At 50.9% G+C, this 70514-nt stretch overlaps 1 protein-coding gene across 4 annotated transcripts; it reads right to left on the bottom strand.

Annotated features, from left to right (window-relative positions):
• Window positions 1-10078: 10078 nt before the first annotated feature.
• On the bottom strand, window positions 10079-51549 carry FLT4 (fms related receptor tyrosine kinase 4). Of its 4 annotated transcripts, none has more exons than XM_061149609.1 (30): window positions 51415-51549; window positions 37794-37890; window positions 36851-37095; window positions 36546-36658; window positions 36270-36432; window positions 35915-36054; window positions 35456-35624; window positions 35043-35160; window positions 32237-32391; window positions 31990-32152; window positions 30402-30531; window positions 29193-29301; window positions 27836-28198; window positions 27411-27557; window positions 27181-27312; window positions 26921-27027; window positions 26508-26643; window positions 25929-26033; window positions 25244-25357; window positions 24990-25078; window positions 24719-24869; window positions 24061-24155; window positions 23571-23693; window positions 22223-22334; window positions 21000-21099; window positions 20543-20648; window positions 19795-19946; window positions 18635-18755; window positions 17526-17611; window positions 10079-12006 (listed from the first exon to the last, which is right to left on the bottom strand). In XM_061149609.1, the coding sequence occupies exons 1-30, from the start codon at window positions 51479-51481 to the stop codon at window positions 11811-11813; spliced, it is 4104 nt and encodes a 1367-aa protein (XP_061005592.1). In that variant the 5' UTR covers window positions 51482-51549; the 3' UTR covers window positions 10079-11810. The 4 variants fall into 4 exon arrangements, with proteins under 4 accessions (XP_061005592.1, XP_061005594.1, XP_061005593.1 ...); XM_061149611.1 differs by having other exon boundaries at window positions 10079-12003; XM_061149610.1 differs by having other exon boundaries at window positions 30402-30528.
• Between the last annotated feature and the right edge of the window lie 18965 nt (window positions 51550-70514).

Below are 70514 nucleotides of genomic sequence, written 5' to 3'. Positions count from 1 at the left end.
GGTGTTTGGATGGCATCACTGACTCAATGGACATGGATTTGGGTGGACTCCGGGAGTTGGTGATGGACAGGGAGGCCTGGCATGCTGCAGTCCATGGGGTCACAAAGAGTCGGACACGACTGAGAGACTGAACTGAACTGAACTGATGCTTCAATAAAAAAATATAATCCATGTTGGATGCATTATTTTATGTATATAACTATATATATTCATGACTATGATGTTTTTCTGATTTCAAGAGAAATTGCAATGAAAGCTCTACATGGCCTGAGTGCATCACTGGTCCTCAGCTCCTCTCTGGACGTGACGTGTCTTATGGAGAATGTAAGCCCTAAAAAAAAAAAAAAAAAAAAAAAAAAAGAATGTAAGCCCTGAACATAAACAACTGGAGGACACCTAGCACGTTGTCAGAGAAGCTCCATGGGCCTGTCCCAGCTTCTGGTGTGTATCTCTGTTCATTCTGCTCGTGATGCCAATCGTCTTGCTGTATCTCACTGTGTGCACTGGTCACTGAACCCAGGGTAGGCAAGGCTAAAGCTCAGAGGCTGGAAAAAACTTGAGGAGCCACAGGAACTGCAGACACCTTTATTCTCTCCTGGCTGACTCGGCAGCCGTAGCACAACCTAACACAACATAGCCTGTCTCCTGGCTGATGCACCACCCGCACCACAGTTCTCTCCTCCCGTGGCTGACCCGACAGACACAGCCATGACGAAGCATTGAAGCCGCCACTTCCTAGGTGGAGCTCGCATAGCCCGTGACCAAGCAAGTACCTCGTGAGGTGCCTGCGCAGTGCTACAAATGCTCCCAGCTGTTACATGGTCATTATTTACAAAACGTGGGGTGAGAGACGGCCTGAGCAGGCCATCTCGGCCAGTTCGCTCTCTCCACCGCCTCAGCGTCTCTCGCCTCGTATTCTATGCACAGTCCATCTTCTGTAATACTCCCTTGAAGAGTGATGCTGACCCTCGGACTTACATCCTGCAACAGCAGTAGCTACAACAACAAACGGTTACGTCCCCAATACATTGCAAAACCCAATGTCATGCAAAACCCAATGTCAGGTGTCACCTGGAACTCATATTACAGTCCTTGCCCTCCCAGGGCTAGAAGAGCCACCCACTGCCGGTGGAGTGCCTTTATCTTCCACGGCCAAATCCAGTCTACTGTCTGTCCATGTGAAATTGCACGAACATCTCCACAGGGGCAACTCCACTCCCGTGGGATTTTTTATTAAGGACTGCAAAACCCCTGACAGGCACTGAGCCCACCCCTTTAAGGAGGGAATTTTTTTTTTTTTTGGCAGTGTTCACAGTCCATTCACATGATCACACCTTTCTAAGTCTTGAGGACATGGTCTTTCTAATACACTGTCTACATCCTAGGACAGAACCTCTACAGTACACTGTTCTATATCTGCGTCACAGGACACAGCCTTTATAGTACACCTTCACAGAAATCAGCCCGCATTGCCTCTGCATAACCCAGACGGGACCCCTGCCAGCTCAGGCCCCCTTCTGGGTCTTTACGCTTTCAAAGTGGTGTCTTGCATGCACCCCTCTACTTCTGTCAGTGAAGACCCACAAACCCCCCACAGGTGCTCGGCCCACCCCTGTATTCCAGAGTCGCAAAATGCAAGCTGCCAAAGTTTCCCCTTGCTTTTTGCCAAAATGGCTTACCAAGTCGACCAATACCTCCTGAGAACATGGTCAATATGTCATGAACTCAGTCACATTGGGGACCCTTGAGAATGCCCCCCCAGGCCATAAGGTGCCCATGCTTCACTTTCTGCTGCACAATGGGCCTCTCTGCCAAGTGGGGACCCTCAGTCTCATAATGTTCATCGTCACCGTCACTTACTGCCTCACTGTCAGAGATGCTGGGTTCTTCAGGGCCATGGGATTCTTGCTCTAACGCCAATATACATTGCTCTAGTTCTTCCAAGCGTCTCTGCACATCACGCACTAGCACGGCAACACACAGGGCATGATCCAGATTTGCCTTCAGGTCAATCAGGAACACCCACCCCACAGTGCCAGGCAGTCCATGCAGCCTTGTTTGGCAAACGGGAACTCACCACCTGTAACGCCTTTTTGGTGTTATACAGTGAACCGTCCCCTGCGTCCCAGTCTTCCACCAGAGCCCACACTGAGAGAATCCGAGCCACATGGCACCACATGCTATACGGCGGCCACTGGCTTCCTCCATCCAGCGGAGCCTCAGGCTCCCCTACCTGCTGGGTACTCTGCTGACTGCCTGTTGTATGGCTGATCCTGTTCGTGATGCCAATTATCTCACTGTATCTCACTGTGTGCACTGTTTGCTGAGCCCAGGGTAGGCAAGGCATGAGCTAAGAGGCTGGAAAAAGACTTGAGGAGCCATGGGAACTGCAGACACGTTTATTCTCTCCTGGCTGACGCAGTACCATAGCAGTAGAACACTATATTCTCTCCTCTAGTGGCTGACCCAAGGGACACAGCCATGAAACAGCAGTCAACGCCACTGCTTTCTAGGTGGAGCTCATATATCCCTACAACACAAAGTAGCCTGTTAGCAAGTGAGCACCTCATGAAGCTCATTGGCAGTGCTACAAATGATCTCAGCTCTTACATAGTCATTATTTACAAAACGTGGGGTGAGAGAGACTAAACAGGCCATGTTGGTCAATTTGCTCTCTCCCCACATGGTGGCTGCCAGCATTCTTCAGCTTGTGGCCACACCACTCTAGTATCTGAGGGATCACACCTGATCACACTGCCTCTTCCTTCTATATGTGTGTGTGAGAGAGAAAGAGAGATAAATCTCTGCCTTCCTCTTAGAAGACTTACATGTGATTTCATTCAGGGCTCACTGTATAATCCGAGATAATCTCATTTCAAGATAATTAACTTCATCACATATACTGAGAGTCTTTTTCCATATAAGGTAACATTCAAAGGTTCAGAAATTAGAAGCTGGATATTTTGTGGATACGTCTAAGGCCACCTCATCCTGCGGGCTTTGCATGACACCCCCATCAAGTCAGTAGAGGGTGCTCAGAGGGATATTGGAAGCCCACCTGGCTCAGGGCAAGGGTGCAGAGATGAGCAGAAGACATCAGTATCAGCTTGGGCCTCCCGGATCTGGATCCTGCACGCCTTCCTCCTGTTGGCAGAAGGCTGGGGTGACACAGAGATGCCCCTCCTGCAGATGACATGATCGGCCTGTCCTGGGCAGCTCTGGCAGTCCCAGATGCAGTTCAAATACCAGATTTGGGGGCTGAGGCAGACTATGGGGCTAACCAGACCTGGGAGCCAGGGGCTCAGATGGAGTGCTTCCACAGGGAGCCCAGGGGCACGTGCAGCCACCTCTGCCTGGGCTTCCTCTGTGGCTCTGACTTCAGCAAACCCCTGGAGAGGGCATTTGGCAGTGGTCCCCGTGTTGTGACAGGGACCAGGGGCTCCTTCACACTGGGCTGGGGCTACATTGCAAGCCACTCTCTGCCCCTGAGGTCCCAAGAGATCCCTCATTCTCTTCTCTTTCTCTTTCTGTTAGACCAGCATCTGTGTTTCTGAGCCCTGTCTGAGAATCTGGTCAGGTCAATTTTTAAGCAAAGTGGAACAGATTATGGACACCAATTCCACTTCTCACTGAGGGTTACGGTTAGGGTTAGCCCTAACGCGACTTCGCCTTTCACACCATTGGGCAGCTGGAGCCTTGGTTACTGTACATCATTGGAGGGTTCTTGATGCCCACAGGTTATTTTTTTCTTTCTTTTTTTTTTTTTTTTTTTACAATAACTCACTATGGTGTAGTCTCCTCATATCTGTGATGTTCCTCAAGTATAAACTCCTGCATCAATCTCTGAAGCCAATGCACATACAAGCCTGGAAACAGCCCCCACGGTGCCTTGCCTCATTCCTTGGTGCTCCTTTCCCAAGGAAGGTGGGGATGGAAGGACAGTCTTGAGTTGGTTCCCAGGATCCTGAGGCCCCTTTGCCATAGCCTGGTCTCAGAGACACGCCCTGCCCTTATGGATACCCTGTCCCCTCCCAGGGATATCCTCGTGGGCCAGGACTTGCCACACCAACCAACCAGGAGAAGATCCCTCCCTCTCCTGTCCTGAGTAGTCACCATGACTCGGGCAGTCATGCCCAGGGCCCTCCTGGGGGCCCAGATGAGGCCATCCCGGCAAGGCTTCAGGGTTCTCTCTTGTACAGGTCAGAGCAGCTGATGATAAGCAGGATGGGGGAGGGCCAGAGCAGAAAGTTTGCTGGGCTCGGAGCTGTGGCTGTGTGGTCCTCCCCATGGTCACACCATGAATCTCTGCCAACACCACGTTTGGCTCCTCCTTCTTCCTCATAGCTCATTCATCAGGGCCCTGGGCTCTGGACCATGTCACCAGCACGTCTGTTCCTGCCTCCATGGGAACCTTCCCTTGGGTCAATATTTATCAGGCCCCCTCGACTACTTCCTTCTTCCCCTTCCCTGTGCAGGGCCCTCCCTCTCTCAGAGCCCTGCTGTGCGGAGGGTGGACAGGGTCAGCTGCCATCCACATGGTTTTGCTGTGTGAAAGGGGTGGACTGCACTGGTAAAAGTGATGGGCTATGGCTTAAGCAAAGAATGAAATTCTGCCTTTTCAGCTAGGCATCTGGCAAGCCTCAGACACTATTTCAGGCCAGGGGGACAAGCTGCTATCCTCAGGCCCCATGTGGCTCTGCTCCAAGTGGCCAAGCTGCGTCCTGTTTACCTGTTTCAGCCTGAGCTGGAGAGGGGTCCTACAATTCATGGCCTGAAGGCATGGTCAGCAGTGGTTCCTTACGTGGAGGGGCACCACCTGTATGGACTAGAAGAAAGGCAGCTCAGAGAATGTTGGGGACCTGCCGGGTTTTCCAGCCAGCTCCAGGTGTGTCTGCAGGGTCTCCTCAGGGCTGGAAGGTCCCCCGCTGACTAGCACCTTGCCCTGCTTCTACACACAGGGGCTGGGAGCAGCCACTTGCCAGCTGAGGAATGGGAGCTGGTGGATCAAGCCCCGAGGGACATCCCAGCCCAGAGCCCACCCATACAGAGATGTACTCCCTGCCATTTCAAGTGAGGACTCTGAGGCTTATTCAACAGCTTCAAACCCAAGGGTTTAACAGCAATCCCTCTGTTACTCCCGTCTCTCACAGGCCATGCAGGGAGCCGCGACACCCATCAGCGCCCAAGGTGTCCATGCCTGCCTGTACTGATCCACACAAACCAGGTCTGATGGACATCGCCCGGGGAGACATTCTGACCTGTCTAACTGGACCTCATGTCCCATGGAGGCTGACTGAGGCTTTCAAAGATGCTGTCCTACCACCGTCCAAAGCCCTCAGTTCTGTCCCTCCAACCTGTCTGAATTCTTCCCTTAGCCCTTTTGTATTTCCCTGTCAGTATCCCTCCCCGCCTCGCCCCCACCCCCACACTGGGCTGATGACAAACTTTGCCTCCTCTGGCTACAGCCGGAAGTAAAGGGGTTTCCATCAGGATCTAGAGACAGAGGTGCTTTCATCCCGCTGGGCACCAGGCCAGGAACGACTCACTCGCAGTGGTGGCTGTAGCCAGCTGCTCTAGCAGATCCTCAGACGAGGCTCACTGACTTCCAGAAGATGCCAGTTTGGTCTCATACAACAGATACATTTTCTTCTATTAATGTCATCTTGACCCTAATCCTCCTAAAAACAGGCTTCCCACCTCCCCTGTCTATTCTCCTACTGAAGCACTAACCAGCTAGCTGAGGTTAGCTGTGTCCCCATCCTGGGGCCACAGCCCCCAAGGTCTCTGTGATCCCTGAGAGGGGTATTTGTGGGTGGCTGAGTTCCCATTTATTCTGCCATGGGGGGATGGGTGGGGAAATGGATGTATGTTTGTATGTGGACATGATGCTTCCCTGGTGGCTCAGACGGTAAAGAATTTGCATCCTATGCGGGAGACCTGGGTTTACTCTCTGGTTTAATCCCTGGGTTTAGTCCCTGGGTTGGGCAGATCCCCTGGAGAAGGAAAGGGCAACCCACTTCAGTATTCTTGGCTGCAAAATCCTTGGACAGAGGAGCCTGGTGGGCTACAGTCCATGGGGTTGCAAAGAGTTGGACACAGCTGAGCAACTAACACACACACACACACACACGTATGGATAGATAGATATATGGATAGAGGGATGGATGCGTACATGGGTGTGGATAGATGGACGGGTGGACAGATGTGTGGGTGGATGGCACAGTGGGTATCTGGATGATGAGCAGGAGAGTGAGTCAATGTAGGGGAGGTGTTGGTGTTGGGTACCATTGCAGACAGTCTTTTCAAGCTGAATTAATGTTGCATTGAAGGACATGACTTGGTGAGGGCAGGGTTTCCTCCTAAGTGTGGTCACTCCTATGGGTATTTAAATCGTTATCTCATCATCAAGGTGGCAGCGTAGCAAGTCACAAGTAAGAAACTAAGGCCCAAAGGGGCAGTGCCTGGCCCAGGGCCACCCAGCCGCAGGGTGCCATCGTCGCCACTCTTGGCTGTGAGAAGCCTGCAGAGCAGCCTGGCCCAGGCTCTCTGCCTGGTGGCTCAAGGCACCCGGGCTGCACTCAGGGGCACTAGGGGGCAGGCCTCCATCCTGGCGATGCTGCAGTTCCCGCTATGAACCTGCTTGTGGACATCTGGTGGGCCGGACCCCAGGACATGGGCACCGGCTAGTGCCTCAGAGACTGTCTCCAGCGGATTGTCTGGGCTGAGTGCCCTGCCTCGAGAGCTGGCCTGGCACTGCTAGAGACAAGCGGCCTGAGGGATCCACGTGGGGGTGAGGGAGGCTAGTGTCTGTGCTGGAAGCTGCTTTCTGGGGTGCCCCTGCAGACAGTGAACACTGAGTTCATGGATCCTGTATGTCTGAGGGCGCTGACAGGGCCGGGCGTCCTAGCCGACCCACTCAGGCTGTCCCTCCGTCTCCCCAGGAGCCCAGCATTGCCACTCCATCCAGCAAGTCCTGGGTGCTTCCAGTCCTGCTCTCCCCTGTCTTCCCAACTATTTCTTCTCCCATTTGGACGTTGGCCCCTGCACAGACCCGAGGAAGTCAGCAAGTGCCCTCCCTGAGTGTGGGTCAGGCCCCATGTCCCCATTGTTCTCTTGTCCTCAGGGCTCTTCCCCTGGCACTTGGGCTCCTGGACTGAGAATGCTCTGGGCCTCAGGCAATGTGGGTAGAGCAGGTTTTAGGACGGGCTCTTATAGAAGTCCACTTAGGAAAAGGGACTTCTCTGCATATCTAGCCTGGATAAGGACCCTCCTAAGAGTGGGACTCCTCTGCCCTTCTGGCATCTTCCAAAGCTCTCCTCTCCTGCCCCTCACAGATCACTCTGGTGCAGCCCAGCCTCTTCCCACCAAGGCGTCACCCAGCTTCCGGCGGGTCCTGTTTTGCTCCTTTAAGAGGTGTGCTTCTCAGAGCATACCTTTAAGTCAAAGATTGTTGCCGCTTTCTCTAAACTTTGCTTTAAAACAAGAGACCAACTCCTCATTTTGGGCTCCTAGGCCCATAGGGTGGGCTCCTGCCAGCCTCTGCACCTCACCTCCCCCACCCCTCCAGATCCCTCTTTTCTTCTGACTCAAGGCCTTCAACATCAATCGCCCTCCCTTGCAAAGCTTGGCCCACATGTCGCTCCTTATGATGGGGGCTGTGGGGACAGAGACTCTGCTGTGTTCCAGGGCCTAGGACGGTGTGTGCTCAGAGCAGGGACCGATGCTAAGGAGCAGTAGTGACATTAGTACAGAATCAAGTGTGCCCTCGGCCTGATTCCCCCAAAGGAAGCTACTCATGAAGTGAGCAGGAGTGTGAGGCTGTGGATGAGGGAGTGAGTGGGCACCCTGTAAGGGGCTGGGGCCTGAGAGAAGGAGAGAAGTTTCCAGGAAGTGGGAGGGGCTGAGGGGGTCAAGAGGCGGGAACACACTGTTGCCTGGTGAGATGCCCCCTGACAGGGCCCTGCCGGCTGAGCTCCCATTCACACCGAGTCTCCGGTGCTCTGGGGACAGACGGCGGGCGGGGGCACTCAGTGCAGCCCTGAGCTTCCAGCCCCGGTGGCACCAAGGAGGCCCACAAGGGCAGGCCAGCTTGGAATTGGGCACAGTTGGGACACTGGCTTCCACCACATGTGGGCACGCTTTGGGCTGGGTGGGTAGCCAGGCAGGCATCTGGAGGGCTAACCTGTAGGTTGAGACATTCACCAAGGAAAAGTGGCTAAATTCAACCAATGATATTATAAAGTTAAAATGTCCAAACTCAGTGGGAGTCTTTTCTGTATCCACATTAAGGATGATTATAGAGGTAAGAATAACAGCAAGCCCAGTACCACCAAAAGCTGCCTTTGTGGGGAGGCACTCTGTCCATGAGCGTGGCAAACAAGACTGGCACAGTGGGCATCACCCCTGGGGGTGTAGGCACATCCCCGAGGAATGAGAGAAGTCTGAACAGGTAAACGAGCAGAGCCCGGCCACAGCGGGGCTTCTGGCTCCTGATCTTTGCTGGGCCTCTGTCAGCTCCTGAGGTGTCCACTGGGCTGACCGCTGCGTCCATGGGACATGGCCCCCTTTCCTTCGTGAGCCTCTAGCATTGCTACTGGTCTAGCCCTCCCTGGTATGCCTTCTGAGGCTGTGTCCAGAAGGCAAGTGTTACACATTGATCTAAAGTCACTACTACGCCACTTGTGAAGTCATACAAGCATCCTAGGGCAGGGCTGTGGTGGGCCCTGCCACATACTCCTGACCCGAGTTCATCTCTCTGGGTGGAGAAGGAAGTTGGGGTCTTAGCTTAGAACCCCCTGACCTTGGAGTTCAGGCATGCCCGAGGTCTCCTGCATGCACTCTTCACCCTTCGTGTCCTGTCCTCATCTGTGATGTGATGGAGGTGTTCACAGGCTCTTTCTGGAGGGGGCAGGTGAGACTAGGGGAGGTGACTGCAAGGATTGAGCTTGGGCTGTCTTCTCAAGTCCATGGGCCACCTGAGCTTGGGGCCTAAAGTAGCACTGGGTTTTAGTGGGTGAGGACTGCTGTCAGTTAACTCATAAACATTTGGCGAGTGCCCATTCTGAGCTCTCAACTGAGTGGAGCTCTGAGTCCCAGTGCTTCCAGTGCCTTCTGCTGGTGGCTTTTGGGGACCCCACAGCAGAGTGAAAAAACTGACGATTCATGTCACCATGTATGACAAAACCACTACAATACTGTAAAGTAATTAGCTTCCAACTAATAAAATAAATGAAAAAAAACCTCAACATTCAAAAAACGAAGATTATGGTTTCTGGTTCCATCACTTCATGGCAAACAGATGGGGAAAAAGTGGAAACACTGTCAGATTTCATCTTCTTGGGCTCCAAAATCACTGCGGACAGTGACTTCAGCCACAAAATTAAAAGACGCTTGATCCTTGGAAGAATAGTTATGACAAACCTAGACAGTATATTAAAAAGCAGAGACAACATTTTGCCGACAAAGATCCATATAGTCAAAGCTATGGTTTCCCCCATAGTCATGTATAGATGTGAGAGTTGGACCATAAAGAGTGCTGAGTGCTGAGGAATTGATGCTTTTGAAATGTGGTGTTGGAGAAGACTCTTGAGAGTCCCTTGGACTGCAAGGAGATCAAACCAGTCCATCCTAAAGAAAACCATCCCTGAATATTCATTGGAAGGACTGATGCTGAAGCTGAAGTTTCAATACTTTGGCCACCTGATGTGAAGAAATGACTCATTGGAAAAGACCCTGATGCTGGGAAAGATCCAGGGCAAGAGGTGAACTGGGTAACAGGATGAGATGGTTGGATGGCATCACTGACTCAATGGACATGATTTTGAGCAAACTCTGGAGATGCTGAAGGACAGGGAAGCCTGGCATGCTGTAGTTCATAGGGTGGCCAAGAGTCAGACACAAACTGAGTGACTGAACAATAACAGCCTTTTGGGCAGAGAAAGGGGGCCTCAGCTGCCTCTGCTGCTGTTTCCTTTGCAAGGCCTGTCCAATGGCCTTGTAGGGCTGACGATCAGGTAGGAGGAAGGCTAGAACCAAATCTTAACAGAGATCTGGAATTTAGCTGAGAATCTATTCACTGTTAACTCAAGACTGGCATCAAATTTATTATTATCTTTTGTTAAATATTTTATCTTTTCGGAGCATATGTTCTGCAAGGGGTAGGGGGAGGTTTTCTTCTCAATACATCTTTGTGTGTGCAGTTATGTGACAGGAGCATAGGTGGGACACATGTCGGGAGGGGTCTTGGGCCTGGGCCACTGCACGGAAATCCTTGAGATGCTTCTCTGATTGAAACACCCCCTGGACTTCAACCAGGTAAAGCTGAGACCCAGGTCTCACAAGCAGGTGATACCAGGGGAGGGCACCTGGGGACAGTTAGGGCTACAGCCACACTTACATTCAATGTATCTTAAAGGAACAATATACAACAAGGTGGGGGTGGGGGTGGGGGGCGGTGGTCCCTCCCAGGCACGCCCCTGCTCGCTGCATGGCCGCCTGTCCTGCAGGCGTCTCATGCCGGGGAGCGGGGTGTCAACCTCCATGGTGCTAACTGGGATGAGGGTCTTTCTCCTGGGGTGTGGGTGGCCAGCCAGTGCGAACTAGGTGGGGTGCCTGGGGGGGAATGGCTCCAGCCTCCAGAGGGTCCCCCACTGTTCTGTGACAAAGCCTTGACCTGCCAGACGGCCGATGTCAGGCACAGAGCAGGGGGCAGGAGACAGGGGCCTCCATGGGGGTGTAGGGACATCTGTGGATTGCCTCCTGGTATACTGCAATACTGGGGGTCCTTTGGGCCAGCCCCAAAGCCTTTCTTGAAGGAACCCACAGTATTTGCCTCTCATAAGGATGTTCACAGCTTGGGTGGTGCCTTGGGTAGCAGATCCAGGCCCCAGAGGGAAGAACCAGGTGGTTCTAAAATGGGCAGCTCTAGACCGTCAGATGACTCTTCCAATTCTGGGCCAGGCAGGTACGGCTGGGGGCTTCTCCAGAAAGAGGTGGCAGCCACAGTGGGGTCTTTTATGACAGCAGTTGACTGAGTGTCAGAGCCAAGAACTTTCCAGATTCAGAAACACCTTTCCTGGGTTCCCTTCAGACTGAACTGTTTAAAAGTAAATTCTTCATAGCAGCTCAAATAGCCTCTGAAATTCTAATTAAAAAAAAAAAACAACAATGTTGAATAGTTCTCAGCACTCAGGAGAAGAAGGCTGCTGTAACTGGTTTGGAACTGCAGAGATGGCTACTCTGAGCTGTTTGGTCAGGCTCAAGAAAGGACACTTCATTCCTCTCCACTCAAATTTCTCATTTGTTGCTTTGAGTTGGAAATATGGCACCTTCTCTGAGCCTTGGAGGGGCAAATGAAGAAAGCCATTCCCACGGGAAGGGGCAGTATTTGGGGCAGGGCTGGGAGCCCACAGTTCAACCTCGACTATTATGTCATTCTCATACTTCTCATCAGAAGTCGGGGATCACACCATCTACCACGCTGAGATGAGGCACCCAAAGAGATATTTCCTATGAGAGTGCCCAGCCCAGAGCTGGCCCCTGTGGATGTTGAACTGAGTGGAATCTGCATCTGAAGGGGAGGAGGGCCCCAGGGATCTGCAGGGTGTCCTGGGCAGGCATGGTGACGGAATTGAAGGGAACGCTGGAGCCTGGGTTTTACTCTTCCTAGCTAAGGAGAAAGAAATGTCTCCTGGCCCAAACTGGATGAGATGAGCTTCCAGCCTGGGTCTGTAGCCCTCTGCTCACTGGCCAGGCGTGACCCCCACCCACTGTCAGAGCCCAGGGTCCAGGGTGGCTTGTCCAAAGCTGCTTTAGTAGCTGCTGTCTGTGAAGAAGGGCGCTCGGGCGGCTGGGGTGCTGGCGCTCTCCTCCGGGGGCCCCGCCAGCTCCCCGTACTCGCTGTTGTAGAACACCTGGCCCCGGGGCCCCAGCTCGGGCCGCCGCCTCCCTTGGGGGTCGAGGTGGGCCGTGGTCACGTTCACATTCCTGCCTGGTCCTTTACAGCTGCTGAGACAGGAAGGTGACATCAGTCAGAAAAGAAGAACGATTGGAACCGTGTTGAGGTCTGACCGGAATCACCAGAAACAACTAGAGCAACAAGCAAGGCCAATGGAAACACACAGATTTGACTTAAATAGAAAAACAAAGCAGTGTGCCTGCTGGCAAACACCAGAACGGTTCTTTGTCCCATGCCTGGGTGCGGGACAATGGAGAAAGCCCAACTCCATCCCCCCAAACCTGCTTCTCTCCCGGTCTTGCTCATCTCTGTAAATGGCACCAACATTGCTCTAAAGCCTCAAGCACCCAGGTGTCATCCTCTCTTCCTCCCTTCCCCTCATCCCCCACATCCGGCCCACACAGTGGTCCTGGCCTTTCTACGCCAAAAGGCATGCACGCCTCCCCGTGCATGCCCCTCCGCTCCTTCAGAGTGAGCTGCATCAGTGAGTGCTCGGGACTGCCCCAGCACATCGTTTCCCTCCTCTCATGCCTCCTTATAGGCCAGTCTTCAGAGATCCTTCAAGTTACACCCTTCAATACAACTCACTCCCTACAACTCACTCTGAATAAAGTCCAAGCTTCTGCCCCTGGCCCAGAGGGCCCTGCAGCTTTGGGCCCCCTCCTGCCTCGCCGATGGCCCAGTGATGCTCCCTCCTCAGCACTCATTTTCTTTGAGCTTTCTGAAAATTTGTTTCATTGTTTTTGCTTTGCATGGTGCTACTGAAAAGCCTGATACTTCAATCTATGTCTCTCTCTCTTTTTTTTGGTGACTTGGTGTTTTACCTGAATGTTTATCTCTAAAATCTGATAGTTCAACTAGGTTATGTCTCAGAGTTTACTCTTTTTGGACCAATTTTCCCAGGTACCCTTCTAATATGTAGATTTGGTTCCTTTCATTTAAGAGCACTATCTTGAATTACATATTTAAAAATATTAGTTCTGTTTCACTGTTGGCATTTTTCTTCTTCAGAGACACCAGTTGTACATATGTGGGAGTTTTCTATTTAACTTCTAAAATTTTCACATTACTTCTGACCCTTTAGACCTCTTGATTTATTCTTGACTGCTTTTCCTATCTATCAAATGTGCCCTCCACTGCAAGTCTGATCATATTTAATTGTCCCTTGGGTACTCTGCTCTTCATTTTTGAGAGGATTTGTCTTTTATTTCAATTCCTTCCATAAATTTAGTTGGCTCCCATTTGATATTGTCACACTTTGTCTATATTTATTCTGAATTTTTGAATTTATGATTCATAGTGCAGCTACTTATTTCATTATGAATTTAATTTATGTCATTGTGTTGTACCACAGTTTTTCCATGCTGTTTTTGGAGTGTTTATGGCTACTGAAAAGTTTTAAATCTAATTTTCTTTTTTATTCTTATAATAACTCTGTATGGATAGTGCTCATTTTTCTCTGTTCACGCTTATTCAGGCTGAGATTACCCTATGGGTTTGATCTGGACTGCAAGGAGATCAAGCCAGTCGATCCTAAAGGAAATCAGTCGTGAATATTCATTGGAAGGACTGATGCTGAAGCTGAAACACCAATGTTTTGGCCACCTGATGTGAAGAACTGACTCACTGGAAAAGACCCTGATGCTGGGAAAGATTGAAGGCAGGAAGAGAAGGGGACGACAGAAGATAAGGTGGTTGGATGACTTCACTGACTTGATGGACATGAGTTTGAGCAGTCTCTGGGAGTTGGTGATGGACAGGGAAGCCTGGTGTGCTACAGTCCATGGGGTTGCAAAGAGTCAGACACGACTGAGTGACTGAACTGAACTGAACTACCCTATGGGAGGAGGGCCAGGAATGTGGGCGTCTCTGTAGCTTTCTTCATTCAGGAGTACTGTAACACCATAACACATTGAATGCCTCTCTCCAAAGGCTCCATTCATGTCCCATGCTGTCTCACCAGTGGGGACTCGCCAGCCACTTAAGAGGGAGTGCTGGACACCTCCCCAGCTGCTATTGTGCTGAAAGCCTCGGGCTTTCCGATCTCCCTTCTACCTGCAGAGCTGGATGAGCTGCACGACACAGGGAATGGGGAATGGCATCCTAAGTGCCACTGAAAGGACGGGGTGAGCCACCTTGGAGTGAGGATGAGTTAACTTCCCACAGGGTGAGTACTGACCAGTGGTGAGCAGAAGATAGGAAAGAACTGAGGACCTGAACTCCTTCCTTCTCCCTGACAGATGCTTTCAAGGCACATTCCATCCCACCTCTACATCTGTTTGGGGAATGTTCCATTTGCCAAGTGACCTGCTACACCTCTTTGCGGCTCATCACACTGTGTTTCCAAGGGGACCTGGGAAGAGAATAATGTCCTCTGTTGCTCCCATCATGACGTGCAGTTTCTGTAATGAAGAGGCCCTTGGGACTGTGACTGTCTTTTGAACTCTTCATATAATCTTGTTTCTATAAGACTCTTCTCCAACTCTCTTCTTCCTTCACCGCCAGGCACCTGAGGTGCACATTCCCCTCCCGCTCACTGTCCTTTCAGAAACAGTGCCTTCCTAAGGCCATTGTCCTAGTGCTCACACTCGGACATCTCCTCAGTCTGTGAGGCCATGGTCCCAAGGACCTTGACGGTCTCCTCTCCGGGGGCAGTCCCCAGACTGCTCTCCCCTGCCAGGGTGCGGGCATGGCTCTGCTGGTTCTGCTGCTGAGTTCTCGACTCACACACAACTGGAGTCTCTCCCTTGCTTATATCATAGTCACGGGCTCTGAGAGGTCTTGTTTCATGAGCTGATTTTAGACAGATGTGTGGAGACTGGAATGTAAGTAGTTATCATCCTCTGGCTTATCCTCTTACTGAAATACTTTTGGGGGAGATAAAAAAAAAAAAACAAAACCTGTTTGATAAAGAAAAATTAGCCAGAAACTATTTTTGTTGAATAAATAAAAAGCATTAATTTTTCAAAACTAGGTTACTCATAGAGAGAACCTGACAGAATCAATAAAAACAAAGAAGGAGGCCAAGATGCATGATAGAGATGCAGCAATTATCTGTAGGCATACGACCCCACAACCTCCAGTGTTCCCAGTGCTGCAAACATGCCTTTGTAGGCTGCTGGGAAGGTAACAGACATTTGGCTAAGTTGCTGAGATCTTAATGACACCTACCGGAAAGGCGAAGAATGACCTCAACTATCCTACTGTGATACAAATTAACACCCGTGGTCTAGGGTAAACTATTCAATGACAACACCTATTGATTCAAAAACAGCCTAGGCAGAAGACAAGTAAAACTACATCAGATGACCCCAAAAAGGGTCCCTGATAGACACAGGGGTCACACAAGGATCTGAAAAAAGCGGAAAAGAGCACTGTTTTATATTAATATTTTAGGTTCTATCATTTAAACAGCTATGAGCAAGTCAATTACTAAAGTAAATAAGTAGAAGTACAGATGGATAAGGGGCACATGAAAAGATGTTCTATATCACTATGAGAGAAATGAAAATAAAAACTACAGTGAGATATCACTTCATACTGGTCCAAATGGCCATCACCAAAAACCCACAAACAATGAATGTTGGAGAGGGTGTGGAGAGAAGGGAGCCCTTCTACACTGTTGGTGGGAATGTAAATTGATATAGCCACTACAGAGAACAGTATGGAGGTTCCTTAAAAAACAAAAAATAGAGCTACCATATGGCCCTGCAATCCCAACTCCTGGGCATATATCCAGAGAAAAACATGATCTGAAAGGATGCATGCATCTCAATATCCATTGCAGCACTGTTTATAATAGCCAAGACATGGAAGCAACCTAAATGTCCATTGACAGAGGAATGGATAAAGATGTGGTACATATATACATTGGAATATTACTCAGCCATGAAAAATAATGAAACAATGCCATTTGGAGCAACATGGATGGGCCTAGACATTGTCATACCTACTGAATGAAGTGAGTCAGACGGAGAAGGACAAAGATCATATGACATCCCTTACATGTGGGTGGAATCCCAAGAAGATATGATACAAAACAGAAAGAGACTCACAGACTTAAAGAACGAACTTACGGGTTGCTGAGGGAAAGGATGGGTGGAAGGGATAGCTAGGGAGTTTGGGATGGACAGGTACACACTGCTATATTTAAAACGGCAACCAACAAGGATGTCCTGTGTAGCACATGCGACTTTGCTCAGTGTTACGTGGCAGCCTGGATGGGAGGGGAGCTTGGGGGGGAATGGACGCACGTGAATGTACGGCTGGGCCCCTTCAGTGTCCACCTGAAACCATCACAACATTGTTAACCGGCTACAGCCCAATACAAAGCAAAAAGTTAAAAAAGACTGCATGCAAAAAGACACTACTCTTCATTTATGGTTCTATATGCAACAGAGTATCTTAGGCCATTGACCAGACTCATCTTTAATGTGCAGTTTCCACTGGACTTTAAGAGATGCTGTGTGAAAAAAGAACTGTGTGTTCCAATAAAGTTGAAAAAATGGATCAAAAGTTTAAAAAAATATGTACACTCTGTATAATGGGCTCCAGCTTCATCCATCTCATTAGGACTGGTTCAAATGAATTCTTTTTCATGGCTGAGTAATATTCCATGGTGTATATGTACCACAGCTTCCTTATCCATTCATCTGCTGATACAGAGTGAAGTAAGCCAGAAAGATAAAGAACATTACAGCATACTGACACATGTATATGGAATTTAGAAAGGTGATAACGATAACCCTATATGCAGAACAGAAAAAGAGACACAGAAATACAGAACAGACTTTTGAACTTTGTGGGAGAATGTGAGGGTGGGATATTTCAAAAGAACAGCATGTATACTATCTATGATGAAACAGATCACCAGCCCAGGTGGGATGCACGAGACAAGTGCTCGGGCCTGGTGCACTGGGAAGACCCAGAGGAATCGGGTGGAGAGGGAGGTGGGAGGGGGGTTCGGGATTGGGAATACATGTAAATCCATGGCTGATTCATATCAATGTATGACAAAACCCATTGGAAAAAAAAAAATAAAAAAAAAAATAAAAAAATACGTACACGTTTAACTGTTTTATGTATACCCTTAAAAGTTTAAATATTCAGATCTACTTTTAAAGAGTGGAGGTATCTTCTTGGAAAATGGAGGTCACTGTTTATGGAGCTCACCCCCTATGCAAGCACACTGGAAGATTTCTCTGTAACTGTATTCTCATCAAAGAAGTACAACAGCCAGCTCTAGGTCACATGATCTGTGGCCTCTCCTGGCCGGGGGAAGGGTGCTACATACATTGGGCATAGCAGATGTTTCTTGGTTTCACAAAGAGGTTATTGTCTAGTATCTGACAAAGGGGACCAGCACCAGGGTGCTGGGTCAGGACAGTGATGAGGGGTGGGGCTTATGGGAAGGCTGGTGGACAAAACCCTCAAGTCCCAGAGTGGTCTGCCCTGAACGCACAAAAGGTAATCTGGAGACATGAAAAGTTTCAGGAGGGAGTGCGTGGCACACTCAGGCCCGGCCTCCCTGCGCTGTGCCCCGGCCAGGAGGCAGCTCCTGAAGGCCTACCTGAGCCTGCTCTCTTCTCTGTGCCTGCTCTCCAGCTGCTCAAACTCCTCGGAGGCCAGCACCATCCCACTGTCCGTCTGGCTGTCCTGCGCAGAGAGACCATGCCGAGGTTGCGGGTGGGCTGTAGGCAGCCCCCCTCAGACCTGCCCCACCGCTGCCCGGACACTCATCCTGTGTGTGGGAGACCGGAGGCTGTCGGTCAGGGTCACATGCCCCTGCCGCAGAGGGAGACACCGCGTCTGGCGGGCCCACGCCCTGTGATTCAAGAGGGTGGCAAGACTGAGACACCCCTGTTGGGAGATGCAGAAGGTGGCCACACGCCTGCTCAGGACACAGCAGAGCAGGAGCACTGGGAGAAACAGGGGAAGTCTAGAGAGAGTCCGACAGGTCACAGTGGAGGAAAAGGGTCCTCAGATGCGTCCAAGGTTTGGTGGGGCTATGTCAAAATCAGCGTGACTTGGAGTGGTCTTGATTTCTGTGGAGGGGGACTGAACCACAGTCTCACCATGGATGGGGGGCCCTCCCCCTGCGTCTTTGTCTGACCCTGGGGATGGGAGTGCGGGTCTGCATGGCGCTGGTTCAGGGCACCCACCGCCACCCGTGTACCCGGCTTCCCCCAGGCCTGTCCTCACTCACCAGCCCCATCTGGATGGATGCTGGAAGGCTGGGCTTTTACAAAATGGTCAGATTGCCTCCAGCCTCACTGAGCTGTAAGAGGTCTACTCTGCTTGACTGCCATCTGAGAACACGAGTGGTCTTCCCATGCCTCTTACCCTAGACTTCTTGCCTGGTGACACCATCTCCTCTCTGGTCACGGGGCCCGGGGGCCACCCAAGGGGGGCCCTGACTCGGGTTGATCCCAGGAGAACCGTCTAGAACGAGGAGCTGTCTTTCCACTGGGTTTCTACCTTGCAGGGAGAGAGAGGCTGGGGTGCTGGGGAGGGGCGACCCTGGGTGAGTTAAAGAGGCAGAGACATGGGGCACTGGGCTCCTCGTGCTGAGCTGGTTTCTGCCACAAGCCTCAGGGCTTCCTTACATCTAGCTCCCTGTGGGAAGAGTCCAGGGGCCGTGACCTGGGGTGAGGGCACAAGCCCACTCACTCCACTTACCACTATGGCCTTGTAGGTAGTTGGGGTCATGGGAAATTCCTCAAACGTTTTCATCCTGGAGAAACCCTGGGTTTGAGTCCCTCTGGCAAGGCATCCCGGAAAGGACACACAGTTATAATATCTGTGGGGAGGAAACAGCAAGTGCTGAGAAGTGCAGTCCAGCACCCTTCCTGAAAGCTCTCTGCACCTTTCCTTCTGTACCCTTCTCCTCTTGGGAAGGACGCCAGGCCTGGGGCTGAGCACAGGGGCTGGTCTAGACGGCTCCCCAGGTCCCTGAGTCTTGCCTCTGCTCCCAGGCGAGAGGAGTGAACCTCCCTGAGGCCACTGCTGGGGAGGATGTGGGAAGCGAGCAGCAGAGGGCACATGGGCCGGGTGTGACGTGGAGCTGGAGAGAGACTGGGGAGGACTTCCGTCCAGGACGGGCCGCCCTGTGCAGGGCAGGCAGCACTGATGTCCGCGCCCCTGTCTGACCTGTGTGTACGGGTGTGTGCACATCCGAGTGCCTGTGGAGGGGCTGGTGGAAGGAGCCCGGCAAAAACCAGCTAGGTGTTCCTGTTGCCCACGCTCAACCTTGTTCTCTGCTGGGGAGGATGGCGTGGAGAGTCCTGAGCTCTTTTCTCAGCAACACCAGTGTGGATGTGGGTGCATGACCTTCTTGGAAGGTAAATATTCACTGGCCTCTGACCCCAAACTCTGGATAGTTAGGCTCCATTCTAAATCCTGAACAAGGTTAGTGAGTGGCCAGCCCCACTCTCAGGGTCCCGGGAACTCGCCCCTCTTTCCCTTGCTCCATGTTCTTTCCCGACAGGGTGGAGCTGGCCAGGGCATTGTGCCTGAGAGGGGCGCTCCCTTGAAATTGATGGTGGAGGGCCTCTCAGGGGCTAGGAGTGTGGGCAAGCGGAGGAGGCCAGAGGGAAGAACTGAGGGGGCATGGAGAAAAGCAAAGTTGAAAGGCCACATGGGCTTGGAAGGACCTCAAGACTGACCACACCCGCCAGGGCATCAGCAATGCTGTCACTTAGCTCTTTGAATTGATATACAATGGCCTCTTAAGTCCTTGTCCTTCACTTTTCCTTGATGACTGATGAGGATAAAACTTATATGTCCAAACTGCTTTCCCCCTGCCCGGGGGATACTTGGATCTGAAGAATGGGGCTGACCTGGCGGCCAGGCTGTGCTGGTGCAGGCTCAGCGGGCTGTCCTCTGTGTCAGCATCCGTCTCTGTGATGTGCATGGCCGTGGTGGATGCCTGCGAGAAGCTGCCTTCCTCCGAGCTCTGAGAACCACGAGGAGCCATGCAGTCCTCATCTTCCTGGCAGGAATGGCACAAAAAGCCAGGGTCAGAGGCTCTTAGGTGCCACTTCGCCCCTACTCCTGCACTCAGGACTTCTAGAGTTCCTGATCCTTCAAGTGCTGTTCTCAAGGGCTCCAAGGACTAAGGGAGCTGGGCACGTTCTCCCCACAGCCCTTCCAGGTGCCCCTTCTAAGGAGGAGGCAGGCATGATAACAGCATCCTCGTTCCAGAGCCTGGCTGTCCCACAGCCTCGAACATCAGTACTTCCCACCCTCACCTTGGGGCGGCACTGGCCCCCAAGCGCCCATCTTCAAGTCCCTGAGGCTGGGGCAGCAGGCAGCTCCCTGCTTCCTCCTCCAGGTCTCAGGGCTGCCCTGAGCCAGTCCTGAGCTGGGGGAGGGAGATACAAGTCAGAGGTGGGTGCAGGGGGCAGAGGGGCAAAGCGTGAGGTAGAACATATCACTGTTCTGCCAGGAAGTGGGGCTCCTTGCTGGCTCCCTGAGGACCCACCTGGGCCTCTTCGTGGGAAAGTTGGGCTCTGACCATCCATGTGATGGCCCCTGGCTTGGAGGCCAGAGGTTGCTGCAGCAGGACAGGGAGAGTCAGGGCCTCACCTGCTGGGCCCTGCCCTGAAGCAGGTTCCCCAGGATCTCCACCAGATCTGAAAATGCAGGCCTCTCTTTGGGGTCTCCCGCCCAGCAGCTCAGCATGATGCGGCGTCTGTGGGTACACTGGATGTTGGACGGCTGTCTGAGCACACCCCGCACCCGACCCCAGCAGACCCAAGTCTCCTGCCTCCTGCCGATCCCTCAGGCCTGCTCTGCCTGCCTCCCTCCCCCGGGCTTAGGCCAGGCCGTCCCTCCTACCTGCAGAAAGGAGAGCTGTCGGTGGCGGTCCCGTGGCGGAGTGAGAGACAGTGTCTGCAGGCCTACAGCCCGGCTCCTGTGCCTGAACCCTGCCCCTGCCGGCATGCCCCCTTTCCCAAGCCTGCGCACAACCCCCCTTACCTTTTCCTGGTGCCCACCCACCGCTACGGCCCCTCAGTGCCTCACGGCTTCCCGAGAGACTCACATGGCAGGAGTGGCTAGCTCTGGGGCCCTCATCCGGGTGCCCTCTTTCAGCCGCTGGCAGAACTCCTCATTGATCTGCACCCCAGGGTATGGGGAGGCCCCTGATGGTAGAACAGGATGGGGGTGGGTGTGGAGCAGGCTCCCGCTGTTCCACTCAGGTCTGAACCGCCTCTGCCCCGGCCCCTTATGGCAGGGAGTTCACCCTGCTGCCCCCTCCCCTCGGATGAGTTCTTCATTAGGTTAAGAGGACCGTGGCACCCGCTTGTGAGAGCTGCCATGAGCATCAGAGCTCTCCCAGGCGCACTGGCGGAAACACTCCCCATCCTGGGACCATCAGGGCCAGTGGAGCTTTGCTGAGCCAGTTGAGCTGCCCTGTCACAATGACCCCTCCTCAGAGAAGCCTTCTCCAGCTCTTCCTTACGTCCTGTGGCTCTACCAGCAAAAGGGACCTAGCTCCTGCAAGCCACACCATTGTGGGAAGGCCCTGTTAAGACAAGAGTCCCTCCCTCAAACCCTGCATGGCTCCCAGTAGACTTAAATTCCAGGCCCTCACCCCAGAGGGCTTTTGCAGCATCTCCCAGTGCTGACTGCTTACACCCTGCTCAGCTCCCCAGCACAAGGATCACAGCCCTGACCAACCCCATGCCCTGGACTGCTGTTCCGCAGGCCCTCTTGCCTGCAGCCCGCCCGCCGTCGTGAGCCTGCCCCTCCCGGCCTGTCCAGCTCACACCCAGCGCTGTCCTCCCTGTGCTCCCCGTGCGCTTCTATCTTCACTAACAGCGTTGGTCATGGCTGCTTCAGCGTTTTCACTCTACTTGTTTCCTGCCTCACCCCCACCCTGGTTGGGGCCCCTCATCTTGGATCCAGCAGGGCCCGGTTTACTATGTGAGGCTTGAGCAGCTGTGGTCATTGAGGGAGCCGCTGGTCTCCTTCCAGATGTTCCCCAGCCCCGCAAAGGCAGGAGCAGTATCCCCAGCGGCTTGTGAGCAAGGGGCTCAGCCAGGGAGGGAGGGGTCTGGGGGACTCCTGCAGCCTTCCCCTCTGTGACAGTGATGAGCCCAGGAGCTGCTGGGTGAACACAGGGTTCTGCCCTGGGCACAGGCTGGACGTGAAGAGGGGGCCCAGGGGGCCCCCCAAGCACCTGTCTCAGAATGAGCGGGATTGCTCGGCCCAGGTGTGCACCTCTGCTGAGCCTGCCCTGCCCTGCCCCCTGCCTGTACTCACCCAGGGAGAAAATCTCCCACAGCAGGACCCCAAAGGACCACACGTCACTCTGCGTGGTGTACACCTTGTCGAAGATGCTCTCGGGGGCCATCCACTTCAGGGGCAGCCGGGCCTGCGGGATGCACGTGTGTCCCAGTGGGGAAGGGAAGAACAGAGAGAGGCCAAACCCAGGGGCATCCCTCCCCTGCCCCTCCTCTCCCCAGGACTCTGGAGTCACAACACAAGAAAGGCTCTTTGGTCAGGTCCACCCTGCGTGTATTCAGATGGCTCCTGCAGCTGGCTCTGTCCCTGCTGACTGCCCCCACTCCATTCCACAGGTGCCTGGTGACTTCTCTGAAGGCTTCTTCCCTGCTACTATTCTGGGTAGACATCCGGGTCCCTCTCTTCCCCTGTGCTCTCCCAGAGAAAACCTGTAGCCTGTCTCCAGCTGCAGACCCCCTGGCCCAGTATATTGAGGGATGCTGTGTCCCTGCACACCCTCACCAGCTCCACCTCTATCCACTCATTTGGTCCCCACACCAGAAGCCTGGCATCACTCCTGACCCCTCCTCTGGCGGCTCCTATTGTGACTTCCCTCCTATGGCTTTGACCTGGGAGCCTTGAGGACCACGGGCCTTCCTGACTTGCCTCTGCCTCCACCCTAGCACCCCCACCCCTCTCTTGTGATAGCTTGTGGAGGGAGTTTCTGGACAGCTGGCTGTTACCTCCACAGTCCCCACATACCTGAGAGTTAGAATAAAGGACAAAGCCCTGCACGGTGGGCCTCTCATTGCTGTCTGTGGTTTAGTTGCTCAGTCGTGTCCGACTCTTGCAACCCCATGGACTGTAGCCCACCAGGCTCCTCCGTCCATGGAATTTCCCGCTTAAGCAAGAATATAGGAGTGGGTTGCCATTTCCTTCTCAGAGCCTGGACCCAATTTGCCTGTCAACCTCCCTCTAAGCCTCTTCCTTCCTCCCCTGGGGCAAAACCCTAAACAAATTTAGATGCTCAGATGCCTGCCTGGCTACCTCTGGGCACCACCAATGAGACACAAGTTGCACCTAGCACCCACGCATTTTCCTGTAACCATGCTACACTAGGTGTGTCTCCCTTGAGGATGGACGTCATGTAGGATCTAGCTCTGCATGGCCAGCCCCTACTGAGCAGGTGTGTGGAGTCAGCGCCCACCTAATGGACCAAAAAGGCCAGACACAAGGTCCATTTGGAGCACCGGGGCCCTTGTTTGTCAGCTCCTGTCTCCACACACCTGCTCCAGGTGCCTCAGCAGAGTCTCCAGGATCCCTGTAGGTCCTCAGACCTTCCAGGCGGGTGGCGGTGAGTCCCCCACCCCCCATGGCCTGTACTCACACTGCCCTTGCGCACGTAGTCAGGGTCTTTGTAGATGTCCCGGGCCAGGCCAAAGTCACAGATCTTCACCACGTCACTTTCTGACAGCAAGATGTTTCGAGCAGCCAGGTCTCTGTGGATACACTAGGGGAGCGAAGAGGAGCAGTGAGGCGATCAGGCCCCTGTGGCCACACCCACACCTAGAGCTCCAGGATACCCTGCGTGAGTCCTGCTCTCTCGAGGACAGATTTCTGTGTGCCCCAGAACTTGCTATGGAGAGAGCTGGTGGCACTGTGCGGGCAGCGGAGAAGGCTGTGCAGTAGGACAGACTGGTTTTATAGCCAGCTCTGCCTCTGACTGGCGGAAAATCTTGGGAGTTTGGTTCTACCCTTTGGACTCAATCTACAGCTCTGCAAAGTGGGAGAGATGTGCCTTGACTACAGCTTCACTGTGGGGTAAGTGGGTGAGTTTTGGCCTTTCTCCCCTCTGCAGAGACTGCTGGGGCCGTCACCTTTCGAGAGGCCAGGAACTCCATGCCTCGGGCCACCTGGAAACTGTAGCAGACAAGGTCTTCCATGGTCAGCGGGCTCAGCCACAGGTCCTTGGCTGCATAAAGAAGTGAAGCTGGCTAGGAAGGGCCTCAGCCGTGGCTCCCACTTCCCACCCAGCCCCAAAGGGAGCACTTACTTGCTCACTGAACCTGGCTGCATCCCTCCTGGCCAGGCCTAACAAGCCTGCTGGTCCCCTCTCCTCCCGCTCAGCTTCCCTTCTCTCTGTGGTACCCACTAACTACTCCCAGAGCAGTGAGTACTGTTGCCACACTAGACCTCTGCCTCTGCTACTTCTGCCTGGACCGCTCCCCACCATGTTTGCAGGGCAAACTCTTATTCATCTAGAGACGACCAAATCAAACATCAGAAGTCTCACGCTCCCAGGAGTGCAGGTAGTTAAGCGTGTGGATTAGGATTTTGAGCTCCTACCATCAGGGCGCAATGGCACCCTCTGGCGGGAACATGGGGGCTTTGCTTCCTGAGGTGGCCTCTCTTTTCAAGGCAGAGTGCATTTCATACGCTCCCATGTTAAGTCCCTCCAGCAGGGCCCCAGGTTGGCTTATCCCAGGGTCCTGGAGCATGCCAGCCATTTTGGCCAAGGGGACGCCAGACTCTTACCTTCTTGGACTGGAGCGGCCCGCCCCGCCCCGCCCTTGCCCGTTAGGATCCTTGTGAGGAGGGCCATGTCGCTGTTCCCTGGCCTCCTCTGGTCAGCCTTGGCGCCCTCCACCATGGAGCAGAAGTGCCTTCGCTGCTCAGCAGACTTCTCCTGCGATGCACAAAGCAGGCCGGGGCTGGAGGAGGCTCGCCGTCTACTGCAAAGGCACTTTCCGCCCTCCCTGCCCGGCTCACCAGCAGAGGCCTGGCCCTCGGTGGGGCGCACACCTACCCCGCGGGGATTGAAGGCCTCCCGCTTGGTACGCAAGAAGTTGGAGAGATTGCCGTACTTGCAAAACTCCACGATCACCATGAGAGGGCCTGGGGCAGGGCAGGAGGGTGCACTGGAGGGCAAGCAGCACAGCCACGCCCGCCCCAAAGCCCTCCTGTGTCCCGCCCACTCCCGGCCCAGCTGGCCCTCCACACCCGCAAAGATAAGGGCACCTTGGGGCTTCACCCTCCCCGAAGGGCGACTGAGTTCTTTACCATTGGGCTTGGTGCAAGCCCCTAGGAGGTTGACCACGTTCAGGTGGTTACCAATGTGGATTAGGATTTTGAGCTCCGACATCAGAGCGCGATGCTCGCTGGCTGTGGCGCCCTCTGAAAGCAACATGGGGGCTTTGCTTGGTAACCGGGCCCACCTGGCCCCTGACCCAGGCCCTGAATATCCCTTTTCCCGGGCCACTAGCTTGGGCTTCTCTGGTGGCTCAGACAGTAAAGAATTCCCCTGCAATGCAGCAGACACATGAATCCCAGGTTTGATCCCCGCGTCTGGAAGATCCCCTGGAGGAGGTAATGGCAACCCACTCCAGTATTCTTGCCTGGAGAATTCCATGGACAGAGGAGCCTGGTGGGCTACAGTCCATGGAGTGGCAAAGAGTCAGACACAACTAAGCGACTAGCACTTTCACTTTCAGCTGAGCTTAGGCCTGACCAGCGCTCTTGCTGGTGGGGGCGCAGCAAATACCACCTCCCTCTCTGAGGCAAAAGGTTTAGGTGGGACTGGTGAGTATTACTCAGAGGTGAGCCCCAGGCCATGGATTCCTTGTATAACCTCTGGTAAGAATCTGTTCTGAACCTGTTTCCCCTCTGGCACCACAGACCCACCAGCCCACCCAGAGCTGCTGGCCTTCACCAGCTCAGCCACCCCTTCTACCCACTGACCCCACACCTTTCAGCATTTTCACGGCCACAGTGTCACAGCTGCTGCCCTTGTTGATGCCAAAGGCTGAGGCTTCCACCACCTTCCCAAAGGCCCCGTGGCCGAGGACTCTCCCTGCGGGGGCAGGGAGCTGGTTCCAGGTGAGCTGTTATGGGGGTGTGGGTGGAGAGGACTGGGCAGAAGGGACAACCCCTGTGGAGGGCCAGGAAGGAAGGCCCAGGAGGGGGAGGAAAGTCAGGAGCCCCCCTGCCAAACAGGAAGTGCATGGGGAGCAGGGTGGGGAGAGAGGGAGGAGAGAGGCAGACAGGAAGGCCTGCATCCTCTCCCAGCAGGTGTGACAGGCCCACCCTGCTCAGAGCAGCAGGAAGTGACCTCGGGGGGCCTGGGAATTGAGAGCCCCTATAATAGTTCTGGGGATGCGTGCCTAGATGGACAGGTCAGGCCAGGTGGGGGCCAGGTGGGACTTTCTGGCATGAGTTCTGAGAATGGAGGGATTGCAGGGCTCCAGCCTGCCTGACCCCAGAGCAGCTGAAGCAGCGTCTGCCCAGCAGGACTGGGTGGGTGAAGCAGGCTGGGAGCAGGTCTCACCGAGGTGCAGCCGTTCCCGGGGGAACTCCCACTGACTCGTGTCGTAGGACAAGTATTCGCACTGCTCCTCCAAAGGCACCTCCCCGGGGTCCATGATGATGGACAAGTAGCCAGTCTTGATGTCTGCATGGGTTGGCTGGGGGATGGGTATGGGGACAGCTCACTGACTTGGCCATACCATCCTGGCTTCAGTAAAATTGTGCCCAGGACAGATGGCCTCTCCTTAGGGACTCCCGACATAGGAGGGGACAGATGGACAACCTCTTGTCCTCTAACAGTGCAGCCTGGAGGGGTCTGGGGGGCCTCCCAGGATACAAGGCTTCCAGGTGAGCCAGGGTGAACCATATTCCTTAACTTAAGGGCTGGACAGGGTAGAGAGAGCCCATGAGCAGCTGGGGACAAGGAGTGCTTACCCTCCTCATGTTACAGAAGATGAGGAGAAGGAGGACCCAGAAGAAGACAGCAATGACCCCGGTGCCAACAAGGATCACGATCTCCATGCTGCCTTTATCCTCAGAGCCTGAGTGGGCAGAAAGCGGGGGTGGCAACTGTGCACATATTGTGAGGGGGAGAGGGCACACCCTTCGGGCGGCACCCCTTCTGGTGGGCACAGCTGGCATCGAGTGTGGGCAGAAGGCGGGCTGGGGGGCGGGGCGCGCGGGGGAGGCGGGACCTTCCACAGCCACGCTGGCAGAGGAGTTGACGCAGCCCTTGGCGTTGCACACACTGCACAGATAGTGGCCCGCGTCCTCCTCGCGCACGCGCTGGATGCTCAGCCTCTGGTTCGAGTCCGCCAGGTCGATTCCTGCAGCGAGGGTGGTGGACGTTTGAGTTCAAGTAGGTCTGGGGCTTTGGCCTAGAGAGCTTCCGGACGCCGCCCTCCACCTATATCCATCCCCCTACCAGACTCTTCTTCCAGCAGCCTCTCATCTTTGTACCACACGATGCTGGGTACGTGCGCCCCAGCCACTGGGCACCGCATCTCCAAGGAATCACTCACATTCACCAGGAGGTCGCTTAGGTTCTGTGTGAGCCGTGGGGCTTCTAGGGCTGGAGGCGGGGTCGAGAGAGAGCTGAGTGGAGCTGCAGAAAGCAGGAGGGCGCTCCAGGAAAGGGCCCTCCCATGCTAGGAGCTCTCCAAGCTGAAGGGTCAGGGTTTGAGCTTGGGGTGGGCAGGGCTGTGCAAGCCCCGGGCGGGGGGAAGGAGAGGGGGATGCTCTTGCGGGCTCGGGCTTGTGAATGGACTGCCCAGGCACGTGCCGGGCTGGGGATAAAGGCTCCTTGGGGAGCACTGCCCCGCCTGGCCCCTCCGGCCTGGCTTGCCTCACCCTGCACAGACAGGTACTTCTTATGGCAGTGCTTGTCATGGCTGCGCCGGTCCTGCACCTCACACACGTAGTCGCCTTCATGTTCCGGTGCCACCCTGGGGATGGTGAGGGTGAGCGTGGCGTGGCGCTCGCCGGGCATCACCTCCTCCAGGCTGGCGGCCAGCGGCGTGGCAAACAGGTGCACGTTCTTGCAGTCAAGCAGCAGCGGGTTCCCCTGCGCGTCGTGCAGCGTGGACAGGTTGAGGCGGTACCAGTGCAAATGCTCGTATGTGTAGTTGTCAGCCCGGCAGCTCAGGCGCACGGCCTGGCCCTCTAGGGGCTCTTCTGATGGTTCTGACTCTATGCTGAAGCCGTCGGGGATGGCTGGGGAAGGAGGAGGAACCACTCACTGTGACATCGTGAGGTGCTGCCGAACCTACCCACCTGCTCAGGGACTCCCTCTCTCTTTCTCACTGACCTTCGAACTCACTCAGCTCTCAAATAAGGGTGTACATCACCTGTCCCTGGGCCAGGGACACTCTCTGGAGCCCTCTCCTCCCTCTCCCTGACAAGAGACCAACTCTCTCAAGTCAATTCCACCAGGGGCTCCTCATGCCGTGCCCCCCGTCTAGTTTTTCCTGAACAAGCCCAGCTGGATACTGCCCCCACCTCTCCCAGGAGCCCGTGACACCAACAAGTTTCTTGCTAGCAGCTCAGCAGGGGCCCGAATGCCCATTCTCCCTCACTGCTGAGCACACTCCCACCCCTGTCCTCTTTCTGAAACAATCTGGCTTCATTAGCATTTGGCAATGGCTCCCGATTTCCTTTTGTCCCTCTGGCTGTTCACTGTCAGCTACTATGGGCTCCTCTCTCCTGCAGACTGTTTTCTTTGGCTCCACCTCTCTTCTAGGTGCCTGCATTTAAACCTCTGGGCCCATTGACTGTCCTTCCATGGTCGTCTTAGCATTCCTGAGGTCATTAACAGGTTTGAAAAATCTGAAGCAACCATGGACCTTCTTCCCAGGGCCAAATGCACATGAGAACCAGCTGCTGTGCAGGATCCATGGCTCAGGAGGGGGAGGAGGGAAGTGGAGGAAGGTGCAGCTGTGGGGAACAAGAGGGCACCCCAGGGAGGCACCTCCTGGTCTAGGGGCAGATGGTGCTGCCTCATTCCAGTTCATATGCCTATAACCTCCAAGTCTATCCCTCCTGCCAAGACCCAGAGGCCCAGTGGGCCCTGGGTATCTCTCCTGGCACCTCAAGGTCACAAGAAACTCAGTGGGGCCCCAACCCAGGCATATTATCTTCTCCCAGGCCTGGTCTCCTCCTGTGCCCACCTGGTTCCTGACCTCCATCCAGGCCTGCCCAAGTCACTCACTGGTCACGTAGAAGTAGATGAGCCGCTCATCCTGACCCACTTTGTTGAAGACCACACACTTGTACATGGCGGATACATTGGCCTCCTGGATCACCAGCTTGCTCACCGTCTGGACAGGATACATGTCAGGCATAAGGATCCATTTCCTGCCTAAGTTCCCCTACCCTCACCTCCTCTTTCTGCATGGAAGTTGCTGTGCCCACCAGAATAATGGGGGAAACTGAGGCTCTGGGCTGGAGATGACCAAAGCTCAGAGACAGTACCAGGGCTGGTGAGGCAAGGAGAAGGTGACGAGGTCCTTGGGCAGCAGCAAGAGGTGGCTCCCCTGAAAACTCAAGGGACAGCATGATGGACAGCTGGCATCAGCTGTGGCTGGTGTCAGAAGGCACTGTTAGGCAGGACCAGAGAGCCCTCTGGCTACAGATGGGCTCAGGCTGCTGCCATGCTGAGGAGGCGACAGGGGCTGGTGGTACTGGGTTGGTCCAAGCCAGAGTTAGGATGCATGCTCTGGTCATATCAAGTGTCAGCCTGTGGTCCAAGGAGTCACTGTGTGAGGCCCTGTGATGCGCCGACAAACCCTTCAGGGCTGCCTATAGCACCTCTCAGCGCTCTGGGTCATGGCAAGGGAAGAAAATGGGCTCCAGGGCTCCAGAAGGACTCTGGGCTGGGGGAGTAGGAAGCTTGGAAGCAGAGGAAGAGAGAGGGCCATAGGCTCTGCCTACCAGCCCGAGAGCCCACCCCCAGCCTCAAGCCGGGCACTTCCTGGCCAGCCTGGAACAGGAAGAGGCTCTGGAGGTGTGTAGGAAAACAGGAAGTGACTGTAGGAAGTGGGTGCCTTTGTTCAGTCCTTCCCCTGCTAGGCCTCTTCGAGGGATTGCCCCCAGCCTGGGCCAGCCGTCTTTGGGGAGGATGGAGCGTCCCCAGCCCCAACTCTCCCAGCCCTTCATATGGGCCCATAGCCATGAAATCTCAGCTTCCCTCTCTGGGAAGCAGCGGCAGGTCTGGCCTCTGCAGTCTATTGCAGGCAGGGAAGCTGATGTCCAGAGACACTGTAGAAAGGTTACTGACTCTCAGCTGCTATTGCAAGAGCTCTGCAAGTCCAGTGGAGACCTAGAAGGCTAGGAGAGGACCCCACCTCTCTCCTTCTGAAGAAAGGACCTCACCTCTCTTCTTCTCCCCCAGCCACTCAGTGGCCTGGCTGGTCCATACCTTATTTTTGCCCTCTACAAACTCTGTCCAGGTGTCCAGGCTCTCAATGGGGTTCACAGCATCCTGTGTGGTCACCTCCCTCCAGTCCTGGCACTGCGGCATTCGGTCTCGCTGCTGCCGCCGCCGGCTGCTAAAGACAAGGAGGGACAAGGGCAGTTAGGGATTCAGGCAGAGGGGGACTACACTAAGGGTAGGGTCAAGCTTTTCTCATTCACAGGGTCATCTCATCTCATGGTGGGGCAGGTTGGCCCCCAAAGCAAGCGAGGACGGCAGGGGCTTTGTTTTTGGCACACTGTTCAGGGCTCAGTAACCCATCCTGCATGGGCTGCCAGACACAGCCTTACCCAGTAGACCAGGATCTGTGCCTGCAGAGCACCACACGCCTGTGACTCTGTGCCAATCCTCTGGTCTGCTGTGCCCCCTGCCCCTACCCACATGTGTCCCTTCCTGCAAAATCCACCTAGATCTCCTGGGGCAGCAGAGTCACTCCTGTTAACTCCTGCCACAGGAAACCCTCTCCTTCCGTCCCTCTTCTACAGCTGCAGCCCCTCCCTGGGACGGCCGTGCATCCCAGCATCTTTGGTCTCGGCTGGGATGGGGGTCTAAGGGGGCTCAAGGGAGGCTCTTGTCTGCCTTCAGGGAAGCGGAACTGGCTCTAGGGCTCTGTAATCATGCAGAGCATAACAGTAGAGCATCAGCTGGGAGCACGTTTGGAGGTGCCAGTGATCTGCAGCCTCACAGTTGTTCGGAAGAATCTCTTATGAACCTCGAATGTTGTGGGCTGGCCACCCCTAGTGAACCTCCCTAACTGACCATGCCAAGGGCCACAGTCTCTCTGCCTTGTATGGCTGCCTCGTCTCCCTTGGTTCCCCAGCCCGTGATCCTGTCCCCTGTCTCAGGATCTCTTGCTAAATGGCACATGTGACTAGCCCCTCCCCTGCTCAGCACCATTCACTGTCTCTCTAGTGCCTTCTAGACCACTGACCAGCTTGGCACCCTCCATTCCTGGCCCTTGCTGGCTCAAGTTTTCTGTTCTCCTGGACTGTCTGTCCTACTGGCCCCCAGGTAGGGCAGTGTGGCCCAGCAGTTGGGCAAGCTCTGCTGCTTACTGCCATGACATTAGGAAAGTCATGTGCCTTCTCCAGCCCTCTGAGGGGTCATGGTGAGCACTGCACAGATGAGCTGGTGAGCCTGGACATGCTTAGTGTGCCTTGGAGTTCACTCAGTACATGTCTCGCAAAACCAGCGCAGGCCTGCCTGCTTGCTGAGGGGTGTCCTCCCTAGTGCCCGGAGGCGTGTCCTTTGGTTCCTCCAGATATGCGGTTGTGTGTCTGGGGAGCATCGCTTTCAAGGGAGAGGATGGTGGGAGCTGCACCATCCCTGTGTCCAGCCGGGCCTGACAGTACACGGGAGGGTCTGAGCCTTGCTCAGGCAAGGTGAGCTCAGGGATTGGCTATAATCCATGAATCATGATAGGGTTTGGGTTTAAAGCGGAGCTGTGGGGAGGGTGCTGGTAGTGAGAGAGGGTAATGGTTGAAGCTGGGGATGGGGCTGGGAAGTGGGGGAGGCAGGGTGGAGCCACACTCACAGGCCGCGCTGGCTGAAGGTCCTGCAGGGCGTCCACGGCCGCCAGTGCCACTGGATGCCGAGAGGGTGGGGCACCCCGTAGGCCGTGCAGGTGAGGGCCTGGCGACTATGGCGGGAGTAGATGCTGGGGGAGGAGGCCTCCTTTTCATGGATGTGGGGGGGTACTGGAGACAGGCAGACCGCCAGTCAGTGTACCCCCAAATACCCCCCCCGTCCCTCTCCCCATCTCCTGCCCCACCCACACCTACCATTAACCACCAGCTCCAGGCTGATGTTACGCCTCAGGCCAGCCGCAGTGTTCCACAGGGCCAGGGTGTAGATGCCTGCGCTGGCCTCCGTCACCTCCTTGAGCACCAGAACATGGGGACTATGGCGCCCGGACACGGCCTTTCTGTCCTTGTACCTGGCCCAGGAAAGGAGCTCAGGGGGCTGTGACCTCCACCCCAGCCCTGTCCTGTCCCTCCTTCCCTGAAGCGCCCCAGCCCTGACCACTAGGACACAGTCAGGAGGCGGGAGAGGCCTACCAGCCCCAGACCTGCTTCTGGGATGAGCAGCAGGGGTGAGGGCTGTGGCAGCCGACTCTGGACTGGGGAACAGACGGCTGTGCGGATGGTCCCTGGGCTTGAGCCGTGAGGGCTCATGACACCCCCCAGGCTCAGGACCAACCAGAGTCCCCAGGGGCCCCTGTTTCTGCCATAGGCTTCACAGGGGTGTGCTGTGAAGGAGTGGAGGAGTGGTCCCTGAGGGCGCAGCCCAGACCCTGATCACGCAGGGGTCTGGGAGCCCTGACCCTGACTCTGCCCTTCCTGGAGCTCTCCAGATGCATGGGCTTCTTGTTGCCCTGCCCCCTTCCCCAGGGCCTTTGTACTCACTTTCCTGCTTTGCTTGCATGCTAGACATCTGCAGGGCTCCCTCTCTCCTATATCCACCGTCACCCAGCTGTCAGAGCAGCTGTGTGGACCAGGAGCTGACCCTGGGCCCTGCATCTGCTTGTCTGCATGCTAGTGCTCACACACGTGTCTGCTGATTGTTGGTTCCCACACTGAGCTGTTACGTATGGCCGCTGCCATATACCCTATGTGAAGAGCAGCACCCAGCACACATAGGCGCTCAGTGTACATGTGTATAAATGGATGACTCATACCCCAGAGGAGACTCCTCTCCAGTCCTGAGTTGGGAATGCTACAGGCAGCATCTCTGGAACCCAAGCTCTGGCCTCTGCCTGGAAGTGGCCCTCAGGCAGGAATCGTCTTCTGGTTTACTAAGCCAGAGAGACAGGAGGAAAGCACAGCCCTCGGGGTGGAAAGTAACAGCGAGGGGGATGCAGGGGCCTGGCTCTCAACTGCTGCACCACAGCCCATTCAGAAGAGGTGTGACTTGCCAGAAGTCACACAGCAGGGCAGGGCAGAGTAGGGCCAGGCTGGGAGGCCTGCTGGGCTCTGGTGCAGAATCCTGGTTGCTACCTGCTGTGTTTGTGACCCTTCACTGCCTCAAACTCCAGAGTCTTCATCTGAAAACCAAGGAAACCAAATGCACCTTCCTGCAGGTGTGGTCAGGTCTCCCGAGATACAGCCTTGGTGTCAGCATGGTGCTGGACACACAAAGGCTGCTTTGGGGGCTAGGACCGGCCTGTCCACTAGATCTCTGTCTGTTCACTTGCTAGTAGTCATCACATGATTTCCCGGAAGAGCTGACCCTGGTGGGGTTATGCTCACCACAAATATCCTTGGGCAGTTGTCTCAGTGGACAGTGGGCCCAGCTGAGCACTTCTTGGAGGCAGCTATTGACCAAGTGAGACAGAAAAAAAAAAGGGCCAGATGTGGTGGGAACGGTGAGAGGAAGTCAGTTGCCTGAGGATCAGGCCTGGACCAGATCTTTGATGCAACAGAGCTGGCCACCCTCCCAGACAGGGCCAGTGCCACTGGCCTTGGAGAGCAGGGGGCAGGGCCTTAGTCCAGCCTCCACCAGCACCCTTCAGGATGCTGTCTCAAGTGTCCCGGGCCTGCACCAGGTGGCCCTGATGGACCCCAGAGCCTGAGCCTCACAGGGAGAGTCACGGAAGTCCCAGGCCCAGAGCTTCCAGGGCCCTCCCAGGAGAAGCCTGCTTCCGGACTCTGGCCAGAGATGTGGGATGCTGGCTGAAGAGGTCTGGGATTCTTCTTGCCAAGCTCTAGGCTTTCAGAAAAGGTCATCCTGCCTGGTAGGAGGTGCTCCAGGCTGGAAAGGCGAGGCTCCCCCGGCCAGTTGTGAAAGGACAGAGCAGATGAGTCCCAGGAGGCTCAGGGCTTGGGCAGGAATGCCCTTCCCCTTTCCTGGCCTGTTTCCCTGCTGTGTATGATGAGAGACAAGCAAGAGTGTGATCTCCCAGGATCAGGCTGTATGGACTGCTCAGGTGGCTGAAGGGTGCATGGTGGGGCGCTGTGCCTTCCCGAGCTCTCGGGGAGCATCCGGTGAAGGTAAAGCCACCACTGAGGGACCTCCCTCTGACTCTTGGCATACCCTGCAAGGGGGTACCTTACTCTCAGGTCACACACCAGGAGCGGGGATCTCGAACTTGTAGGCCTCCCGGAAGCTCCAGCTCACTGCCACACAGCTCTCAGGCCCAGCCCAGAAATCCTTGTGAAACCCTTATCATATCTCCAAAATTCTGGTTGGAAGTTTCCTGGGGGTGGCAACCTGTTTGGAGAGGAGCCTAGGAAACCTGAAGCCATTCCTCTATGATCCCCTCCAGTGGGGGCCCTCAGAGAGGCTGAGTGGGTGCAGGAAAGAGGTAAAGCCCTATGCTACGCCCACCGCACCCACACATAGCAGGAGGCCAGTATTCACACTCTTTCACAGTTTAGCAGCAATTCAGGCCAACCTTCCCTCTAGCCAAAATAGCACATGATGTGTATATTCCTTGGACTCTTCATGGGGGTCCCCCACTCAGGGCATAGGTCCCCATCTAGGTCTCAGGAAGTAGGCCCTGATGGGGGGAATTTGGCCCTTCCCTCTCTGTGGTTCTTTCTTGCACTGGGCTTGGTAGGGAGGGAGGGGCAGGAACCAGGGAGGTACCATTGGAACTCCGGTGGGGGATATGCTGCCAGCTTCACGGGCAGCTTCACCAGCTCGTCTCCTGCTGTGGCCTCTAGAACCGGACCCTTGAGCCACTCGACGCTGATGAAGGGCTTCTCTGTCAGATGGGAGACATCAGGGTAAAGTCAGGGCTGGTATGGTTGACCCAGCACCACCCAGGGATTTGCAGCCACCCCCCATCACCAGATGCCCTGCTCTCTGGGGCGTGGGAACTGGGCAGTCCATCCACTCATGACCCTCCCTTCCCTCTGGCTGGACTCCACATTCCTCGGGTGCACCATGACCTATGACCCTGGGCCCACACTGCACAAGAACCCTTGTGCTCCAGGCTTGACAGCTGACACCCAGCCTAGCCCGAGCCACGCTGGCCGCAACGAGCTGACAGGCCGTACCGTGCACAATGACCTCAGTGCTCTCCTGGAACTGCTGGATACCATTGTTGGCCTGGCACACGTAGGGACCCAAATCACGCTGGCTGACGTTGTGGATGGTGAGGATGCTGGAGAGCTCTGTGTGAGTCTGCTGGGAGCGCCGCTCTGGTACCCACTTACCCCGCTCTGCCTGCCCAGGGCCAGGGGAAGCACAGGCTCAGAGCAGGTGGGCTCCGACAGAACTGACCCCCAAAGGCACACCCCCACCCCCCCCCCCCCCCCCCAGCCCAAACAGCAGCAGCTCCAGAAGCCTTGGACTCAGACTCTGACTTTTCCTTGGGATAGGAAAACTTCCCTACCAGACAGGGGCTCCTGGGACAGAGGGAAGTCCGTGTGGGCCAGACCAGGGTGAGTGTGGGCTGCGACAGGGATTCCTGGGAAGGATTCAGGTACAGCCCCTGCCAGGGGTGCCGAGCTCACCTGCTTCCCTGGATAGTTCCAGTCAAAGGTGACACCTGAGTTGAACTCGGCAAACACAGTACAGTTCAGGACCAGTTTTTCCCCAACCAGCAGCTCCAGCGATCTCTTGGGGAACAGCTGGATGTCATAGAGCTCGTTGCCTGGTGACACATGCACAGGGACCCCATGCCCTTTGTAGGACAGTGCCAGTGTAGGACAGGGGCTGTAGGACAGCCCCTGAGACCAGCCAGACCGTGGTGCCTACAGCCCCACTGCTGGGAATTAGAGGGCTCCTGTCCTCTTCCTGCAGCCCTCCTCCCAGGACGTGGGCAGCAGCCGCTGGGGGAGGGTCCTGCAGCCCCGGGCAGCCCCCTACCTGTGATGTGCACAACGAAGGGGTTGGACAGGAAGGCCTGGCCGCCCCAGGTGGTCTCACACTGCAGGTACAGAGCGTCGCGCAGCAGAGGGGTGGGCACCCGCATGCCCCGGCGGTCGTCCCACACCACCTCCTGTCCATCAGGTTGCAGGGCCGCGCTTTGCTGTAGGGACGCAGGGGCTGTCAGGGCCCAGCCACCCCTGCCCCTTGGCCAGACGAGTGGCCGGGGACAGGGCCGGAGGGCCGGATCGAGGGTGGAGACGGGCGGGGCTGTACCGAGCGCAGTGTGACGTTCAGGCCGGGGACGGACACCCGGCAGGGCACCCACATGGAGTCCTTCCTGTTGACCAGGAGCGTGTCTGGCTTGTTGATGAATGGCTGCTGCCAGTCTGAAGAGAGGAGACGGGGCCAGGGAGGGGCGGGCAGGACTCAGGGAGGCTGCCCAGGTGTGGGGCCGCAGAGCAGCCCCTGCTCCCCCAGGGTCCCAAGGCTGGGGTTGCAGCCACAGATGCCAGCCACCTCTTGAGGACCCAGGACCCTGCCCATGGCTCCTGAGTACCCTTGGGGGTGGGCTCCCTCACCTCTCACAAATACGTAGGTGCTGGCCGCAGTGGTGCCCTCAATGCGAGCCTTGATGTACTTATAGTAGCAGCAGTAGCTGCCTGTGTCGTTGGCGTGGGCCTCCTGCAGCCGCAGAACCTTGCAGTAGGGCCGGGCGTCTGTGCCTTCACAGTCTTGCACGGTCCCTGTGTCCTCACCATCCTTCTCCTCTGGGACTGGCACATCCTGAGCCCCGGGCCAGGCCCACTCCAGGGGGTGCTGCCCCCTGGTGAAGGAGGCAGGACATCAAGAGAGGCCCGGGCCGCAGCCCTGGGGGACAGTCCCTGTGGAGCCTCTCAGAGGCCCAGCCTTGCTCATAGCCCATCTCCTTCAGAGGTCAGGGCAGACCAGCACTTGGGGCACATACCATGAACACAGGGCAGGGTACCCCTGAGTCCCCTGGGGCCTCTGCATGGCGCCTGGGCCTGCATTTGGCAGGCTGTCCTTCGGAAAAGCCTGAGCCTCAGATTATAGCTGGGGCTGAAGGGAAGATCACAGCTTGGCAGTCTGTGCAGGTGGGTCTGGGGCCAGTGAAGGGTGGCTGACTGTGGGCGCAGGCAGCCGAGCATTCGTGTAGGATAACCTGGGGGTGGGCATGGGGTGGCCCAGGTCAGTATGGGTTGACTCAAGGATGGATGCAGGGTGAGAGACCTGTGGTCTGTAGGAGATTGTGAGCGGTGGGTATGGGTGAAATGGGGTAGGGTGCAGGGTGCCTGCGTCTACAGGGCTGGGGATGGTCTGTGCCTCCAGGAACCTACACTGAAGCCACTTGGGAACACCCTAAGCCTTGAGGCCTCTCTGCCTTGGGGTTGGGGTGCTGCCTTCTGAGCCCTCTGCCACCATTGCCTCCGCCTTCTGTAGTCTCCTTGGCCTGCTAGGTAGGAGGGACCCAGGCCCAAGCCCCCCTGGGTGAGGGCTGAATACCTGCAGGAGATGGACAGGCTGTCACTGGAATCGATGACATATGTCTCTTCCGTGATGTTCAGGGTTGGCGGGGTCATGGAGTAGCCACTGGCCAGGCCTGGGTTGGGAGATAGGGTTAGCGTGGGACTGGGTCATAAGTTCATGTGATGATATGGATCTGGTGCTGGCGGGCCCCTCCGCAGGGCAGGTGCTGCCTAGCCCTTCAGCCGGGAGCAGGACCGATACGGCCCAAGACATCTGGGAACCTCTGCCTCAGGCTCCGCCTGCCTGCAGCCCCAAGTGAGCCCTGACTGAGGCCTGGGCTGAACTCAGGCCTCTGGTTTCCCAGGAGCGGAGCTGCCGACATGCAGCCAACAGGTGAGACCACAGGCTTCCTCCTACCTTAGGCGAAGCCTGCAGCACATTTCCTTGGCATTAAGAACCCCCAGCCACTGCATAGCGCAGACCCCCAGACATGCCCTGGACTGAGGCCTTGTCTCTCCCTGGGACTCTTCCTGTGACCCTGCCTTCTTCTGCACCCCGCGGAGTCCGTCTCACACGGGCTTGGTTCCATCGGTCTCTCTTTGCCCCCTTCTGGCTGCTCGTGCTCCCCTCTCCCTGCCTCCCCTGCCTCCATCCCTCCATTATTCCAACAGGTCTAACCCCAAACAAAGAATTGCCTTGCCTGTTTAAACACTGACCTTTGACCCTCCAGGACCTTGGCCCTGCTGCCCACGCAGCTTCTCAGTCTCCCTCCTCCTCCCCAGGAGAGTGTTGCATGCGTGTGTACACATGCGTGTGCATGTGTGCTGTCTCTGTGTGCCTAGGTGTCTGTGGGCATAGATCTGTGTTTATAGGACTGATGATGAGTGCTGTGTGTGTGTGATTCCGTGCATGTGTGTTATTGACAGGTCTGTGCGTGTGTGCATGTGAACTTGTGTGTCTATTTGTGTGTATGATCCTGGAGGAGGGTGGGAGCAGGCCCCAGGGGAGGTCTGGGCCTAGAACTCTGGCAGATGCATCCTGCCAGGACCATCCTGAGACAACAGGAAGTGAGGACTGTGTGGCTGGAGGCCCAGGGCTGTGTTCTGTCCCTCCCCCGAGTCCCTGTCCTCCCGGGGGGCACAGCCCGCTGCCCCGCCCTAGGCCCCAGTCCTACAGGTCCAGTTCCTCTGCCCTGCCCAGTTCAGCTTCCTGAGGCCTAGAGTCTTGCCATGGCAGCTAACTGTGGGAGGCAGACCTTGGAGGAATCCCCACTCTAGTTGGTTCTACATCACCCTGACCCCAAGCTGCCCTGGAAAACAGCACAGGATGGCCCACTCTGCATACCAAGATCTCATTTCAGCATCACATGGACCTGATAGCTGCCAGGGCCTGGCCTCCCACTGGCCAGACTTCTCTACGTACCACACCACCACTGGTTAGCGGCAGACGGCCTCACTGAGCATCTAATCCAACTAGTGTCTAGTCCAGCCAGGGAACCCGAGGCCCTCCAGCTGGACTGCATGGCCAGCTGCTGGGACCGCCACGCAGTCTCTTCTTAGCTTGAAGCCAGGGCACCCCCCCCTGGCACTCAGCACAGAAGCCCCGCCCTGGGGCCCCCAGGTGGGAGAGGAGCAGGTCCATTCCTTCCCAGGGTGGGTTCCGGCTCCCCATCACAGCTCCTCACCTAGTCCTGGGGCTGCTCCGGTGGAGAGGCCCCACAGTGGGCAGGATTCCTTCTGGTGGTGAGGGGCCGGGAGTGAATGCCAGGAGGACACCTCTAAGGTGGATTTTCAAAGAGAAGTGGGATTTTCCAGGCAGTGGAATGTGAATAAAGCCCCTCTACAAACTGGCTTCTGAGCTATAGAAGCGGAGGAGGGGCAGGGATGATGGACTTGGGTTTGGACGTGTGAAGGGATGACAGAACCAGCTCCCTAGTGGACCACTCGGGGGTCAGGCCTGAGGCTGGTGTTTGGGCACCAGAGGAGACGGGCAGCGGCCAGGACCTGTTTGCCCTGGGTCATTTGTACCCCATTGTGAGGGCCGTAGCATTACTCTGGGGCCCCTGGGAAGGCCAAGCTAGGGCCCCCTTCCCTGAGATGCTCCTCCAGGGCATGCCCTTGGCACTAGAGCTTGTGCAGTCATCAGCCCAGCTTCCTTTGGCAGCTCTCCTTTGCTTCCAAGATAAAGTGGGGAGAGCCCAGGCCCATCCCTTCTGCCCACTCCTCTTCTCTCCGGCTTTAACTCTCGAGACATCTGAGAGGCAGGCTTCTCACTGTTGTCCCCGAGTGCCAGACTTCATCTTGAAGTCTCTGTGTTCATTCTTTCACCCTGGACATTTGTACTTCCTTCCCTGCTGTGGCTCTCCTCTTTAGGTTCTAATTCACAAGTCCCTCTATAAGGGGCAGTCACTCAGGAGACACTCACTCAGGCTCATGCTGCTAGAACACTTACTAGACTAAATCATAGTTTTCCGGTCACATCTGAACAGAGACTGCATTTTATTCACCTTCCTAACCTTCGGACAAAAGAGATACACACCCAAAATTGAGGACGTGTATTCAAGAATACGTGGGCAAACTGGGAGATTGTTGAGGGACAGGGAGGACTGATGTGCTACAGTCCATGGGGTTGCAGAGTCGGACATGATTTGGTGACTGAACAACAACAAATTCAAGAATGGTAGGATGGATGAAGGATTACCAGATGAATGAATGGATGATATGTGGAAGGATGGGTGGGTTGAGTGGCTATATGGGGTATGGAGCCTACAGGAGCTTCCTCCCTAGAGGCTATCATACCACCAAAGGAAGCATCTGAATCACTATGCTAAACAGGAGGTTCATCCATTATGCTTGCCGACCCTCTCACCCATCTGAGAGCCTCTCCTTTAGAGCCACATGCCCGACTCTGCAACCCCACTTCTGCTGGACCCTGAGTGAGCAGTAGTCTTCACTGTACACATCGCTGACCTCCTCCATCCTTCCTGCCTTAACTGAAATCTGCATTTCTGAGGACACCACTGCCCCTGGGGTGGTTACTGCTCCCCATTGCACACGTCGGAGAACTCCTTGTGGTCACTTCCCCTTTTCCAGCAGCACCACCCACTCCCCACTAAAGCTGTCATCAGCCCTGTCCTGGTCATTTCCCCTCATTCTCTGCTCCTTGCTCTTCAGGTCCCCCCACCTCAATCCAGGCCATTTCTCAGAACTTCGGCAGCCACAGCACTGAGTCACCAGCACCCTGGGCTTCATGGTCCTCATCTCCATTGTTCTCCCTCCTCCCTTCAGCCCCTCACTTCCTGGGCATACCCTGGCCTTGGTCCCCACCAGAAGCTGTGTCATCATCGAGTGCCTACTTTCCTGTACTTCTCTCTTTGCCTCCTCTGTCTCCTGCTAAGTTGCACCACTGCTAAGTCCTTCAACCTCATCAAAACGTCCTGGCCAGGAACCCCTCTGCACTGCCACCTCCTCCTGGCCCCACCCCTCTTTTGGCACCGCGTGGCCCACAGCCCATCATTCTGAATGCTCCCTTGCCCCTGCCTACTTCCCCAGCCCCGCAGTGCCCACGTCCCTCAGAGGCTCGGCACGCAGCACAAAGCCCGAGGCCTGTGCTGCTTCCCCTCTCTCTCCTGTTGGCAGAGCCTAAGCGACCCTCAGGCTGAAGCCCAGGGCGGTCCCTCCTCCTTCCCTCTCAGCACTAATGAAGGAGAGCCATCAGATGGAGACCCCTCATCTTCCCACATTCAAGTCCCACACCCTTCCCACACCCTCATCTCTGACATTCCTGCTCCCCAGGCCAAGCCCTCCAGCATGCTGGGGATCCAACCTCTGCAGATCATTTCTTTCTTTTCTGGTTACCGACTTTCCTCTATGCAATCATCTCCCATCTTGTAAACAAACAAACAAACAAACAAAAACTCCTCACTTCCTTGATCCTATATTCCCTTCCCCTTTTCTACCCCCATTCATAGCAAAAATTCTGTTCGCTGTCTCCTTCCTTTCACATTTGCTCATCTTCCCACAGAGTGCAGCCTCCTTCTCTACTTCATGGAGCCACTGGCAAGGTATCCCGTGACCTCTGTGCTGCTGCAGGAGGCTCTCCAGGGCAGGGAGCAGGGCTGTTCCCTCTTCTGCTGGCTTCTGTGAGCTCACCCTCCCCACGTCTTCCATCCCTTCTGCCCAGCACCAAATACTGTCGCTCTTGAGTGGTCGTGTATTAGGTTGGCCAAAAGGTTCATTCAGGTTATTCCATATGATCATATGGAAAAACCCAAACAAAATTTTTGGCCGACCCAGTACTTACAAAATCTCTACCTCCAGCCCAGACCCCCTTCTCCCAACTGCAGCTTTAAGGGATAAAATCATGCTTAAACTTCATCAGGGACTTTCCACTCTACTTCAAGGAACTTCCAAACTTCTGGCTGTGGCCTGGCCGTCGCCCCCTTCCACCCCCTCCAGGTCTGCTCTCACCTCCCGCTCTTGTCTTCCAGCCCCCGCGGCCCCAGGCTGCTCTGTTTCACGCCAGGCTCCTTCCTGCCCCAGGGTTTTACACACACCTCTCCTCCTGATCAGCCTCTGCTCACGTGCCTTGCACAGCCAGGCCCTTCTCACTTTCAGGCCTCAGCTTAGACATGACCTCTGCGCCCCCACCCCCAAAACCTAAGTCCTCCTTTAAGCTCCACGTTAACCTCCTGGTTGGTTATTTCTTTCTTCTTGTCATAATATGTAATTTTGTTATTTACTTAAGTTATGTTTTTCCATTTCCTCTCCTAGACAATAAGTTTCAGTGCGGTAAGGACCAAACAGTCCCTTTTCCAGCCCACTCCATGCCTAGCACGGCACTTGACACAGAGTCAAGTCTCCGTAAATCCTTGTTGAATGAATAAACAAATGGACAGATGGACAAAAGGACAAATGAGTGGATGGATGGAAGGATGGATGGATGGAAGGATGGAAATGTGGAAAAAAGAAAGGGTGGCTAGATGGAAGGACAGATGGACAGTCAGATGGAGGGATGGGTAGAAAGATGAATGGATGGATGGAGAGAAGGATGAATGAATGGCTGACTGAATGGTTGGTTGGTTGGCTGAACAAACCTCTGCAGTCAACCTTTGGGTTAAAACTCTGTCAAACCTTGTTGTGCCTTGTAAAAGATTCCAGTTTTAAAGGCCAGGTCCCCTGGTGACCATGAATACCCCAGACTGCTCAGCAGCTGGGGGAGATTCAGGCCTGTGCTGCCATGCCCTGGGGTTCTATACTGCCCAGCCCCCACATGCAACCCCAAAGAAGGCGCATCCTTCCTGCCTGGCTGTTGTCTGTCCCCGCTGTCCTTCCCTTCCCGAAGCAGGAAGCTCTGTCATCCTGGCCTCTGCCGCAGTCCCCCTGCCTTCCTGTTCCTGGCCCAGGAACTGGCTTCTTCCTTCCCCTGGCCAGCGGCCCTGGCCCCCTGGCCTGAGCGGAGCAGGCAGGGTAGGCGCCAGGCTGAGGTCAGGGGGCCAGAGTGCATCCCTCCTCTTTCCTGTGCTGTCAGCAGCCTTGGGCAGGGGGCGCTGGGGTCAGCTGCAGGTGCTGGGTGTGACAGTAGCACACCGGGATCCTGGGTGAGGGGCAGACAGGAGGGCGGGAAGGCCGGTGGGCTAGATACTGACCACATCCCAGCAGTTACTGCCTCATTTGATCCTTACACTTACTGGGAGGGAGGGAGGGATCGGGAGTCCAGTCAGCAGGGAGGACACTGAGGCTCCAGGCTCCAGGTCAGAGGCAACCAGCAGCTGTGCTGGTTGCCAAAGTCTGCCCCCGTCCAGGCCCACCCCTGCCTGGGACCCAGCCCTCACACTTCTCCATCTCCTCCTCTCCCTTTGCTGCTGCTAGTGCCAGTCTCCCGACCTCTCTGCTCCCTAACAGTCTCCTCCCTGGCCTCCAATTTGCCCCTCAGCCCAAAGGACGTCTTCCCTGGCTCCCTGTGGCCCTCCGGATCTATGAATGCCCTCGGCCCGGCCTCCAGAGCTCTGCCCTGCCCCACTGGCCCCCTTCCTGGCCAGCTTCACCTCCCAGTACTTCTGCCACACAGTCAGGATATCAGCCACACCCAGCATCCACTGCTGAGCACCCCTGGCCCTCAACTACCACACAGGGAAGGACTGCATCACTGATGGCTCCTGAGGTCCAGGATGTGACTGGGCCACACCTCTGTCCTGAGGTCCAGCACCACCAACCCAGGCCCATGATGCCAGCATGGTGCTCCAGCCTGGGGGGTGCCACTCCACCTCTGGCCGTGTGTCACAGTAGTGGTTTTTGCATCTGGCGGTTTCTTATTTCAGGCCCTGTCATGATCACCCCATGGGTAAGAGGGGCTATACAGCAGTCCTGCTAGTCGGATCCACGGTCTCCTGAGCAGCTGGGCCCTGCAGACTGCAGGCAAGCTGAGGGGGAAGCACCGGGGCCAGGGAAGGCCAGGCGGGGGCTCTGTGCAGCAGCCCCAGGGCTCAGCCAAGCTAGAGAGCCTGCTCTCCCTTCGCTCTTGGGGCCGGGCTTGTGCACTGACCTTGGGGGAAGGCTCACAGCGTGTTCTGCCTTGGCATTCCCCCCCACCCCCACGTGGATGGCAGTCTGGGTGCCGCCCTGCAGGGCTGAGAAGGCTAGGCCGGGAGGGGCTGTTCAGAGAGGGCTCAGAGCCCTGAGAGCCCAGCTGTGTCCCCTCTCGTGTCACTGACTGTGTGACCTTGGGCAAGTCACTTCCCCCATCCACGCCTGTGAAGTGAGAATTGTCCCCAGGATTACTGAGAACCACAGGCCACAAATAGCATACTATCACACGAAGAACCGCGGTAAGCATACGCTGCTGTGGGCTGAGGCAGACTGGGGGCCTTGCTGTCTCTGCCTGCTGAGGGCTGTGCCTCTCACACCTGGAGCACTCACTGCGACCTGGGGCTCACTGCCAAGGCTGCGGGGCCGTCAGAGAAAGTCTTGCCAGTGGAAGGGAGTGTTTGCATGAGTTGAAATGGACTTTGTAGGATGAATAAGAAGTTGCTGGTCCAGGAGGAGGGCGCAGAGCGCAGAGGGCCACATGGCAGGGCGCTGGTGACTGTGGGCTGTCAGGCAGGCAGAGCTGCCAGGGAGCTGGGGCGCAGCGTGGGGCAGTGAGGCCCCAGAGTGGGGCCACGGGTCACAGGCCGAGCCCTAGGCTCTTGGCAGGCTCCCTTAATTGGAGCCCTGCTCAAGGTGCGCTCCCTCCTCCTAGAGGCGGCCCACCTCTGAGCTGCCCCCGCCTCCCTGGCAGCTCTCCTGAGCTCCAGCCCTAGGGGGCTCTGCTTCCCAGATGCTTCCTCCCAAGTGCCCCCAGCCCTAAGACCTAGAGCATCCCCACCACTGGGGAGCACAAAGCCACAAGGCAGCACAGAAGTGCCCCCGAGCCCAGATGAGCAAGCGTAACAACGATAGAGAGTTCCCAGTGTTGGCAAGGCTGTGGGCAAACAGGCACTCACAGAAGTGAAAATTCTGCTCCTTCACTTTGACCCTCAAATTCTGCTTACCCCAATACATCCTGTTACGACAACAGACAACAAGTGCAAACACTTTCCGTACACCAGCACAGCCTACACACTTGTGCACACCACACTCCTCTATTGCCTCCCTGAAAGAAGAAGTGAAAATGCTAGTCACTCAGTCGTGTCCGGCTCTTTATGACCCCACGGACTGTATAGCCTGTCAGGTTCCTCGGTCCATGGAATTCTCCAAGCACAAATACTGAAGTGGGTAAACCTTCCCTTCTCCATGGGATCTTCCCAACCCAGGGATCGAACCCAGGTCTCCTGCATTGCAGACAGATTCTTTACAGTCTGAACCACAAGGGAAGCCCCCTGAGGTGGGTACTATCTTGATCATTTTGCAGATGAAAAAACTAAGACACGGAGGTTAACTCACTAGTCAGAGATGACCTTTGGGTGATAGGAGTATGGAAGCTGTTGTTTACTCTACACCTCCTCAGAACCAGCATCAACAGCAGAGTGGCTGAAGCACCAGGCTTGCTCCGTGCCTCTCCCTACCACCCCGGCAGAGTGCTTTGCACTCCCAGAGCTCAACCACTGAGCAGCAGATGTCCTCTAGTCCGACTGCCACCCCTAGATGTTCCCGGACTGTCCTTTTCAGCCCCTTTCCTCACCATCTGACTGTCTGGCCAGCCTCAGTGTCCCATCCCCAGGTTACCACATTTTCCTCTCCCCACTGGTCCAGGCCTTTCGCAGTGGTTAGAGGATCCTTCTAGAACACGAATTCTTCTACCTAAAACCATTTCCTCCCTCTCTGCCACTTGGAGATGGAATCTCAGCTTCTCATATGACTCTCTAGTCACCCTTGTCACTTGCCTGGTACCTGCTCCAGCCCTAGGCTTGCATTTTTAGGTTCCTGGGAGCCTCTCTGCACATTTCCACAGCTTCATGCGGCAGTTTGACTCATTACATTCAACAGTTCCTCAATGCAAGGATTAGATCCTTTCCAGGGTGGCATCGCCAGTGTGGGACTAGGCCCTGGATTGCTCTTGACTGGCTTTGAGGATCCAGGGGACAAAATTACAGTGCACAGCGTGTGGGCAGAGGTGGAGGTGGGGATGGAGGAGCAGAGGTCCTGCACTGGAGTAGGCTCATCTGCCAGGGGCAGGCCCAGGGAAAGCAATGTGTCTAGCAGTGTGCTGTTTTTGAAAGCTCTCTGGGACATCTAGGTGAAAATGTCCACGAGGTGGTCAGCAATTTAGGACCCCACATGCCTACCTTGCTGGAATATGGATATGACAGCTATACCTGCCCCTTCTTGCTCCTCAGCCCTTATGCCATCTGGCACCAGACCCCAGACACCTGTCACTTCCCTCAAAGCTGCTCTGACAATCTAATGAGCCATTTCACTCCTCTAATTTTCTAATTAATTTTACTAACCTCCAAAACAGGGACAACAGCCTACACCACAAGGTTAAAATCTTCACATACTCTGTGTGGAGAAATTTGATTAACCATTTCAGACTGAGGTGGGACTCAACTGGTAGCGCGTGTCGTGAACCTACCCTAAAGCTTAGATTCTGTGTTCCTGGGGCCCACAAGGGGTGGGGAATGAAGCTCTCTTCCTGCCCTAGTAAATCTCTCCCAGCTGGTGCAGCATCACCTTCTGCCTGCAATTCTTAGCAGCCTCTCGCATGTATGTGGAGCAGAAGGAAGCTCACACAGTGAGGCTGTGGTGTGGGTGCAGGCTAGGTAGACATGGGGCTCGGGCTCCTCTTGGAGGAGGCCCTCTAGCAGGAGGGCCTGTACCATCAGCCCAAGGGGGGCTGTGGGGCTGTGGAAGGCTCAGATCTGTGTTTCAGAGTGGTCCTGCTAAAGCAATTTTTGGAAGCAGGGAGTGTTGGGGAGGCTGAGTGGGACTGTGGGCTGCTTGAGTACCCAGAAGGGGTGAGATGGGGGGAGAGCACCCAAGTAGGTGCAGCAGTCATGGGTGCAGCCAGCTTTACCAGGCAGCTGCCCCGGCCTTTCTGGGGTCAGGGCTCTGCTCTGTGGCGGCAGGACGGGCAGTGTTATCAGACAGCCCAGCTGGCTCAGAGGTGGCCCCCCAGTGCTGCTAAATCTGGGCCACGGGCTCCTGCTGCAGGAAGAGGGAACGCAGGCAGGATGTCCTCTCCTGTGGCCGGCAAGTCCTTTCCCATGAACCCATGCTGACCTCACTGGCCACGTGGCGGGGCTCCCCCACTTGCCACCCTGACTTGTGCGTGCTCACAGGGCCACCCGCACCCCATCCAGCCCTCGGAGATGGGGCTGGCCTGGGATACTGGAGCCAGGCAGGGCTGTGCCTGTTTCGGGCCACACCCAGCCTCAGTGGCAGCCAGTCCCAAAGCCTGCATCTTCCTGCTCCCAGACTTCTCCCTTCAGTGTGACCGGAAAACGGAGATCCCAGAGGAAGCCAGTGTCTGAAAAGGATCGAAACTCAGGAATCCCTGGCTCCAGCTGGACACGTTGGCCATGTCTTGCTCAGGGGTCCGTGCAAGGAGTGTGGGAGTCTCTGGACTCGTCTCCCTAACCACCCCTCTTCGCCAAGGGATATCTCAGGACTGTGGGGCACAGACGTGGTCCTAGTGGAGAGAAATCTGCATAGTGGGGGAAACACCAATATGGCAGCAGGAGGGGTGTAAGCTAGATGTAGGAAAAAACTTCCCCTCATGACTGATCCCCAGCTTAATTTTCCTGGATTCCCTGACTTCCCTCTATCATATCACACTCCCAACTTTCTTCCTTCCTGCCTTTGACTGGAGGCCCTGCCTCCCCAGTGGAATGCCTCATCTTTCCCCATCTCCTCCTCTTCTCAGGGTCCCCATCTGGTAAACAATTTCATGACCTATTCTGCCACTTCAGCCAGAGACTGGCACTCATCTCCTCTCTCTCCACCATCTCCTGCTGCCTCCTTCCCTGGAGTATCTCCTGGGTGCACCCGCAGCCTCCTTGTTGCGGCCTTGCATCTGCTCTTGCCCCTCTGGCGATGCCTTCAGGGGAGTCTGACCATGTGGCTCCCTGCTCACACCCACCCTTTCCAGGTGTGCCGCTAGCTCCTGCGTCTCCATTTCCTGTCTCTTCCACCCCATTGCCCTGCCCCCAGGACTCTAGCCTCATTTGATCACCATCTGACTTTTCTGTCTCTGGGCCTTTAAGGCAGTCTTTGTCCTACTTGGAACCCCTTCCCTGGAGTCTGCAGACCCCTCCAGGAAGCTCCAAGCTGGAAGCAGTGGAACACACACCACCAGCTGGAACTCACTGGTCACTGAGCACTATCACCCCGGGCTATGATGTTATGTTTGTGTCCCTGCAAGTCTGACACTTGAGAAGTTCCTGCAGGCTGGACTTGGTCCAAATCTTCCCTTCGCTACCCTGAGCAGATACTGTAGCTTTCACCTTGCACAGGACAGCAGTCCCCTTCCCTGGTTAGGCTGCCTGCCACTGCCTGTGGGTCAGGGTGGGGATGGCACAGCAAGGAGATGGCCAGACAGTCCCCTTGTTACACCTCATGCCCAGCCTGGCGCCTGGTCACGCGGACACTGCTGTGGGGCGGCAGAGTCCTTCAGCTACACTGACCCAGTGCCTCCAGCATGCTGGGTGTGTGACACACCTGTGTGAGTTCTCAGGGCACCAAGCTAAGGCCAGTGCTCTGCCTGCACTGACTCACATGCCCACCCCACTTCCACACCTCTGCCCACACCTGGCTCTGGCTCAGGGCCGAGGAGCAGGGACAGTGAAGAGCTGGGATGGTCATGTGTGTCTCAGCCGTGGCAGGAGCCAGGATCCTTACAGCAGGCCAACAAGCTTCCTGGCAATTGTCTCCTTCCCCATCTGTCCCTGGGCTGACTGCCCACTGTTCAGAGACACACACAGCCTCTCTAGAGTCTAAGCCCCAAGAGATAAAGCCTGTGGGAGGTGGCCTCTGCCATCTACCTTCTCTAGAGGGACATGATTGGGGTAAAAAGGCCAGCCCCAAGCACAGTCCATCAGAGCTTGCCAGCTTGTTGCAGTGCTATGAATGGGAAAACCGAGGCACAAGGAGAGGAAGAGAGGGGTCTAGGCAATACAGCAAGTAATTTAGGGGTAGAGCTAGGCAGGAGCCAGCTCTGGGACAAGCACCACATCTCTGAGGGTCAACTTCAGGGCCAGGCTGGCTTACCTGCCAGCACGTGGCCTCTCACTGTGGCTGCGCTGACAACTGGCTGGAAGATCTGTGCTTCAGCTCCAGCACCCACATCAGTCTAGGGGCTTCTCAGGTCCTCTTCAGTCCAAAAATGGGTGGCACAAATATAAGGCTCAGGGACTGTGGCAATGGTCTGCTCTCCATGGGTTATCTCCTTACCAGCCATGCCCTGGTCCAGCCAAGGCCATCCCCCTCCACGGGCCCCTTAGCTTCATTCTCTCTCTTCTCCCTCACTGCCCAACTTTGGTAAGAATCACCTGTACTCACTGCAAGACTGACTTCTCCCCGCTCTGTCTGCCACCTTCCACTCTACTCAGGAGCACCAGGATGTGAGCCTCTCCTGGTTTTCCTTACACCCTGCATGTTGGATGTTTTCTGTCTCCCTGGAAGCCTCTCGCTCTCTGGTCCCCTCCTTGGGGAAGAGGGTCCCATCCTGGGACAGCTAGGTTCCTCTTCAGCCTCTCTCCGGAGCCTTGGACACTATACCCACTGCCTGCTGGATGTCTTCTCAAGGTGGGACCTCCCACTCCTCAGCCCTGAAGTTCAACCACGGCACCCGTGAAAGCCTGGTCCTGGGAAGAGTGCAGGGGAGCAAAGGAGGGCCAAGGGGCAGCCCCTCTGCTCAGACCTGCCCTGACTTGGAGGCCAGAAGACGTCTGCTTCCATCCTCCTCCCCCTGGGTTCACCCACACTTCCCTTCACTCCACTCTCCCCAGCCCTTCAGCCCATATAGACACAGAGAAGGGGGTTCTGGTATCCCCAAGGCTTGGGTTGAACACGGCCTTTACTACTGGCTTCCTGAGGACTTTGTGGGAAGTTACCCCTGTCCTTGGTCCAAGTGTTCCCATTTGTAAAAAGGTTCTAACATTTCCTTGTGAGGATTAAAAGATTTGAAACACGTAAAGCCAGTATTCAAAGCCAACAGTGTTTAAAAACAGAGGTATCCATTTCTCCCTTCAGATCTCTCAGAACTACTCCCTCAAACACTGGGGACCCATGATCGCTCCTCCACCCTCTGACCTTCAGGGTCGCTAGATCTCTCATGGGCTTCCAGCTCATCTGCCTCTCATTCCTGATGCTTTACCCCTGACATCTCCGAACAGCCATCCCTCCCTCATCACCCAAATTATCTTCCCTCCAACCCCTCGTGGGCGACCTTTAGTCATGTTCCCGTCACATGTCCCCACGCTGCCTCTCCTGTGTTGAAGACCTCCCTTGCAGCCCCTGCCTTATGATCCTTAGCCTGGCCGTCCAGGGTGCTACCCCTCAAATACGGGAGGGCCGGTCTTTTTCTCCTGCCATGCTGATCACTTACGAGCTGCTGACTCAAGATTAGCCTCAGTTCCCACACCTGCACCCAGTCCTCCAGGACTACTCCTGTCTCCTCCATCCCGAGCTTTTGCCCCAGCAGTCCTTGGCCTGGGGAAAGTGAACAGCAACCAGAGTTCCCTCAGGAGTACAGATCTCGAGCGCGGACTAGAGTCGCGGGGAAGTGCGCACCCGGGACTACGACCCGGCGGGGATTTCAACCTCTGCGCTGGGGGCACCCTCAGTGCGCGCGGATCGCAGGATAGACCAGTGCGATGCCCCGACTCCTCAGAAAAGCGTGTAAGCAAGCGAAGGATTCAGGTTGAGGATGCAGCGCGAAGGGGCCCAGGTCTAAGGGAGCTGAACCGGAGACCGTGGAGTGAAGTCGAGAACCCATCTCTACGCTGCGGGGCTGCCCCACGGCCCGTCCTCTCCCTTTCTTCATCCCGGCAAGCCCGGCCCGACTCTCTGTGCTCCTTCCGGGATCTGAATTCCTGGCTCTCAACCCTGTCTCCCCTCGTCCAAGGGTCCCGCGGGCCCCGTCCCCCGACCGGTCTCGCGTCCGTGCAGTCCCACCATTTGCCCAGGGAAAGCGTCCCCGCTCGTGGCCAGCTGCGCACTGGGGCAGGCGGAGGGCTCACCACGCTCGTTGTCGAGCAGTCCGAGGCAGAGCCACAGGCGCAGGCACAACGCGGCACCCCACTGCATCTCCGGCCGCGGTGGCGCGGATCAAACTTGCGACCGCAGCTCTCGCTTGAGTGTGGGCGCGAGGCCCCGCTCAGGCGGGGCCGGGGCGGGGCTGCGGCCGTGGAGGGGCGGGGCCGGGGCGGGGCTGCGGCCGTGGAGGGGCGGGGCCGGGGCGGGGCTGCGGCCGGGGCGGGGCGGGGCCGGGGCGGGGGCGGGGCCGGGGCGGGGGGTCTTGGAATCGAAAAGCAGCCCTCGCCCTCTAGCCTAGGAGACTGCCGCAGAGATGTGAGGGTGCTGGTGGGCGGGAAGGCTGTTCCGTGCCCCACTTCCGAGTCAACCACAACCCGTCAGGCTGGCCACTGTGCGCTGAAAAAGGGCATGAACCCAGCCGCCGAGATTGGACAAAATGTGGCAGCACGTATTTTTCTGTAATTTTCTTCAGTTAATAAATGCTATGTTTAAAGTAGGAAAAAGGAGAAAGCAATATAATTTTTAAAATAGCAATATATCAAATCTTTGAAACCATACAGTAAACTTTATCTTACCGCCTACGTGGTGTAGATGGAGACTGTACCCTTGGGCCAGGCACCCAGTATAACTAACCTCCATCCTGCAGGCATGTCCTCTTTAGATTTCCTCCAAATAGTTTTGCTCTGAGCTCATTCATAAGTCCTTTCATCAGGTGACAGTTTGCTCTTTGACTTGGCAACCCTTTCATAGACTTCCTTTCTCTTTTCAGTTATGTCTCTAGAATTTTCCTATTTAAAAACAAATCCCATGAGCATGACTGTCTCCCTCTCCTGCTTTCATAATCACAATTTTACTATCCCTCCGCCCTACCACCCACTCACCCTTGTCAAAACCATTGTTGAAAACAATTGCTACTAAATCTCTAATGCAAGAAAGAATGGACTTTAAGTTGTAATCATATATGGATGATTTAATAAATAATGTGTAGGCAACCAAATAAATGAAGTTAGATTCTTTTCCTCAACCATATGTTGATTTTCTTTCAACTTTTGTTTTTAGTTTTAATATATTGAAACTATATGTTAATGTATTATAAATGCAAATTTTAAAGCAAACACTTCTGTTTCAGTCCCATAGATTAAAGAGTATAAAATGGCATGAGCTTTCCAAAAGTTCTCCCTTTCTCCTCCTTAAACCCCAAATCCTGGCTTTATCATTTCCCTGCTTTTCTTTATCATTTTATTTCCCAGATATGTTTTGCTTGTTTTTTAACCTTATTTAAATGGATTAATTGTGCAATCTTTTGCTCAGCATCTTTTGTGAGATTCATGTGTATTGCTATGAAGACCTATGAAAAAGTGAGTGTTAATCAGTCTTGTCTGACTCTTTGTGACCCCCAAGGACTGTGGCCCACCAGGTTCCTCTATCCATGGGATTCTCCAGGCAAGAATCCTGGAGTGGGTTGCCATTTCCTTCTCTAGGGGATCTTCCTGACCCCGGGATTGAACCTAGGTCTCCTGCATTGCAGGAAGATCCTTTACAAACTGAGCCACCAGGGAAGCCCTATGCTTCACTGAAGACCAATACTTCACTCATTTGCATCGATGCATAGTCTTCTGTGTGATACAACATAGTTCATTTGCGCACCAACTGTTGATGGAAGTTTGAGTTGTTACCAGTTTCCAACTTTTGCTGCTACAAACATGCTTTTATATGTTTCTTGGTATACACGTGCCCTATTCTCTAAGTTACATGTATAAGAGTGACACTACTAGATTTCTTCTACTTTGTAGTTGGTACCAACTACTCTTCCATTATTTGCACATTTTGCACTCCATGGCAGTGTTATTAGTTCCCTGTGTTCCACATCTTCACTGACACATATTGTCAGTTTTAATTTTCGAATTTAGTCGTTTTAATTGATTTGTAGTGGCACTGGTCATCTATTTTACATATGGTAATATACGTGTTTCAATGCTATTCTCTCAAAACATCCCACCCTTGCCTTCTCCCACAGAGTCCAAAACTCTGTTCTTTACATCTGTGTCTCTTTTGTAGACTTGCATATGGGATTGTCACTACCATCTTTCTAAATTCCATGTATATGCATGAATATACTGTATTGGTGTTTCTCTTTCTGACTCACTTCACTCTGTATAATAGGCTCCAGTGTCATCCACCTCATTGGAAATGACTCAAATGCATTCTTTTTTATAGCTGAGTAATATTCCGTTGTGTATATGCATCACAACTTCCTTATCCATTCATCTGCCAATGGACATCTAGGTTGCTTTTATGTCCTAGCTATTGTAAACAGTGCTGCAATGAACTTTGGGGTACACATGTTTCTTTCAATTCTGGTTTCCTTGGTGTGTGTGCCCAACAGTGGGATTGTTGGTTTGTATGGCAGTTCTATTTCCACTTTTTAAAGGAATCTTGTTTGTGGATTTTTTTTGGTAATAGGCATTCTTGCTGGTGTGAGGTAATATCTCATTGTATTTTGGACTTCTGTTTCTCTAATAATTGGAGATGTTGAACATCTTTTCATGTGCCTATTGGCCCCCTGTATGTCATTTGGAAAAATGTCTATTTAGGTCTTCTGCCCATTTTTTTGAGTGGATTGTTTGTTTTGATGCCGTTAGGCATCATTTGCTGTTTGTAAAATTTGGAGACTAATCCCTTATTTGTCATATCATTTGCAAATATTTCCTTCCAATTTGTGGGTAGTCATTTCATTTTGTTTATTGTTTTCTTTACTGTGCAGAAGCTTCTGCATTTATTTTTGTTTTTATTTCCATTATTCTGGGAAACAGATTGAAAAAGACATTGCTGTGGTTTATGTCAGAAAGTGTTCTGCCTATGTTTTCCTCTAGGAGTTTTATAGTATCTAATCTCACATTTAGGTCATTAATCCATTCTGAGATTATTTTTGTGAATGGTATTACAGAAAGACTGATCTAATTTCATTTTTTTTTACATGTAGCTATCCAGTTTTCCCAGCACCATTTGTTGAAGAGTCTGTCTTTCCCACATTGTGTAATCTTGCCTCTTTTGTCATTAATTTATTATTTATTAATTAATTAGATTAATTTGTCATAGGTGCATGAGTTTCAGGATCTTCTATCCTGTAACATTGATCTATAGTTCTATTTTTGTGCCAATACCATACTATTTTGAGGACTGTAGCTTTGTAGTGTAGTATAATCTGAAGCCAGGGAGCCTGATTCCTCCAGCTTTATTGTTCTTTTTCAAGATTGATTTGGCTATTTGGGGCCTTTTGTGTCCCTTTACAAATTTTGAGAGTTTTTTTCCCTAGTTCTCTGAAAAATGTCATTGGTAGTTTGATAGAAATAACATTGAGTCTGTAGATTGTCTTCGGTAGTTTAGTCATTTTGACAGTATTGATTCTTACACTCCACAAACTTGATATATCTTTCCATCTGTTTGTGACTTTGATTTCTTTCATCACCATCTTATAGTTTTTGGAGTACAGGCTTTTTATTTCCTTAGGTAGGTTTATTCCTAGGTATTTTATTCTTTTTGATGTGGTAGTAAGTAGAAATGTTTCTTGAATTTCTCTTTCTGATCTTTCATTGTTAGTGTATAGAGATGCAACAGGTTTCTGTATATTAACTTTGTAACCAGCAACATTACCAAGTTCATTGATGAGCTCCAATAGTTTTCTGGTACCACCTCTAGGACTGTCTACATATAGTATCATGGCATCTGCCATCAGTGACAGTTTAACTTCTTCTCTTCCAATTTGGATTCCCTTTACTTCTCTTTCTTCTTTGATGGCTATAGCTAAGACTTCCAAAACTATGTTGAATAAAAGTGGCAAAGCAGATAGAAGAAGTAAGAACTACAATCCTGCAGTGGCTAGAATGAAAACCACATTACAGAAGGTTAATCAGAATGAAGAAGCAGAACGTTAGTTCCCCAGATAAAGGGACAAGATAAAACCCCAGAGGGGGATTCTGGTTCAAGTTGGCAGAGTAGAAGAACCTGTGCTCCTCTCCTCCTGTGAGAACACCAAAATTGCAACTAGTTGTTGAACAGCCATCGACAGGAGGATGCTGGAACCCAGCAAAAAAAGATACTGCGCATCCAAAGACAAAGAAGAAACTGCAATGAGATGGTAGAAGGGGTGCAAACACAATAAAATCAAACCCTATACCCACTGAGTGGGCAACTCACAACCTGGAAAACCATATAATACCAAAGAATCCCACTGTTATGAAGGTTCTGAGCCCCATATCAGGCTTCCCAACCTGGGGAGCTGGCAAAGGAATTGGAAATCCCCAGGGAGTCTGACTTTGAAGACCAGTGGGATTTGATTATAGGACTTCCACAGGACGGGAGGAAACAGAGACTCCATTCTTGGGTGGCACACACAGAAGTTTGTGCACACTTAGACCAGGGGAAAGGAGCAGTGATCCCACAGGAGACTGCACTGGACTTGCCTGCTAGTGTTGAGGGTCTCCAGCGGAGGAGTGGGGTGGAAACGGCTCACCCAGGGTGTGGGGGCATTGGCGGCAGCAGTCCTGGAAAGAACCCCGTGGCATAAGTCCTCCTGGAGGTCACTGTTAACCCTATTATAGAGTCCCTACAGACCCCAGGGCTGGGTCCCCATAGGCCAAACAACTAACAGGAAGGGAGAGCACCACCACCCATCAGCAGGTTTTTAGATTAAAGTTTTACTGAGCTTGACTCTGCCACCAATGCCCTGTTTTCCCCACCACCATCAGGAAGCTTATACAAGCCTCTTAGCCTCATCCATCAGAGGGCAGCAGCAGAAGAAAGAAGAACCACAATTCCACAGTGGCTAGAATAAAAATCACACCACAGAAAGTTAACCAGGATGAAAAAAGCATAGGGTTTTGTCCCAGATGAAAGGACAAGATAAAACTCCAGAAAAACAACCAAGTGGAGATAGGCAACCTTCCAGAAACAGAAATCAGAATAATGATAGTGAAGATGATCCAACATTTTGGGAAAAGAATGGAGGCAAACATTAAGAAGGTGCAAGAAATAATTGCCAATGAGCTAGAAGAACTAAAGAACAAACAGAGATGAACAATACACTAGAAGGAATCAATGAGCAGAATAAGTGATGCAGAAGAATGGATAAGTGACCTGGAGGGCAGAATGGTGGAAATCACTGCTGCAGAACAGGATGTAGAAAAACGAATGGAAAAAAAAGACAGCCTAAGGGGCCTCTGGAAGATCAAATGCACTAACTTTTACATATAGGGGTTCCAGAAGAAGAGAGAGAGAAATGACCTGAGAAGATGTTGAAGAAATAATACCTGAAAACTTCCTTAATATGGGAAAGGAAATAGTCAACCAAGTCCAGGAAGCATAGAGTCTCAAGCAGGATAAATCCAAGGAGGAACACACCAAGACACAGAGTAATCAAACTGATGAAAATTAAAGACAAAGATAAAATATTAAAAATAAAAAGGAGAAAACAACAAATAACATACAAGGGAACACCCATAAGGTTATCAACTGATTTCTCAACAGAAACTGTACAAGTCAGAAGGGAACGGTATGATAAATTTAAAGTAATGAAAAGGAAGAACCTATAACCAAGAGTATTCTAACCAGCAAGACTCTTGTTCAAATTTGACAGAGAAATCAAAAGTTTTACAAACAAGCAAAAGTGAAGAGAATCCAGCACCACTAAACCAACTTTACAAGTTCTAAAGGAGCTTCTCTAGGCAGAAAATGCAAACATAGGAAAAGACATACACAAAATAAACCCAAAACAATTTAGAAAATGTTAATATGATCATACATATCGACAGTTACCTTAACTAGAAATGGATTAAATGCACAAACCACGAGACAAAGACTGGCTGGGCAGATGAAAACATGTGAATGTATATAATAATTTTCCTTCCACTTACCATGTCATTCCACTTAACCCCCAAATTGTATGTAATTATCTTATATTGTTAGGTTAATCATGTTCCCATTATGGCTTTCAGTTGTAATTATATTTTATATTTTGTCTGGCTATTGATTGTGAAAACTGGTAAAGATCTTTTACTATTGTAATTATGTCAGTATTATTCACTTAATACCATTGTATCATGATTGGTCAACAGAAAATAACAGAAAAAGTAGAATTAAAGTGGTGAGAGTTGACATTCTTGTCTTTTTCCTGATCTTAGAGGAAATGCTTTCAGCTTTTCACCACTGAGTATGATGCTAGCTGTAGGTTTGTCATATATGGTCTTTATTATGCTGAGGTATGTACACTCTATGCCCACTTTTTAGAGAGATTTTACCACAAGTGGGTGCTGAATTTTGTCAAAAGCTTTTTCTGTATTTATTGAGATGATCATGTGGTTTTTATTCTTCCATTTGGTGATATGGTGTACCACACTGATTGATTTGCACATGTTGAAAAATGGTTGCATCCCTGGGCTTTCCTTGTGGTTCAGTTGTTAAAGAATCTGCCTACAATGCAGGAGACCTGGGTTTGATCCCTGGTTTGGGAAGATCCCCTGGAGAAAGGAAAGGCCACCCACTCCAGTATTCTGGCCTGGAGAATTCCATGGACTGTATAGAATCCCACTTGATCATGGTGCATGATCTTTTTAATGTACTGTTGGATTCTGTTTGTTAGTATTTTATTGAGGATTTTTGCATCTTTGTTCATCACTGTGATTTTTTTCTTTTTTCTTTTTGTGTGTGTGGTATGTTTGGTTATGGTATCAGGGTGATTGTGGCCTTATAAAGAGAGTTTGAAAGTTTTCCTTCCTCTCCAATTTTTTAGCACAATTTCACAAGGATAGGTGTTACCTCTAAATGTTTGATAAAATTCGCCTGTGAAGCCATATGGTCCTGGACTTTTGTCTGTTGGGAGGTTTTTAATCATAGTTAAAATTTCAGTGCTTGTGATTTGTCAGTTCATATGTTTTATTTATTCCTGGTTCAGTCTAGGGAGACTGTACTTTTCTAATGATTTGTCCATTTCTTCCAGGTTGTCCATTTTATTGTTGTACAGTTGCTAATAGTAGTCTCTTATGATCCGTGGTTTTGGATTGATGCTTTTGAACTGTGATGTTGGAGAAGACTCTTGAGAGTCTCTTGGACTGCAAGGAGTTCAAACCAGTCAATCCTAAAGGAAATCAATCCTGAATATTCATTGGAAGGACTGATGCGGAAGCTGAAACTCTAATACTTTGGCCACCTGATGTGAAGAACTGACTCATTGGAAAAGACCCGGATGCTGGGAAAGATTGAAGGCAGGAGGAGAAAGGAACGACAGAGGATGCAATGGTTGGATGGCATCACCAACTTGATGGACTTGAGTCAGAACAAGCTTTGGGAGTTGGTGATGGACAGGGAAGCCTGGCATGCTATAGTCCATGGGGTTGCAAAAAGTCGGACATGACTGAGCGACTGAACTGATCCTTGGTATTTTCATGAAGTCAGTAACTTCTCCTTTTTCATTTCTAATCTTATTTATTTGAGTCCTCTTCATTTTTTTTCCTTGATGATTCTGGCTTAAGATTTATCAATTTTGTTTAAAATTTTAAAGATCCAGCTTTTAGTTTTATTAATGTTTGCAATTGTTTTCTTTGTCCCTATTTCATTTATTTATGCTCTGATCTTTATGATTTCTTTCCTTTTTACTAATTCTGGGTTTTGTTTGTTTTTCTTTCTCTAATTGTTAAAACAATTAGATGTAAACAAGCAAACAAAAAAACAAAAAAACACATAAAACAATTTGGGTGTAAGGTTAGGCTGTTTACTTGAGGAAAGATTAAGTATTGCCATAAACTTCACTCAGAATTGCTTTGCTGCATCCCAGAGTTTTCAGATCATTGTGTGTTCATTTTTCTCTAGATATTTTTTAATTTCCTCTTAATTTTTTTTTCCGTGATCCATTGGTTGTTTAGTAGCATATTGTGCAGCCTCTACATGTTTGTGTTGTTATAGTTTTTCTTTTTGTGGTTTATTTCTAAACTCATAATGTTGTCATTGGAGAAGATGCTTGATACGATTTTAATTTTCTTAAATTTACCAAGGCTCATCTTGTGGCCCAGCAAGTGGAGAATGTATAGTGTGCTACCTTTGGATGGAATCCTCAGTTATGTCAAACTCGTCTAAACTGTAATTTAAGGCCTGTGTTTCCATATTAATTTTCTGTCTGGATGATCTGTCCATTGATAAAAGTTGGGTGTTAAAGTTCCCCACTATTATTGTGTTACTCTTGACTTCTCCCTTAATGGTTGTTAGAATTTGCTTACATATTGAGGTGCTCCTACGTAGGTTATATATATATATATACACACATATTCATATACATATACATATATGTGTGTGTATATATATGTGTGTATATACATATATGTGTGTGTATATATATATATGTATAAAATCTTGCTTTTGTATCCACCCAGCCAGTTTATGTCTTTTGGTTGGTGAATTTAATCCATTTATATTTAAGGTAATTATTGATATATATGATTCTATTGGGCTTCACATGTGGCTGTCTGGTAAAAAAATGTTGCCTGGCAAGCAGGAGATGTGGATTCAATCCCTGGGTCAGGAAGAGTCCCTGGAGAAGGAAATGGCAATCCACTCCGGTATTCTTGCCTCAGAAGTTCTTTGGGGAGAGGAGCCTGGTGGGCTACCGGGTTGCAAAATAATCAGACACGACTTAGTGGCTAAATAGCAACAACAGTAATCCTATTACCATTTTCTTAATTGTTTTAGATTTATTTTTTTTTTAGATCTTTTCCTTCTCTGTGTTTCCTGCCTAGAGATGTTCTTTTAGCATTTGTTGCAAAACTAGTTTGGTGGTGCTGAATTCGCTTAACTTTTGCTTGTTTGTAAAACTTTTGATTCTCTGTCAAATATGAACAAGAGTCTTGCTGGTTAGATTATTCTTGGTTATAGGTTCTTCTCATTACTTTAAATGCATCATGCCATTCCCTTTTGACTTGTACAATTTCTATTGAGAAATCAGTTGATAACCTTATGGGTGTTCCCGTGTATGCTGTTGTTTTCCCTTTGTTGCTTTTAATATTTTATCTTTGTCTTTAATTTTCATCAGTCTGACTACTGTGTGTCTCGGCATGTTTCTCTATGGTTTTATCCTGCCTGAGACTCTCTGTGCTTCCTGGACTTGGTCGACTATTTCCTTTTCCATATTGTGGATGTTTTCAGTTATTATCTCTTCAAATATTTTCTTGGGTCCTTTCTCTCCCTTTCCTCCTTCTAGGACCCTGATAATGTGAATATTGGTGTTTTTAATGTTGTCTTAGAGGTCTCTTAGACTGTCTTAATTTCTTTTTTTTTTTACATTCTGTTTTGTGGCAGTGATTTTCATCATTCTGTCTTCTAACTCATTTATCTGCTCTGTCTCAGTTATTCTGCTATTCAGTCCTTCTAGTGTTTGTTTTGTAGTTCTTCTAGGTCATTGGTAAACATTTCTTCCACCTTCTCCATTATTTTTCCAATATCCTGGATCATTTTCATTATCATTATTCTGAATCTTTTCCTGGGATGCTGCTTAGCTCCACTTTATTTAGCCGTTTTTTGGGAATTTTACTTTGTTCCTCCATCTGGGACATAATCCTTTTTATTTTGATGAGCTTTCTATGATTGTGGGTTTTGTTCTGAAGCCTGTGGGGTTGTGGTTTTTCTTGCTTCTTCTGTCTGCCCTCTGGTGGATGAAGCTAAGAGGCTTATGTAAGCTTCCTGATCGGAGAGACTGGCTGTGGGGAAAACTGGGTCTCCCTGGTACTCAGTAAAACTTTAACTTGATGATCTGCTGATCGGTGGAGCTGTGCTCCCTCCCTGTTAGTCGTTCGGCTCATGCCGGTGGTTACCTCCCAGGAGTGCTGCTCTAGTGTCCTGCTGCAGGTCGCTGCCGACCCAGCCTCCACAGGAGACCCTCGAACACGTCAGGTAGGTCTTTTTCAGTCTCCTGCAGGGCCACTGATCCTTTCCTCTGAGTCCTGTTGTGGACAAGGTTTTGTTTGTACCCTCCAAGAGTGGAATCTCTGTTTTCCTCAGTCCTGTGGAAGTCATGCAATCAAATCCCACTGGCCTTCAAGGTAAGTCAGACTCTCTGGGGATTCCTAGTTTCTTTGCTGGATCGCCAGGCTGTCATCTTGAATCAATCTCTTTTTGTGGTTTTGATTGGCATTTCACTCATGGTTAGTGACGTCCAGCCTCTTTTCTTGTACTTACTGGCCACTTGTACATATTTGGAGAATTGTCTGAATAGACAAGTCCTTTGCCCATTTTAAAAGTTGAGGTTTTTTTTTCACCTTTACCCTTTTTTTCCCTCATGTGTTTCTTTTGCAGAGAAAAAACCAACTCTTACTCTATGTTGGAAACTGTTTCTTTGACTTGCTTTTCATTGCTTTTGTTATTATAATCATACATAATTGCCTGCTTCAGAGGACCCTGACCTGAATGTAAACTAAAGTGACTTTGTTCAGCTCACAGAGAGATAATCTGACCCTGCCCACCTGTGAATAGAAGACATTAACACATCCCTTCCAAAGACTAGAAATGTTTTGCAAGACTGAAGATCCTTTCACTTTATTTCTGCACTGCCTCTCCCTCTCTATTCTGCCTTTTGACTTTGGTTCCTCATAGCCTCTCTCTTTGGCTCTGCAAAAGAACGTGGCTTCCAAACCCCAACAAGATGGTTACTTTGAGACATTAGTCTACCATCTTCTCTGTCAGCTGGTCCAAATAAAGTCGTATGCCTTCCCTCAACACCTGTCCCTTGGGTTTATTGGCCTCTTGTGCAGTGAACAGAGTGAGATTGTACTCAGTAACATTGTTTTTGAAAATATGTATGTTTGTATTTATTTAGTTGGCTGCATTGGATCTTAGTTGTGGCACACTGGATCATCGATCTTCCTTGTGGCATGTGTGTCCTTTTTTTAGTTGTGTATGTGAGACCTTTTATTTGTGGTGTGTGGAGACTTTTTGTTGCAGCATGTGCAATCTTTAGTTACTGCATATGAACTCTTAGTTGTGGCTTGTGGGATCTAGTTTCCTGACAAGGGCTTAGTCCTGGGCCCCTTCTACACTTGGGAGTTTAATGTCCTAGTCACTGGGCCAACAGGGAATTCCCCTAGTGAATTACCATTCAGTTCAGTTCAGTTGCCCAGTCGTGTCCAACTCTTTGTGACCGCATAGTCTGCAGCATGCCAGGCTTCCCTGTCCATCACCACCTCAGAGAGCTTGCTCAAACTCATGTCCATCAAGTCGGTGATGCCATCCAAAAATTTCATCCTCTTTTGACACTTTTTCCTCCTACCTTCAATCTTTCCCAGCATCAGTCTCTTTTCCAATGAGTCAGTTCTTTGCATCAGGTGGCCAAATTGTTGGGATTTCAGCTTCAGCATCAGTCCTTCCAATGAATATTCAGGATTGATTTCCTTTAAGATTGACTGATTTGATCTCCTTGCTGTTTAAGGGACTCTCGAGAGTCTTCTCCAACACCACAGTTCAAAAGTATCAGTTCTCTGGTGCTCAGCTTTCTTTATGGTCCAACTCTCATATCCATACATACATGATTACTGGAAAACCCATAGCTTTGACTATACGGACCTTTGTTGGTTAAGTAGTGTCTCTGCTTTTAAATATGCTGTCTAAGTTGGTCATAGCTTTTCTTCCAAGCGGCAAGTTTCTTTTAATTTTTTAATCACCGCAGTCAGCATCTGCAGTGATTTTGGAGCCTGAGAAAATAATGTCTGTCACTCTTTCCACTGTTTCCCCATCTATTTGCCATGAAGTGATGGGGCCAGATGCCATGATCTTAAGTTTTCTGAATGTTGAGTTTTAAGCCAACCTTTTCAGTCTCCTCTTTCACTTTCATCAAGAGGCTCTTTAGTTCTTTGTTGTTTGCCATAAGGGTGGTGTCATCTACGTATCTGAGATTATTGATATTTCTCCATGAAATCTTGATTCCAGCTTGTGCTTCATCCAGTTCAGCATTTTAAATGATGTACTCTGCATATAAGGCAAATAATCAAGGTAATAATATACAGCCTTGATGTACTCCTTTCCTAATTTGGAATCAGTCTGTTGTTCCATGTCCAGTTCTAACTGTTGCTTCTTGACCTGCATTCAGATTTCCCAGGAGACAGGTAAGGTGGTCTGGTATTCCCATCTCTTGAAGAATTTTCCACAGTTTGCTGTGATCCACATGGTCAAAGGCTTTAACATAGTCAATGAAGCAGAAATAGATATTTTTCTGCAATTCTCTTGTTTTTTCTATGATCCAATGGATGTTGGCAATTTGATCTCTGGTTCCTCTGCCTTTTCTAAATCCAACTTGAACATCTGTAAGTTCTCAGTTCATGTACTGGTGAAGGCTGGCTTGGAGAATTTTGAGCATTACTTTGCTAGCGTGTGAGATGAGTGCAATCTGCGATAGTTTGAACAATCTTAGCATTGTCTTTTATGGTGATTGGAATGAACGCTGAACTTTTCCAGTCCTGTGGCCACTGCTGAGTTTTCCAAATTCGCTGACATATTGAGTGCAGCACTTAAACAGCATCTTCTTCTAGGATGTGAAATAGCTAAGCTGGAATTCCATCATCTCCACTAGCTTTGTTCATAGTGATGCTTCCTAAGGCCCACTTGACTTTGCACTCCAGGATGCCTGGCTCTAGGTGAGTGATCATACCATCTTGGTTATCTGAGTCATTAAGATCTTTTTTGTCTAGTTCTTCTCTGTATTCTTGCCACCTTTTCTTAATATCTTCTGCTTCTGTTAGGTCTGTACCACTTCTGTCCTTTATTGTGCCTATCTTTGCATGAAATGTTCCCTTGGTATCTTTAATTTTCTTGAAGAGATCTCTAGTCTTTCCCATCCTATTTTTTCCCTCTATTTCTTTGTATTGACAACATAGGAAGGCATTCTTATCTCCTCTTGCTATCCTTTGGAATTCTGCATTAAGATGGATATATCTTTTTCTCCTTTGCCTTTTGCTTATCTTCTTTTCTCAGCTATTTGTAAGGCCTCCTCAGACAACCATTTTGCCTTTTTGCAATTCTTTTTCTTGGGGATGGTCTTTATTACTGCCTCCTGTACAATTTATGAACCTCTGTCCTTAGTTCTTCTGGCACTCTATCTATCGGATCTAATCCCTTGAATCTATTTGTCACTTCCACTGTATAATCATAAGAGATTTGATTTAGATAAGTCTGAATTTTGCAATAGGGATTTCATGATCTGAGCCACAGTCACCTCCAGGTCTTGTTTTTGCTGACTGTACAGAATTTCTCCATCATTGGCTGCAAAGAATATAATCAATCTGATTTTGGTGTTGGCCATCTGGTGAGGTCCATGTGTAGAGTCTTCTCTTGTGTTGTTGGAAGAGGGTGTTTGCTATGACCAGTGCGTTCTCTTGGCAAAACTCTGTTAGCCTTTGCCCTGCTTCATTTTCTACTCCAAGGTCAAATTTGTCTGTTTTCCAGGTATCTCTTGACTTCTTATATTTGCATTCCAGTCCCCTATAATGAAAAGGACATTTTTTGGTTGGTGTTAGTTCTAGAAGGTCTTATATGTCTTCATAGAACAATTCAACTTCAGCTTCTTCAGCATTAGTGGCTGGGGCATAGACTTGGATTACAATGATATTGAATGGTTTGCCTTGGGAATGAACAGAGATCATTCTGTCATTTTTGAGACTACATCCAAGTACTGCATTTTGGACTCTTTTGTTGACTGTTGTGGCTACTCTGTGTCTTCTAAGGGATTCTTGCCCACAGTAGTAAATATAATGGTTATTTGAATTAAATTCACCCATTCCAGTCCATTTTGATTCAGTGATTCCTAAAATGTCAATGTTCACTTTTGCCATCTCCTGTTTCACCACTTCCAATTTGCCTTGATTCATGGACCTAACACTCCAGGTTTCTATGCAGTATTGTTCTTTACAGCATCTGGCTTTAATTTCATCACCAGTCACATTCACAACTGGGTGTTGTTTTTGGTTTGGGTCAAGCAAAGTGAAAGAAAGTGATTTTGTTGGATAGTTTCTATTGTAGTTTTTCAAGTTTCTTGGTGTTTTTCAAGTTTTTCTTCTGCTAATCTGCTATTTAACATTTGCAGTGAATTGTTTATTTCTGATGTTGTAATTTTAACTCCAGGATACCTTTTGATATTTTTATATATCTTCTTACTATATGTTCATTTTGTTCATTTGTTTTCCTTTAAGATTCTTCAATATATTTATAACTTTTAAAGTCATTGTCCACAAATTCTATCATCTCTCTAATTATGGTTTTGTTTCTGTTGACTGGTTTTTCTCTTGGTTTTGTGTCACATTTTTCCAGCTTCTTTGCTTATCTAATAATTTTTATTAGATTTTAGACATTTTAAATGTTATACCTATGAATGTCTAGGCTTCCCTGGTGGCTCAGCTGGTAAAAAATCTGCCTGCAATGCAGGAGACCTGGGTTCGATCCTTGGGCTGGGAAGATCCCCTGGAGAAGGGAAAGGCTACCCACTCCAGTATTCTGGTCAAGTCCTTATGCAAAGGCAAATGCAGCTTAACACTCAGCAGAAAACTTGAGGTGAATCATTTACAAATTTCTGGAGTACTTTTTATGTATAATGTAATCTTATCCTGAACTTTGTACTTCCAGCTGCCTTGGCCTTATCTCAGCAGGTCTATTAAGCCTTATTTGGGTTTCTTCTCCTTGTGCCATGATATAGAAAGTTGAAATTTTAGTATGATGGTTGGACAATTTGTAGAACTCACTTTGATTTCTAATACCCGAAAAACATTGTTTGACAAATTTTGTATGGTTTTCTAATTGTTTATAGTCAGAGGGAAAATTTGTCATGGTGAAAGTAGTCTTCCAATTTTGGTTGAACTTACATTTATGTGTATACTGGTTATTTAGATATTGTCTGTTTTAAACTCTCTGTTCAGTTCTGTCAGTCATTTCTTATATGATTGTCTTCTTGTTTTTAATCTGTAGAACTTCTTTATGTAAGATACCTTTGCTAGACATTTATTGCAAATATCATCTACTCAGTGACTTGCTTTTGCATTACTTTAGTGCTTTTTTCATAAAAAATTTATTTAAGTCAGTCTCCTGAATCTTTTTTATAAATTTATTTATTTTTTAATTGAAGGATAACTGCTTTACAGAATTGACTTTTACACTATATTTGATAAATATAAGTTATTTGAAAGAATTTTCGTGGAGTATGGAAGTTATTACTTTTTACATAGTACCTTTTATAATTTTTCCTTTTGTGCATGTTTGTGTATTCTATTTTCAAAATTTCCTGCTTACTCCAAAGTCATAAAGATATTTTTCTCCACTGTTTCCTCTCAGTACATTAATTTTCCTTTTTACATTTAGATTGACTACCTACCTAGAATTGATTTATATGTAGTATAAGATTGATATCAGGATTTTTTGTATTTCATTGATTTAGCATAATTTATGTAAATAACCAACCTTTTCTCACTACATTTCAGATGCAAATTTGTTATAATCCATGTCACCTTATATGGATTAGTCAGTTTCCAGACTGTTATGTTTCATTTGTCTACTTGCCCATTTTGCACAATACCATGCAATTTTAATTATGGTAGTTTTATAATAACTTTTAATATGTAGTCATGTTAGTTCATGAAATTCATGCTTCTTTTTCCAAAGTGTGTTGCTTTTTATTGACTTTTTCATTTCCGTATTAATTACAGAATCAGCTTATCAATTTTCAGAAATGAAAAATATGCTAGAACTTTGATTGGAATTATACTGAGAAATTATCATCTTAATAGTTTTCACTTAGGAATATGCTATGTCCATCCATTTATCTAGTTTTTCTTTTATTTATATGTATAATATTTTATAGTTTTGTTTTACTTTATTTTATTGTAATTCAGATCATAGTGTTTTATAATTTCCAGTATTATTTCTTCTTTGAACTATGGGTTATTTAGAAATATGTTGTTTAATTTAAAAATACTTGGTGATTTTTTAATTTATAGTTTAAAATTATGTTATAAGAGAATGTATTCTTACTGAGTTCAATCCAGTGAAATTTGTTGAAGCTTGCTTTTAGGCTCAGCATGTCATGGTAAACTTACCAATCTTGAAAAGGTCGTTTGGTGTAGCGTGGTTCTGTACATGGTACCTGAATCAAGTAGTTTAATCATGCTGTCCAAATCTTCTATATCCTTAACCTTCTGTTTGTTTGTTTTCTTGTTCTGAAAGAGGTATGCTGAAATTGTTAATTTTTGATTTACATAATGTTTTGTTTTATGTAATTTTAATGTACATGTTTATATGTATATGTTTATATATACATGTTTATGTATCTGCTTTGTATGAGTTAGTGACAATTGGTTTTTTAACTTTTTAATGGATTAATCAAGTATTTTATATATTTTTTCTCTTCAATTAATGTGAAGTTTGCAAAGGTGGCTTACTATCCTTTACTTCTCTCTGTATCTATGCCCTTTACAATGTGCCTTAACAGCTTCTATCATCAATTTTATGTATTTTGAAATAATATTGTTAGAGGCATGCAAATTTAAGACTGCTTATATCTTCTTATGGAATTGATCCTTTTAGCTTTATGTAATATTTGTAACTTTTATCTCTTGTAATACAACTTAACTTAAAGTACACTTTGTCTGACTTTATTATAGCCACACCAGTTTTTTTTTTGGTTTTTGTGTGGTTTATCTTTTGCTATGCTTTTCCTTCCAACCTATAAGCAATTCTGTTTTAATTCACCATATAGGTTCTTAAAACTCAACATGCCATACAAAATTCCACAATTAACATCACAGAGTATATTCAGGAAATGGGACCAGGTGTTAGGGGAAGCACATGGACTGAAACTGCCCACCCTGACCAGGCACGATAGTAACCATTTGCATGAGTTGTTTTAAAAGTTCCATATTGCCTATCTGCAGGTGGCAAGAGACGTCTATAAGATCACCCCTTTTGCCTCCCTCTCCTGCATTCTTCTCTCTCTTCTTTCAATCTGGCTTCCTTTCCTCCCTTCGAAATCTTTGAAGACCTGAGATGTTTTCATTTATTGTTAGTACATGGATATGAAGTTCTGTGTATCTATAGGAGGTTTTCTGAGAGACTGTAATCTTGTATTTAAGGGAGTGTCTGACTAGGACTGCCAGGTTTATGTGTGTATTTTATGCTTTGTGTTCTGTGTTGTGATTTGTGATGGCCATTTTGCTTTGTGTGGCCACCATTCGGTTTAGACATGCTGCCATTTTATTAGAACTTGAGACCTGGGCTCTGGAACACTTATCTAGACCATATCTAACTCCTGAGACTGAGGAAAAATGTGAAGAAGCCTTTAAACATTTTATTTATTCCAATTGCTATTTATAAACTAGCAAATTTTATATTGTAAATCTAATTCATGACTAAGTTTAGAAAATGAAACTAGATCTCTGGTTGTGTCTGTCTGGATATGTGCATGTCTCAATATGTGTATTTGGATAATATCGCTGTTGTTAATTTATAAATGAGTCCTATTTAATTGACTTAAAGTAAGGACTTACAAATCAAACAATTCCAAATTAAGCTAAATGAATTTCATGTTCACATGAACTAGGAAATATTAAGTATTAAATTAGTACCTGGTAAAATAGACATGTCTTTAGAACCATCAATAAGTATAATACTTCTGTTGTATCTAGACTTACTAGAGGTCAAATACGACTGTATTCTATCTGTTACAAATCTGTCAACAAGAAAAGGAACACAATGTGAAATAAAACTTTTCAAGGAAGTGTTTTCAGTAAAAGGAGGTGTGAGAAATGAAAAATTACTGAAATGAGTTAGTTATACATGATCAGGATTTTCTAAGATTGGATTGCATTTATTTGGGTAAAAGGACTTTGTTAGGAGTGACACAGCCATAAGAAAGTTAGTCAGAGCCAACTAGGTCCAAGATGGCAGAGCTGACTTTCACTAGATCTGGAGTCTCAGTATATACCCGCATTATAACGTATCAGCAAACTCAGTGACACACCCACCAGCATTGGCTAAATCTGACTGAATTTCTAAACCCTTTTGATTTTTTTGGATAAAAATTCCTAAGTCAAATTCTATTGCAGTTCTTTTGACCTCAGCTAACTTTGGGATGCTTCAAATGGCCCCTGAAACATCCCAAAGAGAGATATTAAACTAATTGTATTTATTTGGTTGATTAAATTACACGGGAAGTATTATCAAAAGAGTAATAAATCCTCTTAGGTTATCAGTTCAGTTCAGTTGCTCAGTCGTGTCTGACTCTTTGTGACCCCATGAACCACAGCACGCCAGGTCTCCCTGTCCATCACCAACACCCGGAGTCCACCCAAACGCATGTCCATCGAGTCGGTGATGCCATCCAGCCATCTCATCCTCTGTTGTCCCCTTCTCCTCTTGCCCTCAATCTTTCCCAGCATCAGGGTCTTTTCCAATGAGTCAGCTCTTCGCATCAGGTGGCCAAAGTATTGGAGTTTCAGCTTCAACATCAGTCCTTCCAATGAACACCCAGGACTGATCTCCTTTAGGATGGACTGGTTGGATCTCCTTGCAGTCCAAGGGACTCTCAAGAGTCTTCTCCAACACCACAGTTCAAAAGCATCAATTCTTCGGCACTCAGCCTTCTTTATAGTCCAACTCTCACATCCATACACGACTACTGGAAAAACCATAGCCTTGACTAGACGGACCTTTGTTGGCAAAGTAATGTCTCTGCTTTTTAATATGCTATCTAGGTTGGTCATAACTTTCCTTCCAAGGAGCAAGTGTCTTTTAATTTCATGACTGCAATCACCATCTGCAGTGATTTTGGAGCCCAGAAAAATAAAGTCAGCCACTGTTTCCCCATCTATTTGCCATGAAGTGATGAGACTGGATGCCATGATCTTAGTTTTCTGAATGTTGAGCTTTAAGCCAACTTTTTCACTCTCCTCTTTCACTTTCATCAAGAGGCTCTTTAGCTCTTCCTCACTTTCTGCCATAAGGGTGGTGTCATCTGCATATCTGAGGTTATTGATATTTCTCCTGGCAATCTTGATTCCAGTTTGTGCTTCCTCCA

Source organism: Dama dama, chromosome 9 (assembly GCF_033118175.1).
Source record: "Dama dama isolate Ldn47 chromosome 9, ASM3311817v1, whole genome shotgun sequence".
NCBI lineage: Eukaryota > Metazoa > Chordata > Mammalia > Artiodactyla > Cervidae > Dama > Dama dama.
Note: the sequence above shows the minus strand (reverse complement) of the source record. Positions and strands in the feature narration are given on the sequence as shown.

Excerpts from the sequence above, each read along its gene's own strand:
- FLT4 (XM_061149609.1), bottom strand. The coding sequence starts at position 51,481 with ATGCAGTGGGGTGCCGCGTTGTGCCTGCGCCTGTGGCTCTGCCTCGGA. Across the intron at positions 37,891-51,414 it reads ACTGCTCGACAACGAGCGTG|GCCTGGCCAGTGGCTACTCC; the intron begins GTGAGCCCTCCG and ends CTCCCAACCCAG. Across the intron at positions 19,947-20,542 it reads TTCAGGGCAGGGCCCAGCAG|GAAGATGAGGACTGCATGGC; the intron begins GTGAGGCCCTGA and ends CATTCCTGCCAG.